General features: G+C 42.4%; 2 protein-coding genes across 2 annotated transcripts; both read left to right on the top strand.

The window, feature by feature from the left end:
- Positions 1 to 25,979: 25,979 nt before the first annotated feature.
- On the top strand, positions 25,980 to 30,841 carry LOC149281943 (tektin-3-like). The gene is made up of 7 exons (XM_089498904.1): positions 25,980 to 26,558; positions 28,954 to 29,037; positions 29,322 to 29,392; positions 29,588 to 29,731; positions 29,832 to 30,054; positions 30,260 to 30,414; positions 30,625 to 30,841. The coding sequence occupies exons 1-7, from the start codon at positions 25,980 to 25,982 to the stop codon at positions 30,839 to 30,841; spliced, it is 1,473 nt and encodes a 490-aa protein (XP_089355030.1).
- A 7,593-nt stretch (positions 30,842 to 38,434) lies between these two features.
- On the top strand, positions 38,435 to 44,403 carry LOC149281942 (peripheral myelin protein 22-like). The gene is made up of 4 exons (XM_089498908.1): positions 38,435 to 38,512; positions 40,270 to 40,366; positions 42,610 to 42,750; positions 44,240 to 44,403. Exons 1-4 carry the CDS (start codon positions 38,435 to 38,437, stop codon positions 44,401 to 44,403), a joined length of 480 nt encoding a protein of 159 aa, XP_089355034.1.
- Positions 44,404 to 62,951: the final 18,548 nt, after the last annotated feature.

Here is a 62,951-nt window from a genome sequence, read left to right as displayed (position 1 = left end):
AGGCTAGGAAAGCTGCCGGGTGACATGGGAAAGTGTTTGCAATTTGCTCTGTCTGCCCAGAATGAAGTCACTTGCTTGGAAGGATTGTACAGGAACTGCGCTTATAACACTTCATCCCGTCAGGAGACCAGAAGCGTACGGCGTGAAGGTTTAAAAAAGCCGAGAATTCCTCACATTAGTAATACAAATAGCTTAGGATTCACAGCACTTTTTTGTTGGGGGGGGGGATAAAATTTGTTAAATGAAAAGTTTCAGCTTGCTAGAGACTGTCCAGAGAGGCAGAGGTTAAGGGAACCTTGGTGTACTTATGGGCTGGTATATTAGACTGACTAATATATACCTTTCAGGTATCCCTTTTTTAGGAGAGACAGTCCATCTCTGGACCCTAAGTTCCTGTGCCGCCCTTTCCTCCCCTGATGCCCCTCTCTCCTCCCCTGATCCCCCTCTTTTCTAGGAGGTCAGAATGTTTGCTGGGTATGAGGGGATCGCAGGGTTCTACAGCCCTGAAAGCCCCGATAATGTGTATAGAAACAGCAGGAAACGGCTTTATAAATTAAAAGGTGCAAAAATACATTATTCTTCTAAATCCTTTAGTTACTTAAACAGCTGTCAAAGTGTTTCGAAGTCACATAGCACGGCTCGCTAAGACCCTGCTTCCTAGCAATGCCTCTACTCACATCATCCGAACAAGAGACCTCTGCGGTCCCAAAAGCTTACATGGCTTTTTCTATGTCGCCCAAATAAGTGGGTCACACACAAAACAATTGTCACTTCCTGGAGGAAAAGAGAATGTCGCTCATCACCCCGAGGAGTGGTCATACAGGATATGAACAAAAATGTCACCATCCTTTAAGAGAACCACTTAGGAAACTGTTAAAGAAAGATAAAAGCGTAAACCCACCCTGAACGGCTCGGCGCAGGAACGCTCGCTGTGTGGGCTACGTCGCAGCCTCCAAAAAACAGAGTTTCTCTTTATACCTGTAGACTGTTCGTTTCTCGGGAGAAGGTCTCCCACCACAGCAAAAGATAATTCATTTAAAGGTATCTTAAGGCACCAAATTCTCCCTGCCTGCTGATTGTTAGACGTGCTACAAAATTACTGTAGTTGGTTCTCCCCCTCTTACTATGTTCTCCTGGAGACAGGACCATAGGCAGGTGCCTAATTTAACCGGGTGGGTGGCCAGCCTTCCCCTTGATTAAAAGTCATTAAAAGGAACTCATAGGATATGGCGAATACAACCCTACAAAAGGCATTTCAAGTAAAGGATCCTTGGATTTCATCAACCGTCTTCTTCCATGTTAAGAGGGGAGCCGCCAGCGTCCTCCTGCGCGGATATTCTCCCACTTAATGGATCATTGAGACATACACGTCTCCTTCTGGAGCAGGAAACAGATTTGACTTTATGTTTAAGTGGGTCGTCATTAAGTCTCCTCCATCCTTGCGTTTAAATAAACAGATTGACGGCCAATGAGAGTCTCGTTGAAGAATGGCGCGGTAAAAGGTCAACCAGAAACCTTTTGGAGCAGGGGCGGAAATACGGAAATCCAGAAAGGAAATACAGTCGGAGTGTTCACTGCGTGAGAGATGGGTTTTTGGCTGCTCTGTCACTGGGAGGTTTTTCTGGATTCTGGTCTGGAAAAGTATAAGACACGCCTTAATGGTTTTATGGACCTTATAGAAATTAAATGACGGCCAATTGGTGCGTAAAGTAACCATGACGCCAGAGAAAATAAGATCAACCCAATTTAGGACTCTAGCGGATAAAACATTGTAACTCTTCTCCGAATTATCACGGAACCTTCGTCCCAGTTGGACATCGTATCCACTTCTGGAAGCAGAAGGTGGTCGCACCTGGGCAGCAAACCCGGGGCGGCTGCCCCTCTTGCCCCATGGAAGTTATGGCCATGCTGTAACTATGAGACATTAATCCTGGCAGCCGGTTCCTCTGGGTCGTGTCCCTGTGATCACTTCTCCCAGAAGAAGCGACTTATCCGTGAAAGGGTTGGTATTAATGCTACATTGTATCGTGACGGCGGTGCTCCAGGGCTCCTGCTTTTACATGTGGTTGGCTATGATGTGTTTTTATTGCCTGTGGCCTGGGTGGGACTCCCACATTCGCACACGTTTCCTATACATTCCACATCAGGACAGAAAGCTCTCCATTAACTTGGCAGGATACCCACCCTCCCCAAGGCCGAGCAGAGTTCACCGTAATGCAATAAAATGATGATGCAGCAAAAGGGGTTTAAGGGAACAGCCGTGAAAAACTCCCTGTACTCAAAAATCCGTTAACCGTGATTGGTTGCCTTAAATACCACCAGCGCCTTACAAGTGCACAGCATCAAAGGGGTTAATATCAGACTGACGAAGAATAATAAAAAGCTTAGTGGATGATTTTTATTAAGAAGAATATGGAGATTTTGTGTGATACTTAAAGGGTTAAGTGGATGAAGAAATTCTAAGGAATTTTTTTTGTGAATCAGGCATATTTATCAATCGCTGGCGAGGGGGTTTGCGTAGTAGCCCACCTACGATATCTCCACCCTTCCCAAATAGTATAAACAGCATTCCAAGGGGGTTTAAAAGGAAGGGAGAGTCCATCTTACCCCCGGCGGCCGCCTTACTTTCTCATGTGTACCGGCTGCGTCCGGTGCATGGTGCGCGAGCCAAAAAGATGTTATACGAGCATTCGATGAGTCCGAGCGGGAGGGTAGGGAGGGTGTAGGAGATTACCCTGGAATCAGTGAATTCGTAATGTTGGCAGGGGATACCATAACAGAACATCAAGGTTAACCAAATTAAACTTTTCCATACAGGAAAACAGTGTGTGTGGGAGGGACACTGAATTGCATTAATGTCCTAAATTTAAACGCCAGAGATCACGAGAGACTAGGAATAAATATGCGCATTTCCCAATAACAATTGGAATAATAACTAAAGGGAGGATATCACAATATTAATGATTAATTTAAATGAATGTGGCAAAGCCCTAGATGTGGAGCACCGAACAGGATCATTCCACTGGTTTCCATGGCGATTGCTCCACATTTAGTTTAATGTTGCCTTAGAATTGTTCTTTATAAATATGGCCCGCTGGACGCTGTGAGCTATAAAATGCACGTGGGCCATAAGGATGGTCAAAAATGGTCACCGTCTTGCCAGCAGTGGGCAGGGCTTTCATTAAACCACACCCACATATTGTTCCCATGTCGATGAATGGACATAAAGAAAAGTTACATGGGAACCATCAGTCTATTAAAAAATTTGGGTGAAAATGGAAATATTTGTTTTTCGGAAAAAATCGACAGATGTCAGTTAGAAAATGGTCAAAAAGAGCTTACAATCTAGACAAATATATGGCAACCAGTATCTGCCAATTCCCACTCAGTGATAGGTAACCCGTGACACTCCAGGGGATTTCTATGAAGCTTGTTGAATTTATAATTGTAGTAGTGGGAGTAGTAGTTCAACGGGAGACCCGCAACCTGATATAGTACATGGTGACGTTGTTTGGGCTCCCATAGTAGAATGCCTGGGTCCTCATTCCCACGTCTGTCCTTGAGTGAGTCATCCAGGCCCCGTTGACGGGTTATGTTAGGAAGGATTCAGCGGCGCATTCCGGTTTTCAGCAAATTAACATGTTCTCGTGAAAACGTGCCAGTGCAATTTAACCCGAGCGCTACGGATCAGCGTTTAGGTCGGAACATAACCCTGCATTAAATGACGTGGCCCCATACCAAGCCTGAAATAAGGAGGTTTATAAAGCTATGTAAGTCTGTGACTGCTTGTTCCGTTGGTCCTGATGAAGTCAATGGAAATTCCGCTTGGGACGATGTTGCTTTCTTCATAACGAAAACTGTGCATAGTAAGAGTCATTATGGCTACGGCTGGAAATTTCCACTGGTGGGGTAAAGAAAATCCATCAAAGGAGAAGAAAAAGATTTTCCAGACACCTAATGTCTTAAGAGCCATGAAAATATTGGGCTATATAGATGAATGTTGTAAATAAGCAATGTCATATTTATTGTTATAAACAAATATTAGTTTTGTATTATTTGTTACTTTTTTTCCACTGCCCTCTTAGCTATTTATATGACCAGAGTTTGCTTTCTTTCTTTTAGTGGGTTGAAAATTTACCTCATTTTATGACTTTGCTTTTTTAGATCTTTTACACAGAGGTCTATGTGTTAGCCCATCAGGGTACCCTTAATACTGGCATCAGGACATGCCCATATTGCCAACCCATGCATGTCCAGTAGTATCATGACATCATCGATATAATGTTTTTTGCAAAAACACTAAAATTAAGTAAACTCTTCCTTTGCTTCTATCAGTGTTACATTTCTTGGATGTGTTATGTCCTCGTGCATCATGGCGGTAACAGGTTTGGGGTCTGGGGGTATTATTGAGGTCAGAGGATGCTACGCAGTTGAAATTATTTTCCCTGGGAAGATTACTTGCACAAAGCCAGTATTTCAATTCCCAGCCCATGCTTGTGCTCAGATGCTGAACATTCCTCCCTTGCATATCTTGGCAGATGGAACGACCTATCTGGGGCTCTGTCCTAAAAAGAGATAGCACTCAGTCCATCAGCCAGTTCAGATTGTATTCCAAAGCCTACTCTGTGTCCAGCTATGCAGACCCAATGCTTAATATTCAACAAGTTACTATAATAATTTATTTGTAGACCTGTGGTCCTGTGGAGACCGATTGTTAATCATTTGCCTTTTGGAAATATGTTCTGCAAATGTATCTTATGGATCCATGGAATTGTCTTTCAGTAGAAGTGGTAGAGGATAATATAGTGAGCCACATTTCCGATGAACAATTTTGGGGCAGTCACCGTGTCAACTGGCAGAATTGTCCTCTTATTTAGAATTTAATTTAGAATTAAGAACATTCTGTTTGTAGGGAATGGGTCAGTCTGTTTCAAAAATCTGTGAGTTGCTGATAAGTAGATCCATGCGCTGTGACATCCCGGTTTATACGGTCAAATGCAAGGTTACGCAATTGGGTGTAGAACTCGCATTGACCTCTGTGGTCCAGTGATTTCTAAAACTATACCTGTCACAATGCGTTAGCGATGCCATTATTAAATCCCTGATTGTATCATCATCCTCGCATTTACTGCGACACTGAAACAGCTAATTTCTGCGTGCTGCTTGATATAGACAAGATCTATTGGGACGAGTCCAACCAGCAGGACATGAGTAATGAGGCCGGCCAGGCACTGGTAAGGGGACACCATGAGTGGGGTTAGTATACATGGGGCAACACTTTCTGCCATCAGCATGATTCTGCAGTCAATTATAGGGGTAGTTAAGGGCTAAAATGTCCTTCTTTGGGAATAAACACCCCTGGAACATTATCTCCTATCAGTGTGTCTATTGATGGTTGCAGAAAGAAGAATGTGCACGTAACAAGATGACGTGCACGTGCACAGGTGCTGTGAGCCGTGATGTGCCTATGTGCAATGTGATTTTGCTGGGAGCAGCTGGATTAGCAGACATTTGATTTCCCCCATGACCCCCGTATATGAGATTTTTTTGTGTCTGGTTCTGATTGTCTACAAACTGTTAGGAGGTGGCTAATTGGACACAATGTGTCTCCTGGCTAATCCAGCCATTGAAATTGGAGAGCACCGGGCTCTGGATGGGAAGGGATTGTTATTCCAGATGTGTTGGGGCTGCAGGAGGGCAGACTTGTGAGTCCCGGTCTGCAGACTGGTCTCCTCCTTCTTGCTAAAATTTCTGGAAATTGCTGACTTTTGTAGAACAGAACAAAACTTGCAGGTTCACATCAGGAATGAGAAGTGAAGAGTGGAGTCTGTAGCGTCCCACCAGCTTGCTGTCCATTCTGGGCCTGCACTAAGAGTCAGCTCCATGGCCAAATTAAAGGGAAACAATAATGCACCTGAGTGCCTAGGGTACAGGGTCAGATTGTCAGTCCCGGTGCCCCTATGGCAAAAATATCAAATTAGACTTCACGGGCAGGAGTTACGTGAGTCACGGTGGTGCACAGAGTGATCATGATGAACATTTCATGAAGAGCCATGTTTCCAAGAGCTTACAATCTAAAGAAAACCTTTTCACTCTTAAGTGCTTCTAAAATAGGAAAGCCCTACAAAGGTTTTCCGCAGTACCTGCAAGGTTTCATACTAGTTTGGGACTAGTCTGTTAAAAAGAACAAGAGAATCTGAAATTGTAAAGGTTGCCAAATTGATGAATCGTAAATATTTAACATATTTGATTTTTTCCACCCAAAGTGACAACCGTTTGTCTTTCCCATGGCATGGGAGGGGGCGGGGGGGGGTGTTAGCTGGCTTCCCGGATAAACCACGCCGCACAACTCCTCGCTAAGCAAAATCGAAGCAGGAAGCCGTGTAGGAAAGCGAGGGGCCCCTTCCATGAACGTCCCACGTACTCTTATTAGACACTTTCCCGGGAATCAAGAGCCTTTATGGAATGCGTTTCCCTTAACAACGATCAGAAAACACAAAGTACAACGGAAACTTTTCCTTACTTTGCAATTCTCTCTACTTTTGCAGGAAACAAAAAAAATCTAAAAGGAAATCAAGTATAAAACGACGACTTTTAAATAGAGAAATCACCACGTCGATGAATGCATTCGGTTTGCGTTGTGCGTGCCACGGAATTGTTCATTTTCTGCAGATATCCCTAAAATACCCAGAAGCAACAATTTTTTGGAGGTTTTGGGCCCAGATACCAATGATACAATAAGCAGCTCTATGCAGAATTTGCCCCCTCATCTCTTGTAAGGTCCCCTTTCCCCTCAATGTGCCGTCTGTCTGAAGATTATTGGCACATAACGCGTAAAAAAAAAAGACAAAAGAAAAGCTCCTTTGTGGGTTTGCTGGCAGAGTCTGTGCAGCCCTGCAGACGAGCTGAATGTCAGCCGACTGGCACTTCTGAAAATCGAGTTCCTCTCCAAAAAAAACCAGGCAGGAAACGCTGAGCGTGATATCTGTTCTGTAATTACTTTACAAAGCCCATCGGTTACAATCAAGGAAGCCTGACTGCATCAGAGCAACCTGTAACGGTAACAGAAACGAGGTGCGTAAATTACCGCGCCGACCCTGAAGGGCCGAGTGGCCGACGTCACCGACTCTGGCTTCGTACCAGAACGTGATGGAAAATCAATAAAGCTGTAGGCTTTGCTCTCCGTGCCATCGCAAGCGGCAAGAGGATTCTGGGAAATGACATGTTCGTGCGAGAACAAGCTTTTTGGAGTATAGAAAGGTGCACTGAGAGACAAGCATAAGTCACTGAAAGAGTTAAGACTTCAGATAATCATCGCCAGCGGTGAAACACGTTGGACGCTGTCCCAAAAAGCCAAAACATATCCGCTTTTCATTTGTGATGAGTTTTCCATGAAAACCAAAAATTGTTCTTTGTTGAATCATTCATCACTTTCTTCTAATATGTTAATGATATTTTATATCGGCCCTAATGTACATGAGACATCAAACCTCTATTAGTACTTCTGTTCTGAGCTATATGAAGGGCCGAGGCTGGAAGAACATGGCGTGTATTCGCCTTTTATAACTTTTGATGATTCCATATGTTTGGATATGAATCATTAATGAGTTTTAATGTTTCCCATATCTGAGTACAGTAAGTAGCTTTTTCACAATGTCCTTGGGACTATGGAAGCACGTGCATAATGCTCTGGATACAATATTAAAGGACACTTTGGTAAAGCAGCTAGCAGAGAGATAACTTGTCTAGGGTGCTAGAAATCCAAGGGCTGAGGTTGCTACAAAGCAGACAGCAGTCTGCGCAGGTTATAATTGACTACAATGCTGAAACGCACACTAGGAGATCAGAAGGATTAGAGAACATTTTTAAAAGATGAGATGGATAATGATTTTAAATAACTAAGCCTGCTTTCTGAATCATCATCGTTTCCGTGTAATGTTTGTGGAATGTTCTCTGAAGTTAGACGCTAAATGACTTGTAACCTCTTCTGAAGCCTGTTAAGATTATCTCGCCCATCCCATTCTGCTTCGGAAACAACAAAAAAATATATATCCTTATCTTGACCAGCAGAATCCCTTCTAAAGTTAGATGTTGGCCTTGCGGCAGGAGCCGTACACAGGAAAACACGTTCATCGAGGACTCCCGGAGATCTTTTTACAGATCATCCTCTAATTTTTGTTGATAAATGTTGAGGACACGGAGATACAGTGTAACAGAAAGTTACTCTGCGACGTGTCTTGGACATTCTTGTAGCTTGGTGATTAGGAAAGCACATCTTCATTCATACAATAAGATAGCAATAATATGAAGACACTGGTAAAAGCGAACGTGCATTTTGTTAAATGTATTCGCTCTTATCAGTTCCGAGCCTCCAGTCCTCATGGATGACCAGACAGACACAAATATATTGTTTGGATCTGTCAGGGTTTGATGCTTAACATCTGGATGTTGACTTTGATCTCAGTGTCTTGGGGTAAAGAAGCAGATTCTTGAGATGAAGGGGCTAAATCTCAGTACAGATTCCTAGGATAAATAGGCAAATGTTCTTTAGACTTTCTCAGAAATACGAGCTGTTATTGTGTCTTTATTGTATTGCTGGATTGTATCCTTGGCCGCGATCTTCCTACTTGTTATCAAACAGGTAATTGCCCAGAGGTCTTGGAACTACAATCCTCATGACATTCCTATCCACGCATCATGAGGATGATAGTTCAACAACAGTTTCTGACCTTCTGGTTTCTGGAGCAAATAAGGAGGCTATCGTCTTAGAAGTTCTCCTGAATTCATATCTGCTTATCTAGTCTTGTCTGTTTAGTAGGGATACATTGTAAATCTTGGGGCTTGTATAGTGGAGGCTGGGAACATGTTCCATGTTCTCGTGTCAGAGAGGTTTTAACAGATCCTACAACTGCTGGCCGCAATGACCATGTAACATGATGCAGAATTCCTGGCATTTCACCAATGCCAAAACTTTCAGTCATCCTCCTATGTAACGAGAGCGGTCCATACCACTCACAGTCACGGGGCAATGTATTCCTAACCACAAAATTGGCCGTAAAGGTTTTTCCTCCCATTAGAAACAAACATACAGAAATAACAACCTTGCGTGAGAAGACTTTCCCCACTTATATCATTTACTAGGAAAATATCTCATCTTCAACACGGTTTTATCATATGTACAGTAGGCGCATCACGGACTGGATTTATTGTTATAGAAACTGTTGATTGACCAATGAGAGATAGAATGTTTACCCTGCTGGCTTCCCATTGGCTGCACGGTGTTCTAATTTGGAATCTTACGTTTCTTATTTCCGATTGGAGATATGTTAATGGGCAAGGTTGTTGAATAAAAATAGAAAGACTCTCAGCTTAGTAAGTCTAGGCCGCGCAGGTATTGAAAAACCTATATTTACACGCAATTTTTAAGAACACCTTAAAATTTGATCATGTAAGAAATAATATACATACATATAATATATATTTTTTGTGGGGGGGGATTCGTTGCACAATCACATAGGAAGCGAGCTGGACGCGTGTGTTTAGCACAGCTCAAGTTAATTAAATGACCGTTATATGGAGCCAGCTATGATTTCCTTTCCCTCCTTTTTGGGGTTTGTTATTTAACATCCAGATGTTTGCATTTAAACCGTTCCTTCAATAAACTATTTAATGAGGTTTTTGTTAACCACGTTTGCGATATTATTTTAACTCTTTCGGGACTCTTGATGGAGGTTAATGCTGGTTCTTGTGCTCATTTCTGGTTCCTGTTCTAAACACCTTGAAGACCTTATTATGTGTTCTTAATAAAAAACAGACGGAGGTCGTGACCTGGAGCAGAGTTGGGCTGCCCCAGGGCAGGGTTATTCCAAAACTGGCACCGGCTGATTTTTAAACAAAGAGGGGGACATGGACTTTCTGATGATACAAGAACTTTCAGATATCAGCCTTACAGTCTCTGAAATCTACTTTTTGTAACTAGATGACCCTACGTCAAGGACCTTGACTGGCCATTGGGAAGGAGAATCCATAGCAGTTTGACCAGCGGTGGTATGATGTAAGATCATTAGATCGGTGCATCAATGACCCAGCCTGATCCGATCTATGCTCTTTTAAGTGACCAGGGCTGCTTGTACTTTACATCTTTACCTTGTGTATAGCAGGTGTAGTTTCCAAAAGGCTATTTATTACTATCACTGTATAGTGTACTCTGCCAGAGAGCAGTTGCCTATCCTAACCCAAATGGATTGCTTTGTTACAATTACTCTTGTAAAATTGTGTCCAGAAAAAACATGTTTCAAGCCTTGACTTCATTGACGTGGTGGCCCTCGCTCTGTACTACAGTGTAATTAGCACCTGAATATGCAGCGTTTATGAGAATAAAATCCACCGGGACATACTATTTCTTCTTGCGTGCCATTGCATACCACCAGCTTACATTGTGCAACACCATGAAATATGTCGGCTTTATTAAATCTTAATGCCGGGAAAAAGAAGCATCATGGAAACCAATTGTATTCTGGTAAAGATGGCAGAATCTGGGATATGAGTCCCAGAATCCGCAAACAAACCATCTATTGCCACCGTGGGCAGCTGGAATTCTGATAATGTCAGCGTAGGGGAGATGGATGGGCGGTTTCAGACTTTGTAGCCCAACTCTTTCTGTATTTTACTGTTGAACACTAGCTTGCTTTGTCACCCAAGACACCAGAGAAGGAGATATTTGCTCGATAAAGCCTTCCTTTGTGGATATTTCTGCTGCTAGTTCAAAAATTTCCCCGCAATATGACTTACCTTACACTTTCATAAACAGATTATCTTTTAACATCACAACCCCACCATACGTGGAAGAATATAACGTCGCTTGAGCTGGAACTATATAGCGTTACACTAGATGACACCATAAGATTTTCAAAAAAGGGGTAAAATCGGGTGATATTATTATTGTATCAAACAAGCATCCACAGAGAGCTGGCCGGGGTTCAGCCGTAGTCATCTACGCGCAACTTCACGTTTCTGAGAAAGCTACTAGTTAAAAAAAAGAGGTTGTTTTTCAAAATTCTCTCTCTTGATTATTACTTTTGCTGACCTTACAGGGTATTGTGAGGACGATATAACAGTTATTGATAATGTTCCACTAAGAGAACCTTAGTTCTCATTTGAGGTGGACATGTGATTGCTGGGAGCTTCCCGGAGACGCACATGTCTGACTTGTGCCCCTGTGGCCTTGTTCCAAATCAAGAAAATTAATTCTCTCTATGCAGTTTTGAGGAGCTCTCTCTCTCTACTCATCGCAACACATAAACAATGCATTATAAAGGGTCATCCCCGACGCGTTTCACCTGCTATCTCTGTTTAATGCGAATAAAACACGATGTGCTGGTACTTCGCAGATAAATGTAAAAAAATAGAGAAAGATTTGGACTTCCTTAAGTCACCTGCGTCTTTTGGAAAAAAAATGATTTATGATAAACCAAATCAGAGGAAAATGGATGTGGAAGATGTGGACCATTCTCATCTTTATTATGACAATTCACTACGATTCCAAATTATAAATCAATTTACATCCCCCCACCTCTATGCCCGAAAGGGTTACAATAGTGTTTGACTTGTGGGGTCTTTTGGCATGGCTGTGGCGCTTCTGGATGTTATAGTTTGAATGCTGTATTCAGTGGTTTGAACGTGAGAACTGCAATACCTTGTGGTTTGGACGTGGGACACGAAGGAGTATTGTGGTTTGGACACAAAGCCCGTACTTCTTTCAGTTTTTACTACGTGGCTGCTCCTTAACCTTAAAATGCCTTGTAATATGAAATAGGGAATACGTCTGGATTTATGGATTCCAGGAGGAACACACGGGACATTGGGGTTTAATCCATGATCTTGGTGGTTCCACTGACCACTTTTCGAGCTCTGGTTCTGGTAGAATCCCTGAATCAGAAGAGCCCTTTGGGTGCCTCATCTCACCCTTTATTTAGCCGGCTAAAAAAAAATATCTATGAGTCTCCTTGTGTTTACTACGCCACTGACACTTGACCTCATTCAAAGAGAAGGAGAGAGTGGCGTTGACAGGTCTTGGTTGGCAGGAATCGCGCATCTCTGAGGACCAGCTGTGGCTGGCCACGTGACGCCACTGTCACATACTACACCCAAATACAGAGAAGAACCCCGCGTTGGATTGAAGGCTGATCCATAAATGTCCCAGGAGAGGCAAATTTACTTAGCCTGTCACGTTCTATTTTAGTGGGCACGGGAGCTCAGGGAACGGAGAAACAAATTCCTTACATTTTTCGCCCTCCTCTTCACCAGCTGAACGTGAGTATTTCTGTTAGGGCTTTTGTCACATAGTGTCCTAGGGAGCCGAGCCTCTAATAGCCCCATTAACCATCTCAGCTCGTAACGTGCATTTGAAACTTATCACCGAGGATATGGTTTCAGAGAGAGCTATTTACTCTATGAAGCCAACCAGCCAGGTCCTTTAATCTGCTCTCATCTGATGGGGAACTGCTCACGGATTCGGTTCCACCTACTTTTAGATAAGTGGCCAAGAGATCGAAGACATATATTTAGACTCGAGAATACTTGTAAACCAATGCATGGGTCATAAGTAAAGTCCACCATATTAGACTCCTTTAGATGTTCTGACTGCCCCTCGATCTTAGCGATGTTTGGTTTCATGGAAAGGGCACGGAGCAGAACCCAACAAAATCTAACAGCTGTTGCCTCCTCATTAAAAGTATCACAGGTCCAGATTCCGCTAACGGCATAACATTTAAAAGAACGGCCGCTGTGTAAAATACACTTGAATTTTCAGCATGTATGGCAATGAGAAGATGTTATTTGATGGGACTGGCGTGACTTCCAGAGACGGTTTGGGGTTATGGGGTAGGTTTTAAGAATTTTAAAGGCAAACATCCCTTCTGGACTGAAAGAGTTATTCTTGTGCTCCTCCCGCGTGTTTCTTGTGCCTGTTCGCTCAGCGCTTGTGTGTATTAAACTCATCACGACTAATTAGATTAGGTCAGTGGGGCAAGAAACCAGGTACAAATAACCAACATTGGGACTCCGTTGGTTAAATCTGACCCCGCAGTGCCAATAATATACATACGCATCTGTGGTTTCTGGCAGGTTCAGAGGTTCTTGTATACAAATGCCATCCTGCAATGGTATTTGGAAGCTTATTCCCCCCCCCCACCCCCGGGGACAGTTCTTTCCAGCAGCCTACGGGAGGCAGAATCAAGTCTGTGTCTGGACGTTTAAACGAGGCACCGCAGCCCACACCGTACACGAGTTTATAACACATTCTGCCCGCCATACGCTGGCAAAACAAGAAATAATGCCAACCTGATACATTTTTAACCATCAAAGAGCTAAGAATGAAACATTGGCTTCACATTGCTCGTTTATCTGGTGCATAGTTACCAGCTGTCCCGATTTTACTAGATCTTGCCGTTGTGCATGTACGACCTGCCTAAAAAATGTATCCCGTATGAGTATTATGTTACACAGAGCATTCTAGCGCCAGGAGAGACGACAGAAAGCAATGGTCTGCTTGCAATTTTGTGTGACATGAAAATTGAGCATAGAACTCGAATTTTATGGTAATGACGGGGAAACACGTCACTCAATCATCGTAAGTCTGTCATCTGCAAAACGTTATAATCAAGGTCACCTCGGCGAGAGGCGCTGGCCGGTTCTTACTTGTGTAAATAATACAAACCCATTTGCAAGAGTCTTGATTGAGCTTGATTATAAACAGAAGGCACGGACCACCCAGGGTCACACTGCCCCCATTATCTTATTTTGCAGACCATAAGCCGAAAGAACGGCTGGCGAGATGCTTGGATTCACTCGCATGAGCCAGGGCTTTTTCTATCCAGCCTTGAAGAGCTCTAAAAAGATGGAAATATGCTGTATATAGAAAGGAATCTTATAAAGTGATCTAAAGGGGGATCCCTTTTCAAGGAGCTGGCACTTTATTTAGAGGAAACTCCTTCCAGACAGTCGGGTTGGTACCCTGGACTTTGGTTTATACGTCGTGAATAGAGCCTTTCTGACGTGTCTAGATTGTAAAAGGAGCGTGGGGGGGGGATTAAAATAGATTTCCGGATCATTATGTCCGTGTCATATCTCTCGTGACTCATCTGTTCGATGATTTGTTTTCTTCAAAGACACGAAGATTCTAAGACATAATAAAATCTTCTCCCTCGCCATCAGGGGATTCCCTGGGTCACAAAGACCAAGGACAGCCTGTTCTGGATTATTTTAGGATGGTCAAAAAATAGCAAAAATGTTCCAAAAAGTATTTAGAGGATTGAAGTTATGCAGTCTAAGTACCCCAATATCCAGCGGTGAGTCTAGGGTTAGTGGCACCTGGGTGCAGTATTTATTCAGCATTTATTATTATTTACCCTGCCTGTAACTAAACACCAACCCCGAGAATAACACTATAAACAAACACCCACACTCATGCTAACACCATACACTAACACATACACTCATGCTAACAATGTAACAACACACACACTCATGCTAACATACACACGCACTCAAACACCATAAGTTGACACACACCCCTGCTCACACAATACAGTAACAGGCACACGTGCTAACATATACATTCTAACACTGTATGCTTACATACACACCTGTTCACAAACTCACCCTAACACCATACACTTCCACATCACACCACCCACCTGAGCTCACTGCCAGTATCTCAAATATATTATTTTATATTTATATATATAAATTACTGCTTTCTGTACCGACTGTGTGGAGCACAATGTTGGGACCCCTTGTCACTATCATAAGAATCCTGCAAGGTGTACATGTCGAACATTGATATATAGATTGTAAGCTCACAAGATCAGGGCATACCAGCCATAGTATCACACCGTGGTCTTAAAGCACGTGCAAATGACCAATGAACACAAAGAACAGAGGGCACCAGTCTACTAGGACTGAGAAAACGTTTGTAGGGACTGTCTCTGGAGTTTCAAGATGTTTGGCAGGTGTGAAAGAACTGCGTGATTTGTTTCTTTTTCCATATGCCGGTGGAGAGGAAGGAAAGCCAGGCAGCTGCGATCAGTCCTCTTGTTTTAGTGGTTTGTGTTCACTAGAATAAAAATTTGGAGGCCGCCTGCAGCCCCACATCTGCACCCCATCCATCCGACTGCCTGCGCGCGGAGTATTTCCGGCTCCTGGGAGGAGTAGGTTATCCGAGCATCAATGAATCCCTGGGCGATTTATTAAGCGGAGATGGAGTATTTTCAGAGGGGGTATGGGGGGGGGCTGGGTTTACCTTTCTAAAGCTGGCGCTGAATGCTGGCCAGAACCGCACTTTATTCCGGCCGAAGGCAGAAAACTATTAGCAAAAGATTTCTGCTGAGACCTGGACACGTTGTGTTCGGAAAGCACTTTCACAGCTCGTGTGACCCTTTCCAATTCCAGCTCGTAACAAAGTTAAAGCAGGCAGTGAAATTTGGTATGTTTTTTTTTCCCAACCAGAAAGTTCCACATTCTTGAGATTTTAGGTTTTTAACATTGTATCAGATTTTAGTGTTCCGCAGTGGGGGGGCAGGGGGCTATTTTTTTACTCAGCACATCTGGGGTGGATGGCAAACCTTGAGACCTATCTCGTTTCTCCCCTCTGGGGTTTGATGTCAAGGGTCTGTCCAGCTATCTACAAGGGCAACTTACAGACATTGAGCACTCCATTTATAACTTGGCCTCCGTGAATTGGTTTCTCCTCTCTTCAGAATATTAAACTCTGGGAGCCACCCTACTGTTTCTAAGGATGACGAGGAATTTTTAAGATGTTTCAATGTGTTTTTAGTGAGCCCATTTTACGTCCCCCATCTCCGGCATGGCTATTCGCCGCTGCACTTCCCGTTTCATTCTGGGAGGGGCGCTAAAAAACAGCACTTTGATTAAGGACTTTCGTGAATTTGAAGGAATGTGAAGGATCCTACAGCGTTCGCATAAAACCTCCTTTGAAGCCGCAGGCCAAGAACATGCCAGAGAGTGTTTGCAGGTAAAAGATACTTTAGAAGCAAATTGAGTTAACACTAGAAAGTAAAGCCGAGGCTTAAATCAACTGGAAAGCAAACAGATCCTCCAGACCCAGAGCTGGTGGAGTGAAGAGCTCATTACTCTCCATTTAAACAACAACAAAAAAGTAACTATGTTGCAAAATGTATTATTTTCTCGGTTCTGCTGGAAAGCCGTTCCACCTGTCTACCACCCTCTTCGTGAACAAGTACCTAACATCTAGTGACCCCTAGTTTTGACCTCTTGTCCTTTGACATTTCTCTCTGTCCTGTGCTTTGTTTAACTTTGTTTCTATCGTATCCCCCCATCTTTCCTCCGAACTACGCACATTGAGTGGCCTCCACTCTTATCCCCTAAGATTTTCTCCTTTTCTTTACCATTCCTTGAGTCGAAATTCACGTAAAACCCACCGCTATATTCAATCACGAAGACTCACCAACCGTGCTAAATTCCCCATGTAGACAGAGATCAGTCGATATAGAACTTTGCAGACGTCTCGCTGGATACACGTGGGAAATGTTACTATTCTATTGACTCATCCCTTAACGTAAGAGGGTAACGTGACCCTCCAAACGCTACAATGTGTCTATAATTCGATTGCAGTTTTCTCTTAAGTAGAGTAAAGTGTTTGAGAGAGGCCTCTGCAGGCATTTCTCCGGTCACTGAATGGCGCCCTTCAGTAGGGATGCCCAGATCACGCGCATTCTCCGCATACTTTCCGTGAGCCGAGAAATTCTAAAGTGGCCCATGTCTTCCTCAATGCTCGTCGAAATAAGGGTGTCACCCCCGCTGGCCTGTAGCCGCCAAAGAAGTTCGGTGCTCCCCGCGCTGTGCCCTGTCTGGTGGCTGCACTGGAATGCAGTAATTGCCCTTGGAACAAAAGAGGATTCTGTTCTCCGGGACCACTTGGTTTATGTGCGGTTTAAAGCACAGGACACTTGCCTGAGAACCACGAGTGTTCCAGGGATACTAAACACCCGCTGTGGCTCTTAGGAGAGATGGGTGACAGCTCAGGGAGGGTCCGGAAACCCCAAAAGCCCCTAAGCCTCAAATGCACCAGTTTTGGCATTCACCTCAAAACCCCTTTCTTACCCACAGAGTTATAATAAGTTAGGTGTAGGGTGTAGCCGCTGCCCCCGTCTGAAGGGCTTTCTGGGTAAGATCAGTGTTTAGTAAAAGTGATTTTCTTTACTGTTTGGACAAATGGGGTTTTGGGCATATAATTCCCCTTTAATTGATAGAGGTAAAAAAAAACAGCCATCAGAGGGTGGAAGTTAAAGAAACGCACATCCTTGGCATGTGCTCCATGGAGTGTTTAACCTGTGTCGTACAGGTCACACAGCGCATGGTGTCCCAGTGCCAAGCAATGCGGTCCCCGTGTTTATTAATTTATTGTCTCCCTCAGGTCCCAAGAGGTTCCCAGCCCCAGGACTGTCTGCTTTCTTGGGCACCCTGAGGTTAGAACTGATGAGTCCTGGAGGAAGACATGAAGAGTTTAAGTTCATTCTGTAAGGCAGTTTCCCGGCTTCTATCACCACATTCTGCTTTCAGAACTTTCTAAATCACCTCCTATAAGCATTTCATATGAAATATCCCTCCCGTATATCCTGTGATCCCCATAATAGAAAATGGTTATTATCACAAAAGTGCAACACTTTCCCAGTATATATTTCCTGCCATTATTTATTATTATTATTATTTATTATTATTATTATTGTACAATACGATACATAAAAATTACATATTTAGTCAAAGAGACCCACATTGTGCAGGGACCGGCTCCAGGGGTTATTATTGGCCCCAAGCTCATTTTTCATGGGCCTGGTCGTAAAATACTGTGTAGGTGCAACCGGGGAGTCGGCTGCCCCCCAGGGGTACTTTGATTTATGGATTGAGGATGGGGACAATAACTCGTTCCCACCCGTTTCACCCTACGGTTTCATAGACTTAGTGTAGCCGTGTTTGCGGATTTGAGCAATGCAATCTCCTGAGTATTGTCATCTGTGTATCGGCCAAGCATTTGCAAGTCTGGAGATTTGTGGGACAAAGAGCTATGGGAAAATGTCTTAAGATCTGACTTTTAACGGGACCTTGTAATGGATTCGCGGCAGATCCGCCAAAAGGAATTTAACCCCTTGGATGCAAACCATAGCTCACCACCCATGGAAGGGTTGAAGGTATACATGTTCCAGTTACATTACAATGAATGGTTCAGCAAGTGTCTAAAATGAATAGATTATACTCATAGAATTATTATCAATGTTGCAAGGGAATGAGTGGTTTCTCTGTTGTTAGCTCTGTCCCCCTCGATGACATCATCACGCAGTCCTATATGCAAATTACTTTCACCCTTATATTGCTGTAGGGAGTTCTATTCACCTGAAGCCATTGCTGTTTCACCGGTCTATATTCTTAATTTTATTAACATACAGAGCTGGGTCTGCGTCCTCTTCGCTGTGCCGGGAAATTCGCCGTCTGCCTTTAATTGCAGATATAAAATCCCACAATGCATTCGGATTTATTTCTCCTGCCAAGTCTCTGTCCATTTGTGTGAAGATCCCTAGAGAAGCAACAAACATCATTACAATAAAAAAAATGCAGAAACATTACCCAGGATCCAGACAAAACCAAACCCTCAGATTAACCCATTGTGTCCCCAGTGGACAGAGACCGACCCTTCCACTCCACCTGCTGTCGCCCTGTTGATTGCAGAACCTAGAGTGGCATTAACATTCAACCCGACATCTCTGGTGCTAAAGGGTTGTCCTGCCGAGTCCCTGAGTACGCCCTAAATTGTAAACCTATAAATAACTTTTGGCAATGGATTTAAAGGAAGGAAATTCATTCTTCGTATTTCCTAAAATAAAAAAGAATGAATATAAATGTACCTTTCCATTTTAAGCGAGGGTGTAGATAGAAGGAAAGTTGGTCACCCTGGAAGATTCCATAAACTAATGTAATCAGAGGTGACATAACAAGGCATGTCCCGGAAATGTCATAGGTCCCAACTCACCCCGAGACAGACGGGGAGGCAGAGCGGCCATAATGTTAGAGGCTTACATATAATGTAAGGAAGATTTACTTTACCAAGAGGGTGGTAGATAAGCACATCAGCCTCCCAGCAGAAGCTAATACAGCGAGGGGATTTAAACATACATGGGATAGGAATGGCTCCTGAATCTAAGACGGGGGAGAGTAGGCAGGGGCCGCAATGGGACCGATCTGCCGGTACATTCTATGTTTCTGTCTGGCACTGAAACGGTTAATGAATGCGTCTCGATCAGTACTCTGGCAGTGAAGGGGTTATGGCCAGCACCCAGCCTCTGGGCACAAAGCACACGTCACATGCTCCCATGGAGACTCCCGTCAACACGTGAAGATTTAAATGTTTAATTGATGAATGAGACAGCGCCTGTGACAAGTGACTATTATCCCCCGTGTAACCCGGGACACATAACATTGCAGGGCCGCTCGGACTTTGGTGTCATGCATTTCTTTTTCTTAACCTGGAGATTGCCTGCATTTATTTTAAAGAAGATCCGTCACCTTTCCAAACCCTACATTTAAATGTATACACTAAATAAACGCATGTCATGGTGCTTACAGATTTAAGTTTGCAACGTATATGTATCATAAGTACATAGGTACACCATTGGAGCGTCTCGGTACCAGGATTTGTATGCTTATCCCTCTCCGTTACGTTATCTCTCTCCTACTGTTACGTTGCTGATTGTCCTTGACTGGTTCAGACAGCCATGGAGGAGAAGGGAGAGAACCTCAGAGCAGATAATGCTAGTTGTGCCACATTCAGACACAGATCTCAGCTCCCGCAATGTAAAATAGTCCTTTTCATTAAACGAAATACACCCAAAACAATAAAGAAACAAACCTGGAGCTTTTAATAAATGACTTAAAAGAGATAAAGTCTTTAAGCCAATGAAAATGTTTCCTGGCACCCGATGATGTCATGGTCTGCTGCTGCCACTTTGAAGCTTTCTCAAATTCATATTATTCTGGGCATCGTGCCAGGTGTCATTACTTTACTAAAAATGCAGGCCTCTTGTTGCTAAATTTTGGAAACCATTATTGTTATATTATTGGGGGCATGATGCCAAAATGCCATTCAATAAAATGATCAGCATGTGGGCGGGGGGGCCATTTTGAAGAATGGGTGAAGTTGAGTGATGATGTCACAAAGCCAGAAGTGAGTGATGGAAAAGGAACCTGAAGCTTTTGAGGTATTGGGTCCACCGGTAAATACTAATCATCCTGGTCTTGAAAGCATCTCGGGCACTAAGGATCTGAGTGTCAGCTCCTGCGGAGGAAAGTGATTCTTTTATGACCCGGTTTGCGGTGGAACCAACAAGTCAGATCCACGCCTCATACCCTCTTGGAGCGCTAAAGGTTATGAGGTCCCAGGGCTACATGATCATTTTTGGAATACGTATCTCTCAAAAGCTGCCTTCAATTTGAGAAATGAGGACGTGTTTTATGTCAACGACGGCTTATGCTGCGCAAAATTCAGTTTGCCCTCCCTGACACGCCAGCGGGGGCCATGTCTGGTGAGCCATAGTTAACATCCAACGCTCACACCTGCCCTGTATCTGCTTCGTGTTGACACAAGTGACAATGGCATTTCAAACAGATATTAGTCTTCAGTTCCCGGCCAAATTGTTTTGTCTAGAAGCCATCTTTGACCCGCTACATATTCTCATTTAACCCATGAGTGTCAACCTCATCGAAATGCTACCCACGAGAGAAGAACAAAAAAATATATAAACACCTGACACCTGAATGTGAAATAAATAAGAGAAAAGCTACCACAATTAGAATTGAAGTTAAAGAAAAGTGTCGTAACAATAAAGTAGACTCCGATGATTAAGAGTATCCATGGCAATCCATTGAAAGTTCCATTTTTACAACTTCGTCCCGTAATTGGTGCGTATTCATTGGATCTTACCCCTACACAGCCTCGGTTTGCAGGCACTAAGATTCCATTCCTCGGGCTCATCTCTCGATCTCCGTGCCAGCAGATACTTTGCTTTCTGTTATTATTTAGAGCTATTTTTGGCCTCTTTTTAAACTCTCGTTTTGGCACTTCCAACAAAATCTACATCTCGCAGCAAGCGAGGGATTATCTGTCCTCAGTTTTCTGCCCAGTTGCGCTATTAGTATCAGAATGGCCTGCGTAACGAGTCAAATTTGGAATCAAGTTGGAATGAAGAAATATTTCCATTTTATATAAATCTCAAATAGTGTGTTTTATATACTATGTCACAATGTAACACCAGGAGCACCAGTCTTTCCAGATCAGATCGGTGTCCAGGGGTCACACGCGGTCTCTTGGTTATAATTTGAATTTCAAATTCTAGCTATAGGTCCCAATCTCCTCAACTTACCTTTTTCTGCGTTATCATCATATGAAAAGAATACCTATCAACCTGAGAAATTTCTGCACTAATCTTGGAAATCAAGAAGGAAATTCGCATCACCCACCCGGACCATAGCGGTAACTTTGCGTAAATGTAACCTTTATAAATTCTCTGTTTTGGTTACAGAATCCCAGCAGATTCTGTTTTTTGAGTTCTTCAGAACTATAAATAATGTCGATACCTTTCCGAAACATAAGAGAATTAGATAATGTATAAGTGTAAGCGGTATCTGGTGCTGATCGCTTGGAAATTACAACTACGTACATGTACTTTGCTGGAAAAATACTTGGCTTTAAAATGTAGCTGCACGTATTTTTTCCCAAATCTTGGTTAATTTGCACCTAAATTCCTGGAAGTCCAGGCACATCCCCCTCAGAGCGTAAATTCCTGCAAACAGACGCTCTTCGTTCTAATGTTTTCAGTAGAGAATGGAGAACTTGGATTTATTTTAGAATAATGTTATGTATTTAATGTGATTTGTTGACCAAACCCCCACTTTCTTACTCGCTATTGGAATAAGTATATGCATTTTTTAAAAGAAATTAGGAAAATCTTGGAATTGTTGACCTCGATTGACTTTTTTCTAACTAATTGTATGAAAACTATACCCACAATAAAAATATTTCAATCACAGACCAAGTAGACACATCCTTAGGAAGACAATCTCTTTAAATGTATTCTGCTTCTTTTCTTTTCTCTGGCCTGTAGAGTGTGAGCTCTTGAGACCTGCGCTCTAATTTCCTAACAGATTGTACCTCACTGTCCTTGATTCTTTTCTCTTGCCCACACCAAACAAAATGTATCCTGTATCGTCTTTGATGGACCCAGAGCCTGTGGGTCAATCCATCAAATTCAAGCAAAAATATTTCAGGGTGGTTTTTTTTGTCTCGAAAATTCTTAAATTGCAGAAGGGTGTGGAAGTAACTCCCTTCCTGGGGCCTCTTTACGTTGATTCAAAGCAGATGTGGTTTTAAGAGAAATTTGAACAAGGGCAATGTAGGAGAACATCTTCAAACATGGCCAGGTCTCCAGGAAGAGACCCACCATAGGAATGTGGACCAAACCATTTCATTACCAGCCCAATAACTGCTATCTCCAATCACACCTGCCCCAGGCTGGCTCATTCCTCTACATGATGGGGTGTTAGATTGTATTTTAGGAAAAATGTAGGAGCCATTTAAACATATTTAGGAGTAAAATAGGGTTTTTTTGGTAGGGGCCAAAAACAAGGTTTGGCCATAACTGTCCAAAAAATCAGCTTGGTTCAAAGTCTTCAATTAGCAGCAACAGATTATTTTGTTTAATAAAAAAAACCCGTAGAGTGTTTATTCTGAGCCAAATTGAATGAAATTCCTAATTTTAGACTCTGATATTTAAATTTAGAAACTCTCGGAGTTATAGGGAAAGTCGCCGGGTCGCTCGGGGGTGAGTTTATTTAAATCGGACGGATATCCCTGTATTGTTGTATCTATACGTGCCTTAAAGATGGGTTTGCTGCTCATTTAAACAATAGCCCAAGGAGATTGATAAATTACTAGGAGAATTGTAGTAATGTAAACAGTATTCCGATGGGAAAAGCCGACTTGTGGCCTTCTGTGCAAATTACGTGTCGGGCAGGTAGTGGGCTACTTTTTTTAGCATAGTACAGATATTTGCGGGTAGATGCTCAGCCGCAGAGTGTATGTTACGTGATCCTACGGCGTCTATTTACTAAACAGCAAAAGCACGGAAAGGGAATCCCATTCGCCTGCCTGAAAATAACACGGCCATACCTCCTTAAATATTAACCGTTTAATGGCCCATCGTGCAGATCCCATGTGGTGATTCACCAAATATGTTACCCAAACGGCTCTAATACCGGCCCTTGTGGACATCTTGAGTTTCCATTCTTTAAAAATACAGTTCTTTCAGTCACCTGCATTCAAGCAGGGATATCAGCCATAACATACTGGGAGCAAAGGAACCAACTGGAAGTCTTACATATGATCACAGCAGTGCCATAATGTGTGACCCTGAGAATCTGCCCTGTCACCCTGAGACTGTTAGATTGGGGCAAAAACCGTGAGACTCGGGGTTGCAAAATCACAGAATGCATTGCAATGTGTTTGGCATTCACACAGTTAATACATTTAAACCTATTGATTCCAAAAAAAAAACCGATTTCTTAATCAGTACTATGGAGAATCCTGCCCACTGCACGATAACTCACATGGGATGAGCCCTTTAACTCCATTGGTTGCCATGGTGACAAGGACACTTCTAAGACTCCGAACAAGAATCACCTTTAATGGATAACAAACGGCTAACTCCTTGTGTGCAGAGAAACTTCAGCTCTGGGCTCTAGCTCTGCTCTTGGATTTGCCCTGATTAATCACGTGTCATTACTGCCCCCCGCACACATCCCCAGTGGCCCCGGGCCCCTCCATTCCTGCCCAGTCTTGTCTCTCTCATCCCCCGGCTCGTCTCTCCCTGGGATCTCTAACTTTGGTTGCTAAGAAGAGCGCGTCCATGGCAACCAGGCTCACCGAGTCAGCCCCGCCTGTGGTCACCGCCTCCTACTTTCCTATTGGCTGCGTGGCAGATGATTCCAGCCTCTCACTGATGGGGCATAGATGTGAATGGCCGGCGGGGCTGCCACTCTGGGTTCATCATAAGGCGGGGACACTGTCGGCACCAGGTTGGAGTGCAGGGATGCTCAGAGCCGGGGACAGCACCTGATACTGCAACCTACCTGCCACCTGCCCCTATCTGCCTCTTGTCTGCCTCACAGACACCCACCTGCCCCTGCCTGCAGGTGAGTCTCCCAATGCAAGAGTAACAGAATGTACACAATGTGAGTGACTGAGTAAATACATGCGAATGAATTAATATACAGAATGCGAATTAATGAATATATAGAATGTGAGTGAATTAATATATAGAATGTGAGTGAATTAATGAATACATAGAATGTGAATTAATATATATATATATATATGTGTGTGTGTACAAAATAGAGGTTTTACCAATTATGAACACCAACAACATGCTTAAAACATGCTTATTTTCTGTTCAGAATAATTTGTTTAATTGTAATAAACTCCCGAAAGCTTGTCATTCCAAAATTCTGAAAAAGGTATCACAAGATACTTATTTAATCTGTTATTTTATATATATATATATATATATATATATATATATATATATCAAATCGGTGTACCCCATCCCGTGCTGTTATATTATTTGCTTGCTTGTACTGGATACAAATGGTTATTTTAATTATTTTATTTCTATTTCTATTATTCCATAATTTTTTCACTGTTTATATATTAGATTTCCCCCAAAAATACAAGAATGTATTAAATGTTTTTTTTTGTTAAATGATGGTCATAAGAAGTGTGTTTTATCGTCAATATATCGAGAGGCGAACTATGAACCTATGTGCAATATGGTTTCACTAAAAGCGACCAGCAATACATTTATACACTTTTTATACCTATATATATTTTCAGAATCACTATCTTTAATTTATGCAAATTATATGATAGGAGAACATTTTTATGTATTGATCAATGAAGTGATGTCAGAAAATATTGTAAGATGTGTTACATCATCAATGTATCAAGGAGAAGACTATCCATATTATCTCCCAATTATTGTTTCTGATATTACATTGTGGAGAAGATGTTTTAAGATTAAAAAGATCCTTAAACTTTCCTTGTATCCTAATGTGCTTTTTGTTTTTATATATTTATATATTATTGCCTACAGAATACATTGTTGTCCTATTGGGGTTGACCTCAGTCAAGGAACCGGACCCTTAAATAGCTAAGATGTAATATAATAAACCATTAGCACGTTCCGGGCAGGTTTCTGGCCCTGGGTTTGGACGCCGTATATGAATCCTGACCACATATATACATATGTATGTGCGCATGTATTACAGTCTTCTCTTGTCTACCATTAGACTGTGAATGTTGTAAGGGCAGTAAGTATGTGTTTGTTTGAGATAAGAGTGTTTATCGTTGCAACAAATTGTCTGTGGTAAGTCTTGGTGAAGCTGCAGAACAAAAGGTCTCGTGGGTCTCAGTATGTGAACCCTGGAGACAGAATAGACTACAGCGAGAGAAGCTCACCTTACCCATTATCAGCGGTTACATAGAGCGGACACGCTAACTCATGTATAAGTGTAGCTATCACTTAACGGGGAGGACGGCCCTCTTCCAGCCCATTATGTTGTATAGATGCTATACATTCGAAATAAATGGTTGGGGTGGAGGGCATTGGTGTTGAGGCCGTCTCGAATTACAGTTACTTTAAAGGAGTCGGCGCTCTGCTCAATGTGTTTGGCCAGAAACTCCTGTATATCACCTTCCATATCACTGTGGTAACCATCCCAGAACGACTGATTGTCCTTGCAGAGATCCCGCTTATGAAAAGTAAATGTAACTGCATTGAAGTTGATACAATGTTTCTCTCCCTGTAAACAGGAATCTTGTTATATGGTGAGCGCCGAACATGGAACTGTTAGGCACAACACTAACCGCTACCTATGCTCGACCAAGACCAACACCTACTAATTTTCTGCCGGCCATTTCCACCATGGCATCAAGTTATAAGAATCGATTCCCTAACTATTCCCTAAGCCATAGCCTGAGTCTTCCTTGGCGGCCAAGCACATATTACAAGGTAGCATCTGCTTCCCCAACGCTGGCTCCGCTCTCCAAGAGCTCCCCAGGTTTAGGTCCTGCCCAAATCATCCCCTTCCCATCCAACAGAACGGCTCTTTTCACCAGATATACTCCCGACGACTGGTATAAATCCAATCAGCAAAATTATCGGGAATCCGAGTCTTCCAGGCGCAGTGCGGAGAGGCTAAGACTTGACACCAGTCGGCTGATTCAAGACAAGGAACAGAGGACAAGGAAGATTCAGAATGACACCAGTAAAGATTTGGGGGAACGGGTAAATGACATTGCCTTTTGGAAATCGGAAATCGTTCATGAGATCGACCAGATGATTGGGGAGACTAACGCCCTCTCCGAAGTCAAGAGGAGGCTGGAAAGAGCGTTGGCCGAGACAGAAGGACCACTACAGGTACCCATATATAAGGTCTTTGAGAAGATGTGTCCTGTATCCCTTAAAATATATATATTACCATTATCCCAAAATATCCACCCTCGTGGCATGTCCTACGTCCTGCAAAGGGTTTCCCAAAAGCAATTCTTCCCTTCCACTACTTTGTAGTTGGCTGAAGCCCAGAGGTGTCTATTTAAAGCATTGACATATCTAATATCCAGAACGGGGGTAACACCAAGTGAGTCCACGGAGGGAAGTCTAGATATTGTTTGGAAAAGCTCGATTGTAAACAAAGGGAAGCTTTAACATCAGACACAGTTAATCCAATATGTTTTATCTCCGTCTAGAGGTGGGGCCACCAGGTGTGAATTACCGCATACAGTTACTTTTGTTAATCCCCAGTAGGTTGGCAGAGGGAACGCAAATGTAACAATAGTCCACCTTCAGCGGGTTGAAATGCAAAGTGTACACCCAGGGCAACCATAATATATATATATATAATATATTTATTAAGTAGAAAAAAAGCAGACTTTCAGTTTCTCTGTTCCCAGGAACATTGGTCGTTATATATATATCAGATGCGTCACCTATAGATCTCCTTATAGGTCTCCTATAGGTACCAAGGCCTTCTGCAAGGTCAAAATGTCTTCATATTTCTTAGAGAAAGAACTATGTTAAATATAACATTTTTCATAAGCTTCTTATATTAATGCTATATACTATACTTTGCTTTTTCTAATTTCTTCAGTTTATATAATTTTATGATGATATATATATTTTTTCTATGGCCTTGTATCTCAAGTAGATGAATGTCGGGATTATCCAGGTTACTTTTATTCACTGTTTAAAGCGCAGCCCTGCTAACGCTCACATGACCAAACCGTTTCCTTAAAGTGACACTCATTCCGATCACATGTGATGACCGAGTTCTGATTCCAGCCACAAATTATGTAATTTTTGGTTTTTTGCCAGACCCAGGCTGTATCTCAGGCAGCAATTGTTTGAAACTTTTCATCTCACAGACATAGATATTTTTTCCCATCTGGATCAAAAATGTTAACTTCTTGGAGATATTCACAGGGCTCTTCATAATGCAGAGTGAAGTTGGTGAGACCAAATGTTTAGTACTACCCCCTTGCAACCCGCAGTTTAGTGAATAAACCCCCACAGTGCTCTGATTCTTGGTAATTCAGATTAAGGAGACTCCCTATAAACCGCGACAGACCCTGGTCTGAGATCAGAACTTTAAAGCTAATTAATATTTAGTCTTGGGGTTCTAGGGTTCTAGGTCCTTATATTCTCCTCTTATAGTACTGCGTGCCCTTTAATAAGAAAACACTTATATTATACAACTTCTCTGGCACGCTTTGTGTTAACTACGATCTAAAAGGCTTGACACAGATCTATAGCGCTAAGGTAAACGGGTTAGTTGTTAAATACATGTAATTAATCCCGTACACATTGAGTGCATTCTCGGACAGCACAATTAGCAGACCCGGTTAATGAACATTTTGGATGAGCCCAGGAGTATTGGGTTTCATCTCAAACATCTCCGGCCGAATCTGTGCCTTACGCCCGGTAAACAGAGTAGCCAGGATATCGTCTAACACACCCCAGGCAGAGCCGGGGAACAATACACGTTACAGCTCCGGCACCGGTTGCTACAAACACTGGGAGGTCTGGGGATTGCTCGGCGTACCGGCAGTCAGTCGCATGCGGTTACACTGTAACAATGTGACTCGTTTATATTCCGGGGGATCTGTAAACTAGGCTGGCGTTACCCGGAATTACCCATAACTGAGCTGCGCACACAAAAATAATGTAACAATAATGTCAGATATGGTTAATTCTGTGTAATCAGACCCCTCCACCCCCCCTTCTTATCTCAATATTATCTATTTCTCATTTTTTTAGCCATAGTCAGAGCTCCTTTCCTTCATACTATCCGTTAACTCCTTAACTCTTCTCTGCCTTACTCTTTTCTCTTACCTCCACTTCATGTTATACAATGTTACCCTGTGCTTTTATCTCACTCCATCCTAAAATGTACTCTTCTCTCCGCTTCATACTAAACTAAGCCTTTATTTCAGCCCGCTGTACACTTTGCCCTTTACCGTGGCTTGATGTCCTTATTTGCCCTCTTCCTTGCTGCCTGGTCTCCGACTGGGGGGCCAGTGATGGTATATTAGATTTGGTAAACTATACGTAGCGCTATGCAATGGGTCAGAGGTCCCAAAACATGTATTCACATGAGGAGATACTCCCACCACTCTCAGCAGTGATTTGCCCTTAAGTCTCGATTCACTTAGCCAGGTGCTCCCATCGCTAAGTTCAACCTCGGAGCAAAAAAATGCACCAATTTCTTCTTGCCTTTTCTATAATTTCATGATTTGTTTGCGGGGAATTCTTTCAGGTCGCTCAGGAGTGTCTCTATCACCGGGAGAAGAGGATGTCCATAGACCTTGTACACGATGATGTAGAAAAGCAGCTTCTGCAGGTGAGCGGATCTATTCTAAAACGACGAAAATGTCCTTCAATAGCTACTGAACATTCAACACTTAGAAGACAGGTATAAGGCAGAGTCTGTGTAATCTGTCTTACGAAGTTCTTTTTGGAATCTCTGCAAAAAGCTGACATGGGACCTTTATAGTTAGAAGATAGATTTCATAGACAGCAGTGAGAGCAGTTAAAATGTGGAATCCACGACAACTGAAGAAGAATTAACTGCTCCTAAAAATGTTTGAATCCCATTAACCCTTCTTGCACATCTGCATTGGGCAGGAGGTGGACTGCATCAAGTCCTGCCAAGAAAGGATGAGAAGGCACCTGGAGAAGACAACGGCACAGCTCGCGTAAGGCGTCTTATTTTATTGCTTGTTTTATCGTGCAAATACAGAAAATTGGACAAGGCTCTGCAAATCGCAGGCTCTGTGGCCGTGTTTTACCGCCTCAGGGAGTATAATTATTGTTTTTAGAATCGAATTATCTTCAAGGTCTTGAGTGTCACTTGTTTTCCAGGTTTCCCCAACGAGTTTTCTTTCTTATAGTTCCAACAGAGCAGCCCAGCACGAGCTCGAAAGAGATATAGGTGACAAGCAAATGGCCTACCGCATAGACGACAAGTGTCAGAACCTCAGGAACACCTCGGAAGGCATCGGGTATTACCGAGGCGTGGAGCGTATCGATGCAACGTAAGTCAGTCTGTATCTCTGTCTCTTAAATCTCCTTGGAACTGTCTGAAAAAAATGAATGAATCCATCGGACCTCCTGACTATCCTCTGTCTCTTCTAGGATCTCAGTCCCGGAGTCGTGGGCAAAGTTTAGCGATGACAACATCCTGAGGTCACAGAGCGAGCGGGCGGCATCAGCCAAGCTCAGAGAGGACGTGGAGAATCTTCTCAATGTGACCTCCAACGAGATGTGGAGTCAGTTCAATGTCGTCAACGTCATGTTCACCAACCGTATCTCCGAGACGGCTGACACCAAGAACAAGCTGCAGAGTCACCTCGCTAAGGTAAAGAAGTGGTCCAAAGAAGTGGCCGGGTTTAGCAGACATGCCACAGCGCTCAGTTTTGTTTTGGTGGAGTTAAAAAACAAAAGCTTTTCAATCACTGTGCCCTCTCCATACTGTGAACCAGGCGTAAAGGTGCAAAAGTTAGGTTTTAGTATCCTGCGGAAGTTACGTTATTCATTAAAGCTGATAGATTCCTTTTCCGTAGACGCTCCAGGAAATCTTCCAGACAGAGATGACAATCGAAGCCATCAAAAAAGCCATCAAGGATAAAATCGGTCCCATGAAAGTGGCCCAGACACGGCTCGACGAGCGTACCAGACGCCCCAATGTGGAACTGTGCCGGGACATCGCGCAGATTCGGTAAGGTTAGGCGTAATAAGCCCCATTGTGGGTATTGAGAGTTCTCTATGGGGAGTTAATCACCTTGAGTTGCCCAGTATGACCTTGTGTGACCTTTAGGTTCCAAGACACCACCTGCTCTACGCTGATGTGTAGTGTCTTTGTGATTCGTAACGCTCCATGTTGACTTCTCCTGCTGTTTTCTTATTTTCTCAAACTTCTCCTTCTCAGCCTCGTTCACGAAGTCCAAGAGATAGACGACGCCATTCAGGTCCTGCAGCAACGTCTACGGGAAGCTGAGGACACCCTGCAGATGCTGGTCCATACCAAGGCCAACCTGGAACATGATCTGTCCCTCAAGGCCAACAGCCTTTTCATTGACCAGGAGAAATGTATGGGCATGAGGAAAAGCTTCCCCAGCACACCTCGACTGGTCGGCTACACGTAAACCCCCCCAAAATCTAATTGTGTACTTTTTTTAAAAAAAATATCCCCCGGTTAGAATCGTTACTCACCTGCTGTGTCGTGTGGTTTTATTAGTGCACAAACCCTAAAATTACATTGAATAAAAAGTGGACGTTTTACGGACTAAGTAAAAGTTTTTCTCATTGAGTGAGATGTTCCGCGTTTAATTATAATAAATCACGCTGCCTGACTCATAGAAGATATATAGATCGCCCAGCGGTTCGGCCCCCGTCTAGTCTGCCTGTTTTTCCTCCTATAAAGACTTAAACCTTAATCAGTCGTTGGTCTAGTTCAGGAGTTGTATGCCTGCCCCATGTATGTTTAAATTCCCACCTGTATTGGCCTCTACCACGTCTGCTGGGAGGCTGTCTCACTTACCTACTACCCTCTCAATAAAGTAAAACTTCCTTCCATTCCATCTCAGCCTCCGACCCTCTAGTGTTAGATTCCGGTCCTCCTTTATGTATTTAAATGTCTCCCCCCCCCCCCCCCCTCTCTTCTCCCCCAAGCCGGACTTTATTATTATTCATTTATTTTATATAGCGCCATCATATTCCGTAGCGCTGTATATTGACATATTGAGATCCTTTAGTCTTTCCTGATCATGTGTATCCTGCAAACCATTCATCATTTCATAACTTCATAACGCCAGCATGGTGACATCATAGCATTTAAAGCCGTAGGGGCCACGCTTCGCATTCATGTTCCACTCCTCCCCATCGCTGTAAAATAAAGTACATTTAAACAGCCGTCACGGACGGGATTACTAGCAGGACTCCTGGAGCCCGTTACAGGGCGTCTCATCTATTACAGGACAGGGTTTTTTTTTTATTTGGCTGGTATTTCTGCGAGTGGAAACTTTGTGTCGCTAAATAGATCAGCCCGGCCTGCGCTAATGACGGGGTTAACTCTTTCAGTGACCGGTGTGGCTTTTTAACGGGCCACATAGCGAATGGGGCGTATGTGTCATGATACCGCGTGTACAATGTAGCTGGGTTATTTCATTATTGCAGATCTTTTATTTTTCTTTATTAAATTTGCTGACTAAGCGAATTAATTAATAAGTAAATAAAGTAAAGTCATTAAATGGAATTAATATATGTCATCAGGAGAACTTCTAACTCCTATTAGAGGGAGTGTTGAATCTGGAAAAAAAATCATGTTTTAGTCGATTTTCTATTTTTACATTTTCTTTTTAAACAGGGTTTTTTTCCGCCTGCTCATTGGGAGCTCTTATTATATGAACTTGTTCCGTGCCCCGATATAAGGTTCTATCGCCCTGTATGGTCTGCTAAACGCTCTTGCGTGGCCCTTGAAACTTTGGGGCTGTACAAAAGATTTTGGGTAGCTGCGGAAGGGATGATTTTCAGGGCGAAGGGGCAGATTTTTGGGATGATGGGGCAGTTTTGTCTACTTATAATGAATTAAGAAAGCAAAAAACACGCAATCAGTTATTTTTGTATTAATCATGTTACTAAAATGTTACAAAGTAACTGTTGCCAAATTGTAACAATTGTATTGTTGGTTAATGCTGAGTAATAGGCTCCTCCCCCTACGTCGCAGGTCTTCGGGGGTCTGGATCTCCGCGTCCATAAGGCCCTGATGTTTTATCTCTTACTGATACCGTCATTTCCTGAATTCTAACCGTTGGGAGCACCCCTCTGACGTGAAGAGGGATAAAGCGGCCATCGTCCTAATCTGAGGATAAGCCCTTTAACTGAAGTGAGGTCTTTAAGGCATCAGCCCGCTGAATCCGTTCAGGAAGGAAGGGAGATTGATGGCATTAGATATCACTAATGGTCTGGTGACGAACCCCGTGACTGTCGGAATGGAGGAAAGCTCCTCTGCAGGCATCATACCTGATACAATGTAGGAGGTAAAAGTGCTAGAGGTCTCGGGATGGTACACTGGAAGCGGTCTAAACCCATCTCGATAACCGTCTATTCAATAGCTGTTCACAACCCCAACCATCTTGTTTAAATCTCTCCTATATTGTCATGTGGTAGATAAGGGGAACAGCCTCCTAGCAGAAGTGGTAGAGGGTAAAACAGTGAGGGTATTAAACATGCATGGGATAGACATACGGCTCCTGAATCTGAGTCATCAGTGATGTCATTTGTTCCGTCACTAATCGTCGTGGTCAGGCTCCGTGCAGCTTACAGGGGATGCCCTTCTACGTGTTCTCTAATTAGGGTTATTTTTAAACACAATTTTAACTGATCCAGTCTAATTATTGCTTCGGTGCCTGTGTCACTTTATACACAATACTGTGTTTTCTATTACTAACTATTGAGATAAGATAGACAACGTAACCACGTAGGTGCCTCGGTACCGGTGTGTACGAAAAGCTGCCATTTTTATGGATACAATTAAAATATCCTTTTAATATTCTGGTTGAATTGATTTTAATACATCATAGATGTTACGTTCCATTCGCATTGCAGCCCTCTGCAACTGCGGGGGTTAACACAGGTTACATTCCTGTATTGGTGTAATATGTTACCCCTTAGCGTGTGCGAGCCATGTGATTGCCATCACTGCATGACATCGGTTTACCAGCTGGGGGTAGAACAGGTAACCTCCAGCATTCCAGCAACTGCGGACTGCCATTCCCATCATGCCCAACCGGAATCCTAGCTATACTACAGCCGCAGATGGTTGTTCGTTGTAAATTCTTGCCCTGCGGAGTTCAATGCCACGTCTGAAGGGAATCTCTGTGTTCAGGAATTTGCCCCACTGAGTTTATGGAGCGGCTCCTACTGAGTTCGCTAAAGAAACAGAGTTCCCTTTAACCTAAATTCCACCACCGATTCCAGGAACTCTTTTCCAGGAACTCTGCAGCGTCCGTGCTAAATTCAGCCCAATTATAGATGGCTAAAATTTGGGGACTACTTGAGGACCCCAGGGGCCAGGGCTTCTATGGTATTTCTCTGTTAGCACCAGTTGTAAAAATTAATAATAATAATAACAATAAGCGTGAAAACGCTAAAAAGGAGAAAATTTGCGAAAAAAATAAAAAAGAAGAACTTTTTTCTCACCGAATGTTCTTAATGTTATTCATGTGAAGTTTCGCTGCTAGCTTCGAAACTCAAACCACAAACAAGCGGATAACCGCAGCCTCGGAGCTCGCAAGACGTTGGGAAGTCACATGGACGGCTTCCCCGCTTCATTGTGATTTCACCCCGTCCAGCAGGTGAGTCACGTTACCAGCCGGGGTCCGTGTGATGCGATCGCCCTGCAAGGGTCCTCCGCCCTGCATCCTCCTCCTCAACGACATAACGGAGATCACAATCCGTAAGTCTGAACAACACACAATACTGACCCGCAAGCAGGTGTGGGCCGCGTATAAAGATAAGAGGTTCTTTCACTCTCTGTGGTGGCAACGTGACATCAGAAGAAAGGACCCCTGAGGTTTTTGTAGGCTATGTGATGGTACGTTGATAACTTTTTTGGTATTTCCAGGTTTCACAAGTGCCTAAAACAGCGGGGCAGATGTGTAATTGATGGTGGTAAGTGTGAAGCCCCTGGTGTAACAATAAAGGCTTATGGGGTACAGGCATCGCTCCCTTCCGACTAGAGGTGAGGAAGTCAGCCATGATTCTGTCCCACCTCCCGAGCCTGCCAGTAGAAGACCCATCTTTTGGATACCAGGGTCCTCATAAGGATTCTTCACGCGAGGACCCCAAAAAAGAACGAAAGGAGGCATTTTTAGCCAGTTTGCACTCAACATCCCCCAATGAGTCACGAAAAGTTGGCGCCAGATCACCAGGGGTCGGCACCAACATTGCTCATGGTGGACATTCAGTGGGGTCTGTGGTGGACAATTGAATGAGGGACCTTCACAAACCTTGCCACGCTCACTGGTGTCCTCGTACGGACAACTCGCCTATCCCTGCACATCCCCCAACTTAGAAGATTTAAGGAAGGGACCCCTGATCCTTCTCAACTTCCACCATTACTGGAGTCGGAGAAGAAGACATAAAAAGACCCAAGATACTTGGTCACCATTCAAACTCCGGTACAGACAGCAAACCCTCACTGGAACAAAGTTATGGAGATCTAGATACTTTTTATGAGGACTGTAGATACATAATAACAGCTCAAACATAAATAAGAGGGGTGACTACATGCATTAAGATCCAAGGACGAAACCAACAACATGGCCTTCAGAGGTGTCTACTTTGTCTACTTTGCTTCCAAACTCCTTATAGTGGAACAGCCTCCCAGCAGAAGTGGGAGAGGGTAATACAGTGAGGATATTAAGCATGCATGGGATAGACATACGGCTCCTGAATCTAAGACGAGACCAACGACTGATTAAGGTCTGAGTCTTTACAAAAAGTGGGCTGACTAGACGGGCCGTGGGGGCCGATCTGCCGGGACGTTCTGGATTATCCAGTGAATTTCTTGACCTGCCGATACCCTCCCAGGGCTGAGTGGATCAGGATGATTACTTGACGTTGGGTGTGGATCAGCGTAATGGTTTCAGTGAATGAGCAATTCAGAAATTAACTCAAATCCGCCTTTATCTGCAGGACTTTTGTCCCATTTTGTCATCTCGTCTGCGCCTCGCATTTAAGAAAACAAACGATCTGGATTAGGTTAAGAGGATAACAATTAGCCAAAAAGTCAGTTTGTTATCGTGGTGGAACGTGGTGGGACGTGGCCGGCCGCGGTCCGCAGAGGTTCATGCGCCTGAGGCTCCGTCTCGCTAAATACAGATTGAAACCCCCGGACGGCCCCTAAACCCATTAACAATCAGCGCATTATTTCACACCAGAGGATCCGGGGGCCGCAGGGGGACAATCATTTTAAGAGTATGAAACTCTACTCCAAACCCTGACAAGACCGCCAGGGGTCTCGTGTAACGGGGGGGGGCAAATACCCTGCCAGCTAATGTATGAAATGCTTGCATTAATGCTCCGGGACCCCCTGTAATAAAAACCTTGGGTTTTAGGGGCTTTTATTCAGCAGCAGGATAGAGCCAAGGGTTGTGTACTTTTTTGTTTCCACGGGGGTTGTTGGCTGAATGTGATAGGAGTTGACAGAGTGGGGGAGCAGAGTTTGCAGGAATACAGTGGGAGTTGCAGTTCCCAGCAGCTGGTTGGTTTGTCTGTGTGAACATGATGGGGTTTGTAGTCCGCAGCAGGCTGGCTGAGGGTGCTGGGAATGTCACTTCACAGCAGCAGGGTAGGCAGGGTAGTAGTTTTTGGCTGTGCAAGCATAATAGGAGTTGTAGATTCCGTTTGTTGCAATACCAGAGCTTGTGTTGGTTTGGAAGGGAGTTTCCAGAGCCTCGCACCTTGCTTCTCCTGCCTGAGCGTGATGGGAGTTGCAGTGCACGGCAGCCGGAATGTCAGGATGATCTATGGGCTGTGGGTGTGAGGCTGGGTAGTAAGCCGGGTCACTCTGGGTGTGTGTGTGTGTGATTATGGTTACCATATAAATAAGGTTTTTTACTAGAGATGGATCCAAAAGTCACATTCCAAGCTGATCTGACACACAGAGAGGAGTGGTCAGGGCTGCTCTCCCCCCTCTCCACTGACTCTCCTTTTCTTATTTATAGAAATCCCAGCTCTCTGAGTGCCTGTGGCACACCCAGCCAACGTCAGGGGGCGTCCCTGCTATTAAAGGGGCACTTAAATGCTCCCCCACCTAACCTCAAATAACTCAGTCTGGGCACCCACTGGATATACACACAGCTTGGACCTGTACCCTGGGTGACACTCCGCACCCCCTGCAGCCTCACCTCCTTCCAAAACCTGCACTAAGTGAGTACAAAAAAACTGTCATTTATTTCTTTTTTGCAATTTTATTTTGGTGAAACTAAAATTTTAAAGTTTAATTTGTACCAGTGTGAAAAAATGTAACAAATGCAAATATATATGATTTTTTGTAAACATTCTGTATACAAGTAAACAAAGTAACATATGTTTACAGTGTTCTGTTTACTAATAAGTGGCTTTAACTGCAGTCCCTTTACTATAATGTGCCAGCACTGCAGAATGTGGGGGTTTAGCATTATCTACAAACCTTAGAAATTACAATTAACATTAAATGCGACAATTTGTAGAATTTGAGTTGTTCCTGATAGAGATCAGAAGCTGGTGAATTAGAATTATAAGAACTAATATTATTATTATTATTATTATTATTATGATTATTGCTTGGAGGCTCTGGCATTTAAAACCCTCGCTGATGAGATGTAAAATGATCTGGGTGTGACATTGAGCCAGACCATAATGCACATAACGGTTCCCAGACCCTGGGGGTAACTTCTGCATTGCATTTATTCTAGGTCTGTGCTATGAATTACATTTTTAGGTAGAAATGTAGGATTATTATCATGTTATTGTCATTTTGGGGTATGGCGATTATATTTTGGATAACTTCTGGTAGGAAATGGAGATCACAAAAAATGTATGCAATTTTTTGCACTTTTGTAATTTATGGATTTGAATATAATGTGTGCTTTGCATGTAAAATAATAATAGATAATATGATTTATTATCATTTTTACTGTGTATAGCATCACACACACACACAACCTGGTATATAAGAAAAAAATAATAATTTCATGTTAATTTATATTTTAAATTTTAAACTCTAAAATATCACTGCATTATAATCAGATAGAAATCCTTATAGAAAATCCATAAATAAATATTTATTTATAAGGAATAATGTATTCCACTAAATAGCCTATATATATTGGACCAAGTTATTATATATATTATTATATAATATATATGGTTTATAAGTCTGCTCTGAATTTTTGTTGGAAAGGAAATTATTTAGTGTTTTTTTTTTCTGTAAAATTAACAAAAATCCAAATTCCCTTCTTAAGGCCCCCTTAAACCCACAGGCTCATATTTCATACAGACTGCAGCTTTTTAGGAACTAAGAAAAAAAATCCTGATGTTTCTCATCAAAGAAACCAACCTAGTGTTCATATCAATTCCATATGGCATTCAAAGAAAAAAAAAAGAAAAGAAAATGTTTTTCCTTTATTAAAATGTTTCATGGAATGGGGATGGGCCAGATGTGGAGCTGCTGGGGCGGAATTCTGGGTGTGTGAGAGAGAAGACTTTATAACTGCCTGATTAACCCCTTTGCTGCTGTGAAGGGACTTTGCATATCTTGCAAAAAAAAATAAAATGTAAAAAATTGAACTATTTGCGTGACAGCGGAGAGGACAAATCAAATTAAAGATTGGAATTAACTTTTATGTAAAATAAATATATATATATATCTAAATATATAATTTTCTATACAAAAAAAAATATAAAAATATTTAAAAAATTTAAAAAATATATATATTTATATAAAAAATGTAAAATAGCCTGGTGCCCAGGCTCCCCCTACTGGCCAGTGGAAAGATGGTCATGTGCTGACACACCCATATCTGCTCCTAATCTTGTGATATACCCAGCTCCAGCTCTTACTCTCTGAGCAGTTGTTGGAGGGAGAAGATCTGGAATAGCAGAAGAAAATTGGATTTTAATCCGAAACAAGAAAGAACCTTGGATTGTAATTTCTCTCTCTTCCTTTAGGAACCCTCGAAACTTGATTGAAAATGCTTCTGCTTCTTCTGGGAATCATTATTCTGCACATTGCCGTCCTGGTACTGCTTTTCGTGTCAACCATAGTCAGTGTAAGTATGCTATGTGTGAGCAAATAAAGTGTTAATTAGATATAGGAAACCAAGCCTGTCTATATATTATCTTAAAGGAACTCAAATACACCTCTTCAGGTCTGTGACTGCTGTGTTTTATTCTTAGTAGCTTGCAGAGGGTTAATTTAATCTCCATATAACTTGGAGTAAACGCGTTTCGCTTCCTTTTAACATCATCTGCGGATTGGGTGGATGGTGGAAAAGTTACATGTATTTTTTTAGAAGAGGGGTTAATAATAGTAATTCCAGCTTTTAATTGGCCGTTCTATTGTTTTTATGTTTCTATATTAAATCGAAACAATGTATCTCAGACAGAACGATATCCATTATTTATAAACATCTATCAGGGGAGGGGAAAAAACACAATTCCAAATGTATCTATATAAGCCGGTAACTGCCCGTAAATAATATATGCCGCGCAGGCGCGTTAGTATGCCGTCCAGATGTGTGTTACACAGAAACACATTGTAACAGGAGAGGAGATGGGACAGGTGGTTGAATTTAATTTGGGGGGGGGGGGCGCGTTTGGGTAATGCGTGCACTGCAGCTGCGTTTGGAAACGCGTAAAGCGCCATCGCATGAAATTTAATAGGATTTCGGGCCAACAGCTGTCAGCCACTCGGATCCTCCGTCCAGATGTCTCCGATGTGTGAATGGGATTCCAATCAGACACCCCCAAACCTCTGGGAGACAGAGAGGGCTCTTTATTTAACCCGCTAGACTGCTAATGCCCTGCTAGACCGCTAATGCCCCTCGCCAGGGAGGAGAAGACTGAATACTCACAATTTAACCCCTTCTGCCCTACTGCAAACTTGCATTTATTAGTGAAAATTCTCCAAGTTTTGAATGTTGCTATGAAAGCAGCCGAGGATGTGATTGTTAATGAATGAGACACAGTAGACTGCATGAATAATACCAGGTTTAATAATAGTGCAGTATATGGGATAAGCGTCCTCCGATGTCTCGTTCTGGGGGTATTGATGGGGGCAGTAAGGGTTATGTGGCCTGTATTAACGTTTGCTTTACAGAGGGATTAGACCCACTAAATATATCTGTCCCGAGCGCTACCATTGGCAGTAAATACACCGATAGCTTCTAAATAGAATGTATAATTTATAATTTTGAGGTATGATCAACTTCAGCAGACTACAACTCCCATGATGCTCAGACAACCTGTTGGAACATGTTTGCCAGAGCAAGCAAATCAATTTTTACATACAGGTTGCTCTATGAGCGTCATGGGAGTTGTAGTCCAGAGAAGCCGGCATACGCGGGTTCCACAGTGTAATAAAGAATACGTTTGATTTAGAAACCATTAAAGGATCAGCCCATGGCTTGTGTATCTTCTTCGCTGGCATACATTGTGGCTGATGCCCTTCCACACCCAGCAGGAGCCACTTATTACGCATGGCGGACATAAGGCGGGGTATATCCAATAAGGCTGTCTGCAGAGGATAAAGGGTTAAGGTCATTAGAGAATAGTGGCCTTGTTTGTAACCTTATACCCTTGCCAGGTATGCAGCCGCCTGCCCACCCGCACATTCTTAGCTGGTCTTGATAGAGCAGAATGGGAGCATCACCAAATATTTTGGCTGCCCCTAAAGCACTACCGGAAAGGCTCGGCTCGGTATTAGGCTGCCCGCGTCAGACCCGACATGGGGTTATTCTGCTATGTCAAGGGGCCGTACGTGTGTTCTGTTGCCCTAACCCTGTGGACCCTCTCTTTCCTTTACCAGAGCTGGCTGGTGGGTAACAGCTATTCGGCGGACCTTTGGCAGAACTGCAGCGTGACAGCGACCAGTACGTGGCAATGCCTCACGGCCTCAAACAATGGTGAGTGATGGGTGCTGGGAGTGTTGGGTGTGCATGCGCAAGGACTCAACCAACCAGCCAATAAACCGTGTCTACAGACGGGTAGGAAAGGAGCCCGGCGACCACTTGGATCTCACTCCGTCTCTCTGGCCTTTCATATTCATAAATATAACTCGGATAAAAATAGAGTAAAGTCCAGCGAGCCGCGCACTCCTCCTCGGGTTACCGCTGGCGGAAGACCCTTTATCACATCTGCACGTTGGGTGGTAATTTGCCAGGGGCTGTTTTTAAGTGTGAAGCGACCCCGTGTGGTGAAACAGAAGTCCTGCAGTTAAAGTAAACCCTCATATACTGAGTTGAATCCAATCAGACAGGAATTAGAAGGAATTCATCTGATTAAAAATCCATAAAATGCAAATGAAAGCAAAGGGCAGCATATTTTATGATAGTCGCACAAACTAAATGCAGAACTTCGCGTTTAGTTTTAAAGCATAGGATCGTCCCCTTTTGTGACATCATCATGTGACCCAATATGCAAATGAGCCATTGTAATAGAGGTTGGTAATTTGAATATGGGGTAAATGTTCAAAAACCACAGAAGAAGGAAAAATCTCATCCTTAGTCCCGAAAGTGGAGATGTGAAATCCCTTAATCCACCAGGTGAAGAGGTCGAGAGGTCCATAAATGTAGTTTGTTCCCCGCAGTTACAATGTATCTGGTATTGCTTGTAGCTCTGTAGGCCTGTGCCGTAGAGACTCTTATCTGCAAATAGTCCTCGTTAGGTGGTGGAGGCCTCGGTGGGGTTAGTATACGTGACGTACTTTGTATAGACACCGAGACTCGCTTTATTTGCTCGGCTTTAATGCCTTTGGACATCGCTTGGGTTCCCACCCTGTTTGTAGGGCGTGTGTTGCGAAGCAGAATGAGAAGCAATGCCCGGGGAGGAATTAGAATGTCTAGCTGTGGCTATTGTTTGGAGAACGTTCTCTGAACCAAGCAGGGTTTTGCGTAACGTGTATTCATAGCTCATGAGGAAGACGGAGGAAGACGTGGACAGATTTTTTTCGATGGTGGGCACCTCCTTTCTTGCCCACCTTAGCACTAAAGGATTTGAGAGGACGAGAAGAATGACCCATTGAGTGCTAGATCCATTAACATGTTCACATACTTATCTAAAGGACCCAACATTCAGGAAACAATGCTGACACGTCGCAATCCTCTTGTGTACCAACGATAAAAGTGTGAATTATGGTGTAAAGTATCTTTTAAAAGTTAGGGACAGAGGTGCGTTTAGGGTTCATTCATGGTTTAAATGTCCCAAATCCCAAGACGTGAAGGGGTGAGCTCAGCGCCAACACAACAGGAGGCTCCAGCAATGACAGATTATACGATAAATAATTCAAGGCTTGGCTTTCTCCTGTCTGAAAAAGTCCTGGGCCTTCACCAACAAGATCTTCAGCGAACGATTCCAGGTTTATCTTACATGCCAGCCGATGTGCGGGTGTTCCGTGTGTTCTTGTGACGTTCTTGCTGCGCTTGTTGATAACTGAAAAATGAAAAAAATACAAAGAAAAAAGTAATATGGTATAATAAAAAAAAAAAGATCCTTTCTATTATTATCTATCTTATGCTGCAGAGCATTAAAGCCATTAAACCATCGAGAATCAATTCCTGGAGAACTGAGGTCTTTTGCCCAAACAGACCAAATTTATATATAAAAAAAGAAGTTAGACTTTACATTATCTACAAATTGGCTGGAGAGCAGTTCCCGAGTTTTCTATTAAGCTACAAATCTTGCAGCAACCGGTCCAAGGAACCCCCCAAAAGTTTTATCGATACAACATCACAGGATATTCTTCTACGTCTCATCATGGAGGATGAAGTAAAAGATGCCCGGGGGAAAAAAACCTCATCAAATAGTCTCTAGAGACAATCCTAGAAGACTTTTCAAGAAACCAAGAAAGCTCTCATTATATTTATGCCGTTGCTTAGATGTGAAGAGTGATGGTCCGGAGATTAAATCGATTTCCAACGACTCATAAAAGCCATTTATTGGTACCATGACATTAGAACCCTTCTGATAATAGCTTTGTGAGAAGAATTTATGGATGGGTTGTGCGAGTCGCCCCAGCACATGTAAAGCATCATATTCATTGGTAACCCTATGCATTACAGACTATAACGATTATTTCCGTTATGCTATACGCCATTAGCCTGCTTCCAGTCTAATAAATTAATAATTGCCTTTTCTTTCCCGTTTGCAGAGTGGCTCCAATCTGTCCAAGCCATGATGATTCTCTCCATTATCTTCAGCGTCCTGTCCCTCTTCCTCTTCTTCTGTCAGCTCTTCACGCTGACAAAGGGTGGACGATTCTACCTAACTGGAATCTTTCAGGTCCTCGCTGGTAAGTGACGCCTTTACACCCCAAACATTTTATCTGTGCCGTGGACTCCAAGCCACGGACTAGAGGCTAAGAAGTTTGTTAAGGAGGCTGAGGTTGGGCGACAGGTAGATGTTTGTGAAGTCCCTTAAGCCTTGGTGAGCCATGGGTTTAAGGCTTTTTAAGACTCAAAAGTTTTAATGAATACCAGAAATAATACTTCCTACTGAAAACGCTGTCCCATAATGATTGAAAACTGTATTAGACGTAGATACTGACGGCTGATGAAGGTCCACAGTGTGTCGGCAGCGAGATTAATCCCTATTCATTGACCGTTTAGAAGAGACCGCTGGCTGGGTTTGTGATGATTATCACCGTGCCCGGCTGTCACATAGCAGACTTGTGACTCATTCCAGGTTATTAATTCCACTTCTGTGTGTGGACACGGTCACGGTGGGTCATGCCAGCTCTTTACATGGCTGGAGGAGCAGGTTTTATAGAGAATCCATTTGCCCGCCCGTCTGTAACAAGAGGGCATTTCAAGGTCTTCTTCTAAAACCTGTCATTCCTGTACATCTAAAATAAGTCAGGCACAAAGAAATGAATTTTATTATTTGTGACCCTAGAATGGGGAAGAAGACTATAAAGTCCTTCAAAAAAACCTCTTCTGTCCTCCTAAAGCTCCTGTAGGAACTTAAAGTTTGCTTCTCAAAATCATCTTGAGTATCCCTGAGAAGGACCTTTTTGTATTTCTGATTATAATATTACCCTGTGATGTCATAAAACTATTTTTAAAGAGTATCAGCAGAACCCACAAGCATCTAGACGGCTTTTAATAAAAGGTTTATGCGTTACGGGAAGTTCCAGACCAAACACAGCAATCTGTAGGTGCCGCTGGCCAAGACCTTAAATATCGCCTTGTCATTCACGGAATTCTGTCGACGCGGCCGTTCTTGTTTGGGGCCGAGAAAGTGGGAGTTTTTGGGCGATACAGTAAAGTGACATTGTTCCCAAAATACCCACTTATGCACTTTCTGAGAACAATAGACCCTCTGTAGAGGATTCACTGGAGCCAGGAGATGTAGGTGTCCCGCAGAACGATGCGAACAAAGCTAAAAGGGGGCCGAGTACGTCACAGAATGAGCAGCACAAAGATGGGCTTGTAACCAAATAATAATAATTCAGAGGTTTATGGGAAAGATCCGATTTAATTTGTTTTTTTTTGGTGGGACCTGACAGGGTTAATTGTGAGCTGAGGCCATCATACGATTAGTAATAGTTTGTTTCTTTGTGAAATAATCACATTTTTGTATGTCCTTGTAACCTGGATCCACCCAGCAGCTGTGGAATTTTCCAAACCAGTCACAACGGTGATTTATGATTGGACCAGTGTGTCCATGACAACAGTTTCAGCCTATTAGAAAGTCCCTCCTCCCAAATGTTCCATTTTTTGTGTTCTCTATGGGGCGGTTTTCTGTAAAAGTTAACATAACTCTCCTTGTGTTTCCTTCAGCCTTGTGCGTGATGGCCGGCGCCTCCATTTTCACCGTGCGGCACCCAGAATGGCAGACGCAGGATGGAGCCGGCTATGGTTTCGCCTACATCCTGGCGTGGGTGGCGTTCCCCCTTGCCGCCGTTAGCGGCATCATATACATCATCTTGCGGAAACGCGAATAAACGCAGAACGGAATCGAAAACCGGGAAGAGTGAAACGTTGAAGACAAAGTCCAAAAGGGGAACCTAGAGATCCGAAACCAAACCATTATAACCTCCCTCACCAAAGAGAGAGTGGTGAGGGCAGGTTCCTGTGTCAATTAAAGATGTAAATAGTATCTCTACGGTTTAAAAACCTATTTATAACACTTTTTACATATATGTACATAGTATTGTTTGCTTATTTTGACCTCTAGTTTTCCGTAAGCTAAAAAAACAAAGTACTCGTCTGCTACAGAGTAGGATTTCTTTTGGCGTGGACAGCAATTTATAAACCAAAGTAAGATCAATTTTGTGTGCCTTACATCAAATACCAACAGTCTTAATCGATCAGACGTATGGAGTATGTGAACCAGAATGTGAACCATAAAGGGATAGGCTCCCTTCCCCCGAAAACAAAATGGCCGACGCTAATGCGAGAGAGGCATCAATAGCTGATTGGCTGTTTGGCACAAGGAGGGGACGCCACCTAGAGATGTTGAATGTTCTCCAGATCCGTACGTAGAGAGGGTAGGGACCTGGCGGGCATGTTTTATGAATAAATGCTGTAACTAATCAGTCTGAGTTGGTCAAAAGCCGCGGTGAAAGCGGGGGACGACGCCAAAGGAGAGGTGGCCTTCATAGATACCTTCTGACTACTGCGCTGACACTAAACCAAAAGTACTGTTAAACCTATGAAACATTCATCTTTTTTGGGGGGGGGATAATACAATCAAACCGCGTTTGATTTCATCTTCTAGGGCATTGTTGAGGAAAGCAGTATGTAGGTTAACCCCATCCCTTCCTGGGAACGGCGGCGAGACGTCCTGGACCTTAAATGACCGTAACGTTCGCCCGTCACCTTCTTTAAAGTCCTTCCTGGTGCGGAGGGACCTCCGAGCTGAAAGCCAAAGACCTTTTTTTTTATCGACTGGACTTATTACCGTAGACAATTTTTTTTTTTTTAAGAAAAAAAGCCTAAACTATACAGAATATAAAGATAATTTCTATTTTTTTTAAATCCCGGAGAGAGCGAGCGATTCTATTGGTCACCCTGCCGGGATTTTAAAAACTCAAAAAGTGTAGTGAACATATATATTTTTAAAATTTTATTTTAACCAATAGGCATGAATTATACACAAAAACCAAAGCGTAAACATATATATATATATGAGTATAAAAGAAAGTAGGGGAAATTGTTTACCAAATGTTTTTTTTTTTCCAAAAAAAAAGTAAGTTTTAAAGAAAGCGGTCGGACGTATCAATTGTAAATTATCTAGAGGTAGCTCCTTAAAACATAGGTTGAAGAGAGAAAAAAAATAAACAGTGGTGCTATTATTAATTTGTGATCCATTCCTTTTATTTTAACCTCTGTATAACTTCTCATCCAGTAACACTTTCTCTTTTTTTTTTTTTTTTTTGAAAATAAACAAAAATTGAAGACTCTGCATCGTCGGCTAAAATGAGTTCTATATGTGAGAATTTAATAATTAAAAAAAAACATGGCTGCTTAGAATATGGTGTGTTTACTGCGAGGCTGGCGGAGGTGCTGCGTTTTCATTGGTCGATTTCATTGTATCATTTTCTGGTTCAAAACAAGTTGGTTTTTTTTGGGGGGGGAGACAAGTCGTTATTATATTGTCTTGCTAGAAAAAAAAAATAGAATGTATCAGTCTTCCAGAGGGACCATCTGACTAATGAAAGCCTGCGAGGGGAAGGACTTTATTGGATGAATGGGACTTCATTAGCATTGCCATAAAGCATCAGCTCAGTGTGGTGTTTGAGTAGAGAAGGATTTATTAGGATAAAATGAGATAAAAACAGTTTTTTTAGTGCTAACTACTTAAGTATTTATACTACTTGGTTTAAATCGTAGAAAATTATATTATCCACCTGAAAACCCTCTATTGAGCAATTTAAGTTTATAACAGGTTATTTCCAAGACCTCAAATACAACATCGAGGCCAATCTGCTCCCTGTAACTTAAAGAATAACCTTGCTGGAGACGCGGTCGGGACGTACATTGCTTATACATTGAACAGGCAGAATAGTAACTATGTTAGTAAAAACAAACTCAGTTTCAGACAATAGAAGCCCGGAATACACAACTACAAACAAAACAGACGCAATACAATGGGATCCCTACACGCCCAGGGAGCTCACAATCATGTCATTTAAAGGACTCGTCGTGTGACTTAAAGGACGCCTGGACTCGCTGTGTATTGGCCAGGCGCGGGTACATAATTAATAGAATATAATGAATCTACAGAGAATGTTACGCAAAGAATCTCTATTCCTACTGGAGTATTATGAGCATTTGCTCTGAAATGTGCATTTAGGAGGGTAGTTGCACCGGGTGTTTACGTCTGGGTTTGAGATGTGAACGGAATGGGGCAAAATGTAATGAAAAAGCCCCTTCACTGCCACCCCTACACCGCCACCCCTCCTTCACCACCCCTACACCTTCACCCCTCCTTCTACACCCCTACACTGCCACCCCTCCTTTGCCATGACCATAGAGTGGAGACGGGACCATCTCTTTCATTTTATATTAAAAAACCTCCAGCCTTGGATTGGAAACCTAAATACGGTCGGTGGTGTGAGGGGGCCCTCTACTGGAATATCGCTGCATTACAGAACACAGTTTTTTCCCTTTTATTCTTTGTGAGTTTAAGGACATGTTTGCAGCGTTAGTTTTTACAGTGTTTTTCATAATAACGTTAAATATCTATTTATCTAAATATGGGGAAGAAGAGAGACAGAAGGGATGGGATTAAAACATTTAAATACATAAAGGGATTGTACAAAAATTCAGGGGGACGTTTATTTTACAGGAGAAGAAATGTTAGAACAAGAGACCAGAATCTTACGCTAGAGGGTCAGAGGCTTGGAATAGAGGGAAGTTTTTTTCGGAGATGTTAGAAAAGTCAAACAGCCTCCCAGTAGAGGTGGTAGAGGGTAATACAGTGAGGGTGTTAAACATGCACGGGATAGACATACGGCTCCTGAATCTAAGACGAGACCAACGACTGATTAAGGTTTGAGTCTTTACAGCAGGAATAATAGGCAGACTAGACGGGGGCCGGATGGGGCCGATCTGCTGACAGATTCTATATTTCTATGTATCAATCTTCCGTGATCAGTTTATACTTTTTGTTCTTTTTTTTACCCCCTGCGTCTAACTCCAGATGAGTCCGTTCAGATTTCACTACCCGCCCCCCCCCCCCGTATTGATTATGTTCAGTTTTGCAGCAGATGCGTCCGGGTTCATTTAAAAATAAGGGACCGTGTCTAATGTGACTTTCATTACAATTATTGGACGGAATGTCTACGCTACTGAAGACAGAGGGAGAAAGAAGGACGGACCATTCAATATACCCACCCAGGGACCGCCATACCGCTATCAATATACCCACCCAGGGACCGCAAACCGCTATCAATATACCCACCCAGGGACCGCCATACCGTTATCAATATACCCACCCAGGGACCGCCATACCGTTATCAATATACCCACCCAGGGACCGCCATACCGTTATCAATATACCCACCCAGGGACCGCAAACCGTTATCAATATACCCACCCAGGGACCGCAAACCGCTATCAATATACCCACCCAGGGACCGCAAACCGTTATCAATATACCCACCCAGGAACCGCAAACCGCTATCAATATACCCACCCAGGGACCGCCATACTGACATAAAACATATTGCCCATATTATGAATGCAATCAGAAGCGATTCTCAGTATTAGGAAACCAAAGCCAGGTCTGCCATATCCTGCTGCTACAACACTGCCCCCTGGTGACCGAGAGGGGTTACAGCAACAGGTAGTAACACTGATCTATTCCCCCAGGGGGTTTATTCACTAAACTGGGAGATGCCCGAGATCTTAACGTATCCACTCACTGCCTTCACTGCGCATTCCAAAGGGCCGACCCCGGGGAGCTTCTCCTGCAGGATGGGCTGATTTAGCCCCATATAGTCAGCAAGCCAGCCCCTGTATAATGTATAGATAAATCAGCAAGCCAGCCCCTGTATAATGTATAGATAAATCAGCGAGCTGCCCCCTGTATAATGTATAGATAAATCAGCAAGCCAGCTCTTGTATAATGTATAGATAAATCAGCAAGCCAGCCCCTGTATAATGTATAGATAAATCAGCAAGCCAGCCCCTGTATAATGTATAGTTAAATCAGTGAGGCATTAACATACTGCATTATCTGTTTGTATAATGTTTGCCTGTGTATAGAGGGACTGTCGCGGCTCTCCCGGGGGAGAGGGGGCATTTAATTGAAAGCACAAAGGCTACGCCCCGCGGGACTCAGACATGATACACGCACAATGGCCCGTGTGATCAGCACAACGTCTTCACTACCGGAGACGGAAAATCATTAACACTCATGAATTGCCAAGTCCCTTTTATTAAGAGCCGCGCAGAGCACCATCTGCAGAGTATCACACATGGCCCCCGGGCCGCAATCACCCCGCCACTCACAGCCGCACCACTTAAATATCGGGGAACATGAATGAGTAATGACAATCGTATATATCCCCCTCTGTATATATATATATATATATATATATATATATATATATATATATATATATATACGTGATATTATCAGCCCCTTTAGCGTTAGAGGCTTAAATGTAATGTAAGGAAAAAAATGTCCCAACCGCTGGAGATCAGTAATCCGTTTTCGGGGATATATTATTTTTTATTGATTTATATAGCACCGTCATGTTCCGTGGCGCTGTACAACGGATATTGGCAAACACATGGAATTTTGCACGAAAGGTTTGATGAGGCCACTGGGGGGCGCGCTGGTCCTTCTCGTTAGCGGGGCAGTTAATATGGCGGTGTGATATTATATGGTTACGCTGCATTATATCTAATAGGGAAGGAAGCGGAGATAATCCCGTTACGAGTCTTTTCTTAATCCCGCTGGCAGGAGCTGCAGGCAGGTAATTCTGTTGACATCGAGGCAGACTTTAATAGTCATTAATTCCAGCCGGGAATCCGGTCCTGATGCGGGGAATGAACCCCCGGAGCCGGGGCTGTGGAGGCATCTGGGTTTAACCCTTTCATTGACACAGCAAATCATCTCGCTGGTGATCAGGGTCGTCTGGCGACCTTCTTCTAATCGGACGCCTACATCACGATTAATTCACCCCAATGACTTTGTAGATCGGAAGCTATTGTACAGCGCTTCGGTATATGATGGTGCCATAGAAAAACTAAAATGTATAATAATAGAAAGCGGCTGGGTCTCCATTTTTCTATATTTTTTTAGGGTGATTGCCCAATAAACCGTGTATGTGTTTTGTGGCTGGAGTTTTAAATCTCTACTCCCCTATATATATATATATTGATTTATTTAGCACCATCATATTCCAATGCGCTGTACAAACATGTCATATCCTGTCTAGCCCTTGTACAGCGCTACGGAATATGATGGCGCTATATAAAACGATAAATAATAATCATCATAATTTTGAGATGGCTTGCATTATTTAGCAATTACTGTCGTTTATCCTTTCCTCGAACATAGTCTTCCTTTAAAGGCTTAAAATGTTGAAGATCCTAAAGTTTCGCCAGAAGCGAAAAGCCTTTAATAAAACGTTAAGATTCCAAAAAGGAATTTCCGTGCAAAACGAGCCTCGCTTCTAATACTCGGCTTAGAATGAATTCCCAGGGAAAACCCAAAGTGTGCTTCCTATCTGCAATACATTTTTCATCGTCGTCGTCGTTGAGTAAACCCAAAATCAGCCATTTCTGTCTCTTTCTATTTATCCCTGAATTGGATGAAAAAGGACAGGAGGCGTAGAGACGAAACATAAGTCTCTTTCCCACGGAGAACAGCGAAGAGGAGGCTGCTATGACATCATCGAGACAAACCGTGAGACAATTATTTAGGGGATGTGGAGGTCTCTGGGGGGCACCTGTGAATTGATCCAAGTTCCAGAGGGTCTCTCCCCATGCTGAACCTCTGATGGAACAAGGAGATCTGAACTGTCTCTTGGGCTGTGTTGGGTTATGATGTCACCCTGACTTTACAAATAGAAACCCAGAACCTGCCGGCAGATCGGCCCCATGCGGCCCCATCTAGTCGCCCGTTTCTCCTTCTGTAAAGACTCAAACCTTAATCAGTGGTTGGTCTCGTCTTAGATTCAGGAGCCGTATGTCTATCCCACGCATGTTTAATACCCTCACTGTATTACCCTCTACCACTTCTGCTGGAAGTCTGCTCCATCTACTCAGTAACCTAAAACTGCCTTATATTCCATCTAAGCCTCTGACTCCCTGTTTTTTTATAGTGGGCAGACAGAGGTCTACTTGATGACCACAGATACCCCCCATGATAGCAAATCCACCCCAATTCCTATATTATTCCCGGGAGTCTCATTTTCAACTTCTCTTCAACTTTCAGACTCATCCCGGTCTACATTACATTTGGGCATCATTTTCAAACTAGTAAAACCAATGAGTTCGAGGGGGGGTCACCATGTCATTAAAAACCTACAGTGTCCAGCTGTTGTTGATGATGTCATTGTCCACCATATGTTTTCTAATCCCTTTAATTAGCAATTCTATAGAAACAGAAGCTGACAATGGCAGCGGACTCTGCTTCGCGGGTCGGGTTTGTAGAAACGATGTCTTTGACGGATGATCTCGGGTCATTCCTTCCAGATAGCCCGCGGCCAGTGTCACTAATACCTGGATTGGTTTAATAACGGAGTAATTACAGGACCAATCGAGTCATTAATTAGCATGCAGAGTGAGATAATTACAGTGATGGATCAATGAATAAAGAGATAAGCCGCGCGATTCAATCGAGAACCCGCGCCAAAGGTCATACTCACGCAAATCTCATCATCCCAGCCGGGATGTAATAACCCCCCCCCATCAGGATGAAAGTTCTATTAATTAATTACTGAGGCCAGCTCCCTGCTGTCGGGACAAATTGTGGCCGGCAGTTGGGTGAGCTGACGAGGGCCCTCTCTCTTTCTCCAGTAGGAGCCCTGAGGGCCTCAATTAGCCCTCGGTAATTGCGAATAAAAACAATTCACCCCTTTACTCATTAAAACATGAAGGGGCTCTTTTATTTTTGTAAAGACCGGCCATGATTTCTCCGCTCTGAAGAAGCAGCCCGGGCTTTCTGGACGCTGATTAAGAGAAGACAATGGGAGTCGTTCAAGACGAGCTTCGGGCTTTCAGAAACTTCCTTTGGTTCCTAAATTACCGGTGGAGATGGCATAATGGGAGATTGATTAGGGTTAATAGACTTATTTTCACAGGTCAGCCGCCGCACAGCACTACGAGCTCCACCGCGTATATTATCACAAGCCATAAATCCAGGCGTTAGAAGCCATTTGGCCTCCCCTTTTTCCTGGAAAAAAGGCAACAATTTGCTTTTGTTTCTGCGTTTTCATCGCTGACCAACCGGGTTGTCCGAAAACCGCTTAACGAGGCGGCAGGATATTGGCTGAGCTCTAAAACCTTAACGACTCGGCCCAAACGTCCCGGTTTGCTTTTCCTTAAATTCTAATGTTACCGGCTCGCCCCACAGCTGTAATAACTACGGTCTGTATAATAATACGTTTTACATCGCACTGGGGGGGGCGACCTCCTTCTTCAGGAGGCACCATTCATGTTTTTTGTTGCCTGCGCATTTCCCGAGAGGCGGCAAAAGCGTATTTTCGATTAGTTTGGGGAAGAAGGGAAGCGGGGAAGCTTGTGTGGTTTCTAGGTGAAAAGCCGAAATACGTTTGGTGAAAACCCAGCTTCCTTATTAAAAGACCAACCGCTCGCACCTCTTTTTTTTTTCTTTTCTATATTTTTCTCGGCAAAATTTTTTTTTTTTTTTAAATTCAGCTCCAAAATTCAAACCAGCTTCTCAACTCTACACGTGTTATATATCTATGAAGACGGATAAAGTTTGTGCGTCCCAAGGACTCTGAAGATTGTAGAAGTTATGCTGTTTTCCTCCATTCCTAGATTGGAGGTGTTAGATGTTTTCCATACTTCTGTTTTTGGTAGGTGATCCACGCTGAACTCATGAGGTCCTCAAGTTGTTCTTCTTAGGACCACAACAGTCTCTACACGGGCAGAGGTCTTCATGTGATGGCAGAGGTCTTAATGTGATGGCAGAGGTCTTAATGTGATGGCAGAGGTCTTCATGTCTCCCACCATACTAACTTTCCCCGTACAACCCCACATTATACATTCCACAGAAGAACCATTTAATGTTTCAGCCCACCTGGTGCGAGGCTTTTGGCACCCTGACCACTCATTGAAAAGTGGACTCCTTAACCAAAGACCCATGAAGGATCATTCTTGACCATTCTGTATGGATTCAGACTCCTTGGCTGGGACCCAAAACCCCAGAACCAGAACCTAATCCTCCTCACATATATAATGACCCTCATTCTGACATATATACATATATATATAAAAGGTTTAAGACCCACAAAGCCATTTCAGTAAGTGCGTGTTTATCAGCAATCCTCTGCCGCTGCTTCAATAAACTCCAATCGCAGACAATTTCTTCTCCCCCGGCTGGATTAATACATTAGAGCGCTTCTGAATTAGCATTTTAATGGCTTGGATGTGCTTTTTATATAAATGGCGGTACTTTATCAGAGGATTAGTTATCCAGGCTGCCACCGCCTTGTAAGAAACTTATACTGTCTCTGAAACGAACGTTCTGCCACAGTCATCTTTATTAACATTTTAGGACCATATACCTGGCTCTGTACTGACCTACAGTAAAGAAGACCTTTATAGTTAGGGATGGGTGTCTGAGAGGTGTTCGTAAACCCTGTCCATGTTCCAAACTACCGGCTACTATTGTAACCACAGAATTGTAACGAGACACTTACCCAACGTAGGTCATTAGAAGTAGTTCTTAGAATTTGTGACCCAGAAATAAATACACTTTTTCCGAAGCAGTGTTCAAAAACGTTTGATTATTTAAGAATAAAAACAAGGGAGTGCCAAATTTCAGTGTTTGAATGTTTAATAATGATGGCAAGAAATCAATACGTTAATGTAAATGATATCTTATTCAATATTATTATTATTATACATTTTTATTATAATTATTATAAATTTATTATTTATTGTTTATTATTTATAATATTATCACATATTCATTAAATCTACTTATGAAAAGAAACAATCAATATAAAATATTAATATGACAATATGATTTTTTAACTATTTAATGAAATATTTCAGCCCCTCTTTGAGCACTCATTGGAAATTCCCTATTTTTAGCCTAACATACATTACAAAAAGCTGCGCAATGAGCAGGGATACAGGGGAAATATTTTATTACATTATATTACCTATAAGGATTTGCAATACATGCCAAAGGGTGGTATATTACACTTTTGTATAGAATGTTATAGATTCCGAGTTCAGAATTTATCTTCAGATATGCGACCCAACATGTTGGCGATATTGCACAAAATACACATTCTAATACTAATACATGATAATATGTCGAGTGAGAAACCATCATAATATCAAAAAATATATATTAAATCCTTCAAATAAGTTCTAATAATAAATAAACACAAAAAAAATAATATAAGTGTTCATATATAAAATTGGAATAATAATTTCAGTAAAATTCCACCGATTTCCCCATAGGGAACCTGCGCAGAAGACACCATACCCTGCAAAGTCACCTTCTCTACGGTGGATAAATGCATTAAAGTCTAATCAAAAAAAGAGTTCTAGGCAGTTTCTTTTCACATTAATGACAATGTATCCAAAAAAAACAGCTCTGGACGTCCATATTAACACAACAAATGAAGGTGTCAAATGAAAAAGAAATGTTGTTCTAAGGGAACCATGAGGGGGCAATTAAAATAAAAGAACCTCCAGCGGCCACTGGTCCATGGTAACAGATGGTGCATGTCCCTTATAAACTAAATCCTGAGCTGGTAAATGTTACAAAACCCCCCAGCGCCCCAGCGGACTAAGACAATGGTGGAAGAGAGACACAAAGGAGCTGAAGAGCTGTAATAACCATTCAGTGTTGGGCTCTTTTGGATCTCGACGCTTGCTTTTGTTTCCCACTTTACTTGCTCTCCATTAAAACGTATGGAAATTTGTTTTACTGCGTATTGTCTGAGTGGTTTTATAAGACCGTGAGGACCACGTGTGGGTTTTCAGCACCACGGAGATACCATTTCAGGAGAAAGTGTCACGTTAAGTGAGAAATACTTGGAAAAAGCCCTAGAAAGAATGAGCTTTAAAATGATCAAAGCCTTTTTTTTTTATAAGAACACCCTCTGCAGGACCTCACCACCCAAGTAAAAACATTATGTCGTTTAAGAAAAATAAGTCATAAAATACCACACTTTTGCATGAAAATATGTTGGATCTTGCTGGATCCATAATGAAAAGTCACAATTTGGGTGTCCAAGACATCAGTATTATGGTATTTTGGGTCATATTAGTGACCTCCATTCTATATTAAATGAGAAGTGGATAGAACCTTTTCAAAGATCAAATATCTGCAAGAAAAACCACTGAGCGTCCTACGCCAATGGGAAACCCTTCCGCCAAACCAACCTACTGACCTACAAGAACCATCTTCAACCCTTATAAGAAACCAAACATCAATTTGATCCAGTTAGCGTCTTTACGTTCACCGGACGGGATCGCGGTTATGTCTCCTCTGTCAGCATCTTGGAGAGTCATGGTGGACTCCCAACTTTATGTTTCATTGCCTTTCTACACTGCTGGTTTAGACATCATCTCAAGGCTCTCGGGGGTAGACTGAATCTTCTTGTTACTTTGTGACCTCCGTTTAATATCCTAAAAGCGGCCAGTTGGATAAGAAGGATGAAATCAGCTTTGTTTAGGCTTTCATGATGGCATATAGGGTTGCTTTGTTTGCCTTCATTTGTATAGAATCCATCTCCTGAGGACCATTACCTCTCCTGACACTCTTACCACCTACTCCTGCTTCCCGATGACCTCATTCTTCTGCATCTTCGCTTTCATCAAATCACAGCTCATAAATACCTTAGGAATCCCCAATTTATCTGAGGTCACCCCCCCTCCCCCAACCTCGGAACGTTACTCCTTTCAGCCGTGTTCCAAAAAGGAAATTGAGGTGAACATTAAGAGGTGGCTCTGAAGGGATGAGAAAACGTTGGTAATTGTCAAAAGCCACAAAGACTTTTGGAAGAAGGCTGCATCCTTAAAAATAGAATTATAACGACTGTTAATTACTGTCAGAGATACAGCTAATAATAGGGGCTGGCATTTTACAAAACCGTTACTTGCTGTTGGATATTCTGGATCATAAAATGTTAAAATATAAAAAAAAAATATTTAATAGAAAATATTAAAAACTCTTTTTAGGTATATTTAAAAAAAAACATACTACATTTATGTATATATTTTACTAAAAAAAATAATAAAAATAAAATAATAATAATAAATATATATATGCTGTATATATATGTTATATAGAATATAAAAATATAAATACTAGCGGTAACATTGGCGACCAGGTTTCCGACACAGGAATGAATCACTTTACTTTGGCAATGAAAAGCGCAATTAACGTCTCGTACGACTAGCTCAGATCAGCCTAATGAAAAGCGATGTTTTGTGCCAAATGTAATTTATATTTAAAAAGACTAAGTCTAATTTAATTTGTTAGGGCAAATTTTCCATCTGCTTTTGGATTTTCCATACCCCCTTAGCTCTCTGTGTAGGAATTCAGGGAAAAAAAACCCCCAAAAACCATATGGACACCCTCGTTGGGTCTCTGACCTGGTTATTAATAAGGGGATAACGTTGGGAGACATTTTTCCCAAATAGGTAACATTTAGGTATTTACGTTCTGAGTGATGTCTCATTATATCTCAGATTAACCATAGTTGTGTGAAAATATTAAATTAATCGATAGAGCATAAAAACAAATTAGCATGATTAGTTCCAATGAATTTATGTTTTAGGAATATTGTCCATGTTCACAATGAACCAGAAATAATTCCTTAATCGGTTTGAATTTGGTCCCACTCTCATTTCATTGGGTCAGGTTAATTCTAGCTGGTTGTCATGTGATACCCATAGGAGGTGCTGATAGCTTGATGCCATAGCAGCAGATGGGCCGAATGAGGCTGATCTGCCTAGAAAGACAGGAATAGGAAAATCTCTTAGAACAAGGGTTTCTTTAATAAATATAAAGACGAGGTATACGTCTTGTTTACAAAATGATGTGAAAAACCTTTTAGCTCATCTTATATCCGCGGAATTTTGTGTATTTTCTGTATTTTTTTTTTCTTTTGATAAATGGCCATTCAGACATATTGACAAAGAATAAATGCCCCCTGTACAGCTGGACTTTGTACGTAGCTGAGGAGTTAAAGGGCATTTTGTGCGAGGCTCATTGTACGAGGCATTGTGGGGGCCGCAGAATATTTTCTTCTGGAGGGGTCACTAAGCACAGTAAAGTCCTAGCAATTTCCTGCAGAAGTTTTGCTAATGAGTTGCGATGCTTCAATAAATTTAATTACCCAACAAACTCTAGCACCCCGGGGCCCGCGACATGTCGTAGGCTGTGATCAAAGGCTGCAAGGTCCACGGCACAGTGCGAGCGTTGTGTATGCTCTGTAAACTGTAAGCTCTTTGGGTCAGTGGCATCTTTTGTTGTAGGATATACACGGGCCTCGGTTGTTTTCTTTAAGATGATTCCAATCCGTTATCTATTATCCACATTCCGACAAGTAATCTTTAAAGTTTCTATACCGTTTATTCACAGTATTGTGTATTTTTAGGTATATACAGCAACCCCCCCACCAAAAAAAAAATCACGTTTTTAAAATGAGAGAACGCGGATATGTTATCCTGGGTTGGGATCAATCCCATAAGTTCCGGTTTTCTTTCGCCTTCACATTTTCGCGACACTGAGATAAACTTCAAAGGGTGGCTGCGGCTGCAACCAGGAAATCCTAATCACCAGCCCTCTGGCCGTATAGATCGACTGATACCGGCCACTGGGAGCGCCCGTAGAATGTATAGGTTCCTTATCACCTTAACGGGATACAAGGACTTATGTTTGTGTTGGGCGAGGGGCCGGAAACATTTTCTAAACAACCACCCGGAAAGAAAGCGTAAATCAAGAAGCTCAGGCTTATAGCGGGTTTAAAAGATGGAATTAACCTCTACCACTTCTGCTGGAAGGATGCTCCCTTTATCTACCACCCTTTCAGTGAAGAAATATTGTTGTGTGCCTACAGTTAGTGGCGCATGGGTGGAGTATGTATTGCCCCACGTAACAAAAACACAGATACTAACATGCAAACATGCTCTAACACTCACTCACGCTAACATCATACACTCACACACACTAATGCCATACACTGACACAAGCACTCTTCCATATTATTATTACAACCTTTTTGTATTAAGCGCCAACATATTATGCAGCGCTGTACAATTTAAGTAGGGTAGTTAACACATATATAAAAATTATTCATTAATACATACAGACACATTGGGTGTTGAGAACCCGGCCCGTGAGCTTACAATCTTTGAGGGTTCCGTTTGTGAGCACTCACTCTAACATACACTTACATCTGCACACACTCAATCACTATAACACCATACACACACACACTCTGACATACACTTACCCCTGCAGACACGCAATCACTATAACACCACACACACACTCTCTCTCTCCCATCACCTGTACTGCTCTCCCTTCCTCTTCTCCTCTGTGTCTTGCCTTGCTTGGAGCCCTTGTGGTCCCCTGCAGCTCACAGTCTCCATGCGGGGTGCTGCTGTCTCCCTACTACCACGGAGCCCTGGAACATGCATTACATGATCCCGCGTGGCGTCTCGGTTACTTAGGGTTGTGTCTCTCCCAGAACCTTATATATCTATAAGCACCATCGGTTCCCTATAATTTGGAACAGTGGGACCGTATACTCGATCTCTGGTGTCTCATACAAACACGTGTTGACACAGCCAAAGTCAATTGGATTTTATCGTCCGACTTCAAAGGCCGCGGAGAATGAATTGGTTGGGAGCTCCTTATCGCGCACTCCGTACGGGCAGCTAGACACTGATATTTACATATTTAAGGGCAATGGGCGGTCCCTAAACCCATTGAAAACAATGCATTTTGAGCCCATACATGTATGGGCTTTGTCATTAAGGGGTTAAACACATTGATTAAGACAAAGGCTCGCTTTTTCAATTATTATATAAAGCCTGCAATGTAATATGTAACTTTTGTTTGAGAAAGAAGTTGCAGCAGTGACCAGCGGTGAGCGTCGGGGCAGCCGGGTCCCCGGCTGTGGTGGAAACGTGTGGTTGGTTGCATGCATGCGCAGACGTCAGATGTTGCGCTGCGACATGAACCAATATTCCAATTTGATCCGGGGAAAGCAGTTCTTTCTTCTTTCCTCCTTCCTCTGGGTTTGTTGTTTGAAGGGATTTGGAGCAGAGCAGATTATCCTAACTTTGAACATGCGCTGCTGTGCTGGGAGTACGATGGATGCCTAGACTTTCTTCTGATGATATGTGATTGGGAAGCAGTGGGAGGAAAATGCTAGCAGCTTATCTCTGCAGAGCAGCCATACAAAAGGTGCCGGGGACCGCCATGCCCTGGTCTCTGCGCGCAGGCACGAGCCGCCATGTGAAAGTCGCATGTACATAAAACTGTATGCCATACATGTTCACAGAGACGCCACGCGGGTACTGGATGCTTTTTGGAATAAAGCAATAGTTTAGGTAAAAAAATGTATTTTCATTTAATTAAATATATTTAATATATATATATATAGTGTAATCACCATAGCAACCAATATGTTGATTGGACCTTTCCTTTGGATGGTATGGCTATAAGATCACTTTATAACTTTGCATGAGATTAGCGCTTTTCTAAATACCCCCTTATGCCCTTGTGATGACCATTTATATCACTAAGTCATTCTTAGGGGCATCAGGGGAGGCAAAAGGGACCCAGGGGTTTGGAAAGAAAAAGTGAATGGCCAAACTAAATGGGGCACTTGGCAGCTATGCACTATGATTTCTCATAAGTGGGGTATAATATTAGGAGAGGGGTTATAAGACTCAGGCTGGGGTAACAGCAGGAGCATGCAAACAGTCACCCGCCCCCGAGTAATTATACGAGGGACACGCCTCATGCACCGCTGAGGCAAGCCCTGGATCCTCCTCCTTATTGATTGGTTGCTACTGGTCACATGATGTCTGTGCAGCACCATGGGAGTTGTAGTCTAGCTTCATGCTCCATGACAGCACTACCACAGCCTACGGGACTACAAGTCCCAGGATACTATTGGAGGAAGCAACAAGCGGTTTCTGCGATCTGTTTACCTCAGGATCTCCTCACGGGCCCCGGGTGTGAGGTAAACTCTGTTTTCTAATGACTATCAATAAATGTCGACATTGTAGCCGCAGATATAAACTAAGAATCCCTGTCTCTGCTTCCTCAGGAGCCTCACGGCAGAGCTGGCTGGGCCTTCTCACCGTGAGGTCAGTCTATGTGTTACTTTGCATTTTAATACAGTATAAAAAGAGTTCGTAGAACTTTCTAGAACTACAAATATTGTAATATATATTCAAACTTTATTATATGAGGTGCGAGGAAGCTCTGTGTAAAATATTTAAAGAAACTGCGCCCCATTAAACTCAGGGCAAGAGGGAATATATACAGGGCCGGGGGGGGGGGGGGGGAGAAAATATATATTATATTATAAATAAAATAATAATACTGCTTATTTAAGGGTATATTTAAATGCTGGAAAGTCACCACCATGGCAGCTGGTTGGGTTTTAATTGATTAAAGGGCAACTGTCATGAGAAAAGGGCAACTGTCATTCAGTCAGAAGGTTTTACCTATACTATATACTATATTACATGCAGTATACATTACCTATACCTTAACTATACCTATCTATTACATACAGTATAAATCACCTATACCTTAACTATACCTATCCATTACATACAGTATACATCACCTATACCTTAACTATACCTGTACATTACATACAGTATACATCACCTATACCTTAACTATACCTATACTATACCTGTACATTACATACAGTATACATCACCTATACATTAACTATACCTCTACATTACATACAGTATACATCACCTATATCTTAACTATACCTATTTTATACCTGTACATTACATACAGTATACATCACCTATACCTTAACTGTACCTATACTATACCTGTACATTACATACAGTATACATCACCTATACCTTAACTATACCTATACTATACCTGTACATTACATACAGTATACATCACCTATACTTTAACTATACCTGTACATTACATACAGTATACATCACCTATACCTATACTATACCTATCCATTACATACAGTATACATCACCTATACCTTAACTATACCTGTACATTACATACAGTATACATCACCTATATCTTAACTATACCTATACTATACCTGTACATTACATACAGTATACATCACCTATACCTTAACTATACCTATATTATACCTGTACATTACATACAGTATACATCACCTATACCTTAACTATACCTATATTATACCTATACATTACATACAGTATACATCACCTATACATTAACTATACCTCTACATTACATACAGTATACATCACCTATATCTTAACTATACCTATTTTATACCTGTACATTACATACAGTATACATCATCTATACCTTAACTGTACCTATACTATACCTGTACATTACATGCAGTATACATCACCTATACCTTAACTATACCTATACTATACCTGTATATTACATACAGTATACATCACCTATACCTTAACTATACCTATCCATTACATACAGTATACATCACCTATACCTTAACTATACCTATACTATACCTGTACATTACATACAGTATACATCACCTATACCTTAACTATACCTATCCATTACATACAGTATACATCACCTATACCTTAAATATACCTATACTATACCTGTACATTACATACAGTATACATCACCTATACCTTAACTATACCTGTACATTACATACAGTGTACATCACCTATATCTTAACTATACCTATACTATACCTATACATTACATACAGTATACATCACCTATACCTTTCCTTTACATTATTTTTACTTATAACCATACATTGCCTATATACGCTGTCTTGTGAGCAGCCATACTGTCTGGTGTATGTCCGCTGGCGTCTTTTGATTTTTGGGCCGCAGCGAGTAAGGAGCGGGCGTGACAGGCCTTGTAGTTACCCAAACGGTCACAAGAGGATGCTCAGGGCTCGCTGCACCGCGCTGATACGACGTCTGTTTATTGACTCGAGAAACACAATGATCGCTGTATTGCTGGAAAAAAAAAAACTACTGAGAAAGAAAACATAACTTCTTTTTTCTTTTTTTGGGGGGGGGGCACCTACAACTCCTTAAATGCATGGTTGAAAATTGTTGATGTCCTGAAGGCTTGTGCTGTCAACCCCTTTGGCAGGGATAAGGTTAATAACACATTTTAGTAAGTTACTATATAGATCAGGACGAGTCCTTCAAAGGGGTTCAAAAGATTGGAGGTTCTTATTTTCCTGCATCATTATGGATTATTATTTATTGATTTATATAGCATCTTCATATCAAAGGGTGTTAAACATACATTACGGTATATATATATATTTATTAAGAAACAATAACTTTGACAGCAGATATGAATGAATGAGGTCATACAGCCTGAATGGATTTGTCTAAATAGCTTATACTTTACATCATATTTGTTTTCCAACTTCACCAAGCAATCTTCAATGGACTTCATTTCCCTGTACCATCTCTGCTGGAAGGCATTCCTCCAACCTACTTTTTGACTTACAGTTTTATATGATGACCTTTACGCTATATAATTACTCATACAGCACGAAACCTAACACTCAGGGGTTAAAAGTGTGACACTGTGCGATAACATAGTAGAAGGGATGACAATGTAACCCGTGTCAGATGTAAGATGCGTTATGTGGCCCGTCCACAAATTCCAACAGGTTTCCAAAAGAAACAGCCAGGGTTAGCGTGAGTGTGTGAGGGCGTGAGTGAGTGTGTGAGGGCGTTCACCTGTTCGCCCCCACCAGGGATCCAGACATGAAAGCTCCAGGACTATAAAGCTCGCTAAGATCTTTGCTTTGTAGATGCGCTTTGATGCTATCTGTAACGTTACCTCGTCAGAGTTTTTATGTAACAGAGGCCGCGGCGACCTTTCCAGTTTCGGAATGCGGGGTAATTGCGTTTTAAAATGCCTCCAGCGGGGCACGAGTGGCAACTATCGAAGTATCTTGTGATCCAGGCAGCAGTTCCAATATACATGGCGTTTCAGGAAAAAAAATATTATTTTTAACAGTTGTTAAATTGTAAATTATTGGATGAAAGTGCGGTGAATACATTCATGCAGCTCTCCCTTGTATAAATGGAGCAAAATATTTTTAGTTTGTGGATCGAAATCAGTTCTGGTGGA

Source organism: Sceloporus occidentalis, unplaced genomic scaffold (assembly GCF_023333645.1).
Source record: "Sceloporus occidentalis isolate IW3139 unplaced genomic scaffold, rSceOcc1.0.p SCAF_126, whole genome shotgun sequence".
Taxonomy (NCBI): domain Eukaryota; kingdom Metazoa; phylum Chordata; class Lepidosauria; order Squamata; family Phrynosomatidae; genus Sceloporus; species Sceloporus occidentalis.
This window is presented reverse-complemented; position numbering and strand designations above follow the sequence as displayed.

What these genes read in the sequence shown, in the direction of transcription:
- LOC149281942 (XM_089498908.1), top strand. Translation starts at nt 38,435, where the DNA reads ATGCTTCTGCTTCTTCTGGGAATCATTATTCTGCACATTGCCGTCCTG. An exon ending in TCGTGTCAACCATAGTCAGT is followed by an intron (nt 38,513 to 40,269) that starts GTAAGTATGCTA and finishes TTCCTTTACCAG; the next exon opens with AGCTGGCTGGTGGGTAACAG. An exon ending in CCTCACGGCCTCAAACAATG is followed by an intron (nt 40,367 to 42,609) that starts GTGAGTGATGGG and finishes TCCCGTTTGCAG; the next exon opens with AGTGGCTCCAATCTGTCCAA.
- LOC149281943 (XM_089498904.1), top strand. Translation starts at nt 25,980, where the DNA reads ATGGAACTGTTAGGCACAACACTAACCGCTACCTATGCTCGACCAAGA. An exon ending in AGACAGAAGGACCACTACAG is followed by an intron (nt 26,559 to 28,953) that starts GTACCCATATAT and finishes GAATTCTTTCAG; the next exon opens with GTCGCTCAGGAGTGTCTCTA. An exon ending in TGCAGAGTCACCTCGCTAAG is followed by an intron (nt 30,055 to 30,259) that starts GTAAAGAAGTGG and finishes CCTTTTCCGTAG; the next exon opens with ACGCTCCAGGAAATCTTCCA.